Source organism: Bombina bombina, chromosome 4 (assembly GCF_027579735.1).
Source record: "Bombina bombina isolate aBomBom1 chromosome 4, aBomBom1.pri, whole genome shotgun sequence".
NCBI lineage: Eukaryota > Metazoa > Chordata > Amphibia > Anura > Bombinatoridae > Bombina > Bombina bombina.
The window spans coordinates 964869136-964941224 of record NC_069502.1 but is presented as its reverse complement, the minus strand read 5'-3'; the positions used below and the strand labels follow the sequence as shown (position 1 = coordinate 964941224).

Sequence of the window (72089 nt, the reverse complement as noted above, 5' to 3'; positions counted from 1 at the left end):
AGCAAGATATATGTATGCTCCATATTCTGTATTTGTATTAATATGGGATAATGATCGAGTGTAGCTTTGAAGGCATCTTCTAAAATATTGTGGGAAGTAATATACTTATGTTTAGTCTCTATAAATACATGCTAAATTGTATTAGATGGGACAGCAGATAAGTTTATTAATACAAGAAATTATAGTATATTAAATATACAATTAAAATATATATAAGAACAGTATTAAGCTGTAGCAGCATTGATAGTGAGACTGCATTTCTGGTTATCTGCTGCCCCCTCGTGGATTAAAACTGGTATGACAGCCAAACGAGTTGACTGTTTAAAACAGATGCAAATCCAAATAAGCCAATTAGGGGGGCGTCTCCCAAATAACCAATCAGGGACAAGCATCCGAGGGCCTATCAAAATCTTGTGTTAATGATTAGAAAAAAAAGAAGGAGGGGCTATATCTTTGATAAGCACTCTGACACACAGACTCAAAGAAGCATAAGTTTTGGAGAGGAAAATACACAGGCTTTGTGCCAAGTATATTCTCTGCCATTTGGGGACACTTTCTTGAACAAAGGAAGATAACAGTTTTGAAGCCTTTGCGATATAATGTATAAATCCTTCTTAGATGACCCACAAGAAATTCTGGAAACTGAATAATCATTTGGTTATGTGGTAACTAGTGATGTCGCGAACATAAAAATTTGGGTTCGTGAACGGCGAACGCGAACTTCCGCAAAAGTTCGTGAACCGACGAACCGGGCGAACCCCCATAGACTTCAATGGGCAGGCAAATTTTAAAACCCACAGGGACTCTTTCTGGCCACAATAGTGATGGAAAAGTTGTTTCAAGGGGACTAACACCTGGACTGTGGCGTGCCGGAGGGGGATCCATGGCAAAACTCCCATGGAAAATTACATAGTTGATGCAGAGTCTGGTTTTAATCCATAAAGGGCATAAATCACCTAACATTCCTAAATTGTTTGGAATAACGTGCTTTAAAACATCAGGTATGATGTTGTATCGATCAGGTAGTGTAAGGGTTACGCCCGCTTCACAGTGACAGACCAAACTCCCGCAGCGGGTACAACATCATCATCATCACACCGTATGTCCATGTGTGTAATGCTGCCTGACTGAGACATATCCCTGTTACATCCTCTGGCAATAATGGTTGCGCATCACTCATTTCTTCCAACTGATGTGTAAATAACTCCTCTGACAGATCAAGTGAAGCGGCTGTGGTGCTAGTGTTGGTGGTGGCGGCAGGCGGGCGAGTGGTAACTTGAGAGGTGCCCGAAGCTAAGCTGGAGGAGGATGGTGCATCAGGTTGCGAGCAAAAGCTGTAGAAGATTGGGTGTCCTGTGTTAGCCAGTCAACTATGACCTCAGAACTTTTTGAGTTCAGGGTACATGGCCTCTGAACACTGGGCATTATTCTAGGGCCAAAGGGAATCACAGCACCACGACCACAACGGCCCCTGCAGGGTGGCCTGCCTCTGCCTGTCATTTTTTTTTCAATTAGTGGTACTATGCATGCAAGCTACTGTGAAAACAGATATGAGTGGCACTGTGCACTGGCAGAAGTTGGCAGAGTAGACGCTGTAGGCCTGACACACACGCTTGCACAACTAACTGCTATTCAATCTATTACAGTCAAAATTGTATTTATTTTTTAATGTACACTACTGTTACACCAGATATGAGTTGCACTGGTGTGACACTGTGCCCTGGCAGGCCCTGAAAAATCTGTTACACATCTACAACCACCAAAAAACAACCATGCTAAATAGTTTCTAAATTTTGTCCTGAGTTTAGAAATACCCAATGTTAACATGTTCTTTGCTTTTTTTTTGCAAGTTATAGGGAAATAAATACAAGAAGCACTTTGCTATTTCAAAACCACTTTTTTTTTCAAAATGAGCGCTAGTTACATTGGAACCCTGATATCTGTCAGGAATACCTGAATATCCCTTGACATGTATATATTTTTTTAGAAGACATCCCCAAGTATTGATCTAGGCCCATTTTGGTATATTTCATGCCACCATTTCACCGCCAAATGCGATCAAATAAAAAAAAATTGTTCACTTTTTCACAAACTTTAGGTTTCTCACAGAAATTATTTACAGACAACTTATGCAATTATGACATAAATGGTTGTAAATGCTTCTTTGGGATCCCCTTTGTTCAGAAATAGCAGACATATACGACTTTGGCGTTGCTTTCTGGTAATTAAAAGGCCGCTAAATGCTGCTGTGCATCACACGTGTATTATGGCTAGCAGTGAAGGGGTTAATTAGGTAGTTTGTAGGGAGCTTGCAGGGTTAATTTTAGCTTTAGTGTAGAGATCAGCCACCCACCTGACACATCAGACCCCCTGATCCCTCCAAAACAGCACCCCACCGCACAATTGTCCCTGCCATCTTAAGTACTGGCAAAAAGTCTGCCAGTACTAAAATAAAAGGTTTTTAAATGTTTTTAAATTTTTGTTAGCATATTTACATATGCTGTAGTGTAGCATCCCCCCTTAGCCCCCAACCTCCCTGATCCCCCCCAAAACAGCTCTCTAACCCTCCCCATCTGCCTTATTGGCAGCCATCTTGGGTACTGGCAGCTTTCTGCCAGTACCCAGTTTGCAAAAAAAAGTAGTTTTTTCTGTTTTTTTTTCTTTTTCTGTAGTGTAGCTTCCCCCCCCACAGACCAACACCCACCACCTGCCTGATCTTTTTTTTTTTAATTTTTATTCCTTTTTTTTAAAATTTTACACCAACTTTTTCTGTAGTTTAGCGGTTCCCACCCGCTCCCTCTCCGTGCACGCGCCCGCCCCCGCCCTCCCGTGCACGCATGCGCGTCCGTGTGCGCCCCCGGACATCCCCACCCACGATCCCGCCCCCCTCCACTGACTGCTATTATTTCACAGTCAAATTTCTAGTTTTTTTTTAACCCCTTAAGGACCAAGGCCATTTTTCAATTTCTTTCCCTTAAAGGGACAGTAAACCTTAAAAATAATGTTATATAATTCTGCACATAGTGCAGAATTATATAACATTATATTAGCCAAACTTTGTAAATCATAATATTTCCTGTTGTTTTTACTGAGTGCATCGGGCCAGCTGTATAGTCACAGCCCGGCCCGACCGCGCCATTAGACACAGTGCAGCTCGCTCCCGCTCTGTCTGACAGCAGGAGCGAGCTGCACTGTGTCTAATGGCGCGGTCGGGCCGGGCTGTGACTATACAGCTGGCCCGATGCGCTCAGTAAAAACAACAGACCCGCTCAGCAGAGTACAGAGAGCGGGTCTGTAAAACAGCGGTATTTTTACAAAATAAAAAGGAAATATTATGATTTACAAAGTTTGGCTAATATAATGTTATATAATTCTGCACTATGTGCAAAATTATATAACATTATTTTTAAGGTTTACTGACCCTTTAAGGACCAGGGCTATTTTTACATTTCTGCGGTGTTTGTGTTTAGCTGTAATTTTCCTCTTACTCATTTATTGTACCCACACATATTATATAGCGTTTTTCTCGCCACTAAATGGACTTTCTAAAGATACCATTATTTTCATCATATCTTATAATTTATTATTAAAAATATTATAAAATATGAGGAAAAAATGGAAAAAAACACACTTTTTCTAACTTTGACCCCCAAAATCTGTTACACATCTACAACCACCAAAAAACAACCATGCTAAATAGTTTCTAAATTTTGTCCTGAGTTTAGAAATACCCAATGTTAACATGTTCTTTGCTTTTTTTTGCAAGTTATAGGGAAATAAATACAAGAAGCACTTTGCTATTTCAAAACCACTTTTTTTCAAAATGAGCGCTAGTTACATTGGAACCCTGATATCTGTCAGGAATACCTGAATATCCCTTGATATGTATATATATTTTTTTAGAAGACAACCCAAAGTATTGATCTAGGCCCATTTTGGTATATTTCATGCCACCATTTCACCGCCAAATGCGATCAAATTAAAAAAAAAAACGTTAAATTTTTCACAATTTTAGGTATCTCACTGAAATCATTTACAACCAGCTTGTGCAATTATGGCACAAATGGTTGTAAATGCTTCTCTGGGATCCCCTTTGTTCAGAAATAGCAGACATATATGACTTTGGCGTTGCTTTCTGGTAATTAGAAGGCCGCTAAATGCTGCTGCGCATCACAAGTGTATTATGGTTAGCAGTGAAGGGGTTAATTAGGTAGTTTGTAGGGAGCTTGCAGGGTTAATTTTAGCTTTAGTGTAGAGATCAGCCTCCCACCTGACACATCAGACCCCCTGATCCCTCCCAAACAGCTCCCTTCCCTCCCCCACCCCACAATTGTCCCCGCCATCTTAAGTACTGGCAGAAAGTCTGCCAGTACTAAAATAAAAGGTTTTTAAATTTTTTATTTTTTTTTAGCATATTTACATATGCTGTGGTGTAGTATCCCCCCCTTAGCCCCCAACCTCCCTGATCCCCCCAAAACAGCTCTCTAACCCTCCCCATCTGCCTTATTGGTGGCCATCTTGGGTACTGGCAGCTGTCTGCTATTATTTCACAGTCAAAAAAGTGTTGTTTTTTTTAAATGTACACTACTGTTACACCAGATATGAGTGGTGGCACTGGGCAAGTGGGCACAGTATACGCTGTGAGCCTGATACACACACTGGCAGGCAGGCAACTGCAATTAGATTAAACAGGGAAAAAAAAGCAGACTGATGTTCTATCCCTAAAAAGGGCTTTTTGGGGTGCTGTCCTTACAGCAGAGATCAGATGAGTCCTTCAGGACTGTAGTGGACACTGAATACACTAGCCTAGCTATCAATTTCCCTATTAAATCAGCAGTAGCTACACTGTCCCTCCTCTCACTAAGAATGCAGCTTCCAAATGAATCTAAAATGGATGCTGTCCAGGAGGTGGGAGGGTCTGGGAGGGAGTGTCTGCCGCTGATTGGCTGTAATGTGTCTGCTGACTGGGAGGTAAAGGGTCAAAGTTTACTCAATGATGATGAATAGGGGGCGGATCGAACATCGCATATGTGATTCATTGTGAGTAAGGTTAATTTTAAAGGTATACTTTTTCATGATCTTTGTAAGAATATTATAACAGCATACGTGTATAGTCGATTCATAATCTAGTCTCTTTTCTATATAAATATATTTCAATGTGTTTAAAAATTTAATTAATCTCAAGAATTTAGGAATTTACTATATACATTTTAATTGTTTCATATATACATTTTAATTGGAGGTTGTTTTAAAAAATAATATAAATAAATTGTATTATAACCCTGGTATATACTGACTGGCTACAGCACTCCCGACCACGAGGTACATACTGCTCATGGCCCTAATAGCCTAAAACAAAGATAAATAAACACCCCAGACCTATAACAAGGGACTTAGGTGCCACCCGGTCACCCATTCACAAATCAATCCGTAATAAAAGATACAGCACCTCCAGGTTTAGCCAGCTCCATCACACATCTGACATGGTCCTGGGCAGAAAAGAAAAACAGAGTAACCAAACATGGTTTTCTATATAGGGGTAGCATAAATGTTGGAAGGTAAGCAAGGACTACCTCGCCGTCTTCCAACTGCTAAAAGCCACCATTACTCTTACTAAAGAGGATTACATGGACACAGCATAGCCCCAATCCTTGCTTGCAGGGAAAAGTACCCCTAAAATTATTAATATCTTCAGACAACATCTTCGCACATCCTCCCGATGATAAAGGCAAAGAATGACTGGGGATTATGGGTAATGGAAGTGACACTTAACAGCTCTGCTGTGGTGTTTTTTACCTCCTTCCCATAAATAAATAGAATGTTTTTTCTCATCATATTGCATGCCCAGTATTTTTGGTCTGGCTTCTAGTTTTCAAATCACCTTTCTGAAACCCTGCCTTTTATTTAAGTATAAGCACTCACTTGAGTCACTCTTTTGACACCAATAAGCTACCATATTTGAAATTATGTGCAGCTCATGAGTTCAACAAGCAACTCTGTCTGCTTCACATGTTGCCACTAATATTATTATGCTTAGGGCAATTATTATTTTTGCCCCCCCCCTGGAAAATTTTCTGCAGTTGCCCATGATGGTACACTTTTGTATTTTTGTATGTTACTTGTGCCTATCACTGGTATATTTGCACCAGAGTATCATTTGAGTCTAATATTAGTTTCTTGTTTTACTGGTCTTGATCTCAACAAAGCAAAATCAGTCTCTGATATTACATTAACTTGAACTCCAGTATCCAATTTAAATGATATCTTGGTGCTCTACACTTACAGTGTAAGGAACCATTCCTTTTGTTCTTGTTTATTCTGTAGAAGTGTATCTATATGAAATTCCTCTATTGTGTCATTCAGAATGTGAACTTGCTTATTTGTACTATTGGAACAGTGTGCATAATGATTTGCTTTACCACATTTTTTACAGCTCTGTCCATATACAGGGCATTTATTGGGCTAATGATTAGTACCACCTATTACACAGTTTCTGCTTTATTCCTATATTCAATCGGTTTTCATTGCTAGACATCTGTTTATCACCATTTTATTTTTTGCTTACACTTTCTTAGTTATCTACAACACGTTTAATAATTAGCTCTTTGGCCTGTGATTTAACCGTTTCTGCTGCTCTACACATTGTTAGTGCCTTTTCTAGATTTAGTTCTTGCTCTGTAAGTAGCCTTTCCCTCAGTATACCACATATTATTATTTCTTTTATTAAAGAATCTGGGGACGATTTATCAAGTGTCTGGTGGACATGATCCGCTGTAGCGATCATGCCCGCCAGACATCAATAAATGCCGACCACATACGCAGTCCGCATTTATCATTGCACCAGCAGTTCTGGTGCCCCCTACAGATTCGCGGCCAATCGGCCACTAGCAGGGGGTGTCAATCAACCTGATTGTATGAGATCTGGTGGATTGATGTCCACAGCCTGTTTCTGGCAAGCCTGAAGGCTCGCACAGAAACAGGTGCATTAGGCACAATACGGGCCATGATAAATTGGCCCCTCTGTGTCTTTGATTTGTGACATTCCTTTTAGGTATGCAGTATTCTTCAAACGTAGTCATTATTGGATTTAACTAATTCTGGAAAAACTAAATTATTAAATATCTCTAGTGCTTCTTCACCCACTACATGCAGAAATAACGAGGCTTTCATTTCCCCCCACTTTTTCTATCAGCATCAATTGCAGAGCGAGAACATTCAAATCTTTGTTTAAATATCCACCAATTTCAGCGACATTCCCAGTTAACTGAAGTTTTGGTGATGGCTTAGACCCTCTTTTTTGACTCCTATCTTAATTTTGCAGACATTTTTTTCAGTTAGCCTCAGCATTTCTCAGCACACCAGGAGTATTCTCTCTCTCTTCAGTGCAGCACTTACATCTTGAGGCCTATTTATCAAGCCGTCAACTGCAAATACGCTGGAATTCCTCATTTATCAAAGCCTACAGACCGACAAAAGTTTAAATTTGTGACGTAACATATGATCCGCCAGTCTCAATCCAACACAGATCGATGCTTACGTCATTACATATGTTCCGAATGCAAATTCGGCACTATCTGACTACTTTTGCTAGTTAACAAATATCTACCAGGTACGCTCGCCACTATTCCGGCCCAGCATACCTGGCTTTCAATTCGCCGCCCTGGAGGCCGCGGATGCCATAGTAATCAATGGAAGTCTGAAAGCAGCGAAAGCTTATGTTCGCTGATGCCCGATATCCCATTGATTCCTATGGGAGATTAAAAGTTATGTTTACACCTACCTCCCTAACATAACCCCCGAGTCTAAACACCCCTAATCTGCCACCCCCGACACCGCCGCCACCTACATTATACTTATTAACCCCTAATCTGCAGCCCCTACACCGCGCCACCTACATTATACTTATTAACCCCTAATCTGCCACCAACTACACCGCTGCCACCTACAATATACTTATTAACCCCTAATCTGCTGTCCGCCACCGCCGCCACCTACATTATACTTATTAACCCCTAATCTGCCGCCCACCACCGCCACCACCTACATAAAAGTATTAACCTCTATCCCGCCGCTCCCGGAGCCCACCGCAACTAGATAAAGTTTTTAACCCCTAAATCACTGGGCTCCCACATCAGTACCACTTACTAAACCTATTAACCCCAAAACTGCCAGCCCCCTACATCGCCATAAACTAAATTAACCTATTAACCCCTAAACCTAACAACCCGCTAACTTTATATTAAATATTAACTCATCCCTATCTTATAATAAATTTAAACTTACCTTTAGATTTAAATTAAACTATATTAAACTAATAATTAACCTACCCTAACTGTTATACTAAAATGACATTAAACTATATTAAACTATTAATTAATCTACCCTAACTATTAGACCAAAATTACATTAAACTATATTAAACTAATAATTAATCTACCCTAAATATTATACTAAAATAACATTAAACTACAAATTAAATTAACTATATTACATATTTAAACACCTAACCCTACTCAAATAATTTAAATCTACTATTAAAAATTACAAAGTTACAAAAAACTAACAACTAAGTTACACAAAATAACAAACACTAAGTTACACAAAATAACAAACACTAAGTTCCAAAAACAAAATAAACACTAAGTTACACAAAATAAAATATAAATGATCAAATATTTAAACGAATTACACCTAATCTAATAGCCCTATCAAAATAAAAAGCCCCCCCCCAAAATAAAAAGCCCCCTAGCCTACAATAAACTACCAATGGCCCTTAAAAGGGCATTTTGCAGGGCATTGCCCCAAAGAAATCAGCTCTTTTACCTGTAAAAAAAATAATACAAACAACTCCTCAACAGTAAAACCCACCACCCACACAACCAAACCCCCCAAATAAAAACCTAATATAAAAAACCTAAGCTCCCCATTGCTCTGAAAAGGGCATTTGTATGGGCATTGCTCTTAAAAGGGCATTTAGCACTTTTTCCTTGCCCAAACCCTAATCTAAAATTAAAACCCACCCAATAAACCCTTAAAAAAAACTAACACTAACCCCCGAAGATCCACTTACAGTTTCTGAAGACCGGACATCCATCCTCAACAAAGCGGCAGAAGTCCTCATCAAAGCCGGAAGAAGTCTTCATCCAAGCGGGCTGCAGTCTTCATCCAAGCCGACAGACGGCATCTTCTATCTTCATCCATCCAGTGCGGAGCGGCTCCATCTTCAAGACATCCCGCGGAGCATCCTCTTCTTTCGACATCTTCTTCCGAATGAAGGTTCCTTTAAATGACGTCATCCAAGATGGCATCCCTTAGATTCCGATTGGCTGATAGATTTCTATCAGCCAATTGGAATTAAGGTTGAAAAAATCCTATTGGCTGTTGCAATCAGCCAATAGGATTGAGCTTTCATCCTATTGGCTGATCCAATCAGCCAATAGGATTGAGCTCACATTCTATTGGCTATTCCAATCAGCCAATAGAATGCAAGCTCAATCCTATTGGCTGATTGGATCAGCCAATAGGATGAAAGTTCAATCCTATTGGCTGATTGCAACAGTCAATAGGATTTTTTCAACCTTAATTCCGATTGGCTGATAGAAATCTATCAGCCAATCGGAATCTATGGAATGCCATCTTGGATGACGTAATTTAAAGGAACCTTCATTCGGAAGAAGACGTCGAAGAAGAGGATGATCTGTGCCGGATGTCTTGAAGATGGAGCCACTCCGCGCCAGATGGATGAAGATAGAAGATGCCGTCTGGATGAAGACTTCTGCCGGCTTGGATGAAGACTTCTGCCCTCTTAGATGAAGACTTCTGCCGGCTTCAATGAGAACTTCTGCAGCCTGGATGAGGATGGATGTCCGGTCTTCAGAAACTGTAAGTGGAACTTCGGGGGTTAGTGTTAGGTTTTTTAAAGGGTTTATTGGGTGGGTTTTAATTTTAGATTAGGGTTTGGGCAAGGAAAAAGAGCTAAATGCCCTTTTAAGGGCAATGCCCATGCAAATGCCCTTTTCAGGGCAATGGGAAGCTTAGGTTTTTTAGATTAGGTTTTTATTTGGGGGGTTGGTTGTGTGGGTGGTGGGTTTTACTGTTGGGGGGGTATTTGTATTTTTTTTTACAGGTAAAAGAGCGGGGGCGCGATCCAATATACGGCGCAGGTTTCGGCGCAAGCGTGGAAACCTGCGCCGCCCGTAGTTTCAGCTCGCAACTCGAGCTATCCCATATACGGCGCCGGCATTTGCTAAAGTGCCTTAAGTCTGACAAACCAGCGATGTCCAGAAATCTGCGTAAGTACAAATTTCTGGAGTCGCCAGTGACTTACGGCACTTTAGAAACTGCCGCCGCATAAAAAACCTGACTAAGTTATAAAATCTCCCGTACTGTCTAACACGCCTCCCAAACATAGCCCGACACGTATACCCCTCTATTCACAACCCCCCCACTCACTCCTAATAATAAAATATATTAACCCCTAAACCGCCACTCCCGGACGCCGCCGCCAGCTACATTATCTATATTACCCCATAATCTGACCCCCCTACACCGCCGCTAGCTACATTAAATGTTTTACCCCCTAATGTGAGCCCCCTACCCCGCCGCCACCTACATTAACTATGTTACCCCCTAATATGATCCCCCTACACCGCTGCCACCTACATTAACTATGTTACCCCTAATATGATCCCCCTACACCACCGCCACCTACATTAACTATGTTACCCCCTAATATGATCCCCCTACACCGCCGCCGCCTATATTATATGTACTACCCCCTAATCTGACCCCCTTACACCGCCACCACCTATATTAAATATATTAACCCCTAATCTGACCCCCCTACACCGCCGCCACCTATATTAAATATATTAACCCCTAATCTAATCCCCCTACACCGCCGCCACCTATATCAACTATATTAACCCTAATTATATTAGGGTTAATATAGTTAATATAGTTATTATATTATATATATTAACTATATTAACCCTATCTAACTCTAACACCCCTAACTTAATTATTATTAAAATAAATCTAAATAATATTAATAATATTAACTAAATTATTCCTATTTAAAACTAAATACTTACCTATAAAATAAACCTTAAGATAGCTACAATATATTATATAATATAATATTTATTTTAACTTTAGTTAATAACTATTTAATAGCTACCTAGTTAAAATAATTACAAATTTACCTGTAAAATAAATCCTAACCTAAGTTACAAATACACCTACACTATCAATAAATTAATTAAATAAACTACAAATATCTAAACTAAAATACAATTAAATACACTAAACTAAATTACAAAAAAAACAAACACTAAATTACAAAAAATAAAAAAGATTACAAGATTTTTAAGCTAATTACACCTATTCTAATCCCCCTAATAAAATAACAAAGCCCCCCAAAATAAAAAAAATTCCCTACCCTAATCTAAATTACAAAATTAATCAGCTCTATTACCAGCCCTTAAAAGGGCCTTTTGTGGGGCATTGCCCCAAAGTAATCAGCTACAGGTAAATTGGTAATTATTTTAACTAGGTAGCTATTAAATAGTTATTAACTATTTAATAGCTATTGTACCTAGTTAAAATATATACCAAGTTACCTGTAAAATAAATATAAACCCTAAAATAGCTACAATGTAATTATTAATTATATTTTAGCTATCTTAGGGTTATTTTATAGGTAAGTATTTAGTTTTAAATAGGAATAATTTAGTTAATATTATTAATATTATTTAGAATTATTTTAATAATAATTAAGTTAGGGGTGTTAGAGTTAGATAGGGTTAATATAGTTAATATATATAATATAATAACTATATTAACCCTAATATAATTAGGGTTAATAATTTTAATATAGGTGGCAGCGGTGTAGGGGGATTAGATTAGGGGTTAATATATTTAATTTAGGTGGCGGCGGTGTGGTGGGATTAGATTAGGGGTTAATATTTTTAATATAGGTGGCGGCAGTGTAGGGGGATTAGATTAGGGGGTAATACATTTATTATAGGTGGCGGAGGTGTAGGGGGATTTAGATTACAGGCAAAAGAGCTGATTACTTTGTGACAATGCCCCGCAAAAAGCCATTTTAAGGGCTGGTAAAAGAGCTGGTTACTTTGGGGCAATGCCCCGCAAAAGGCCCTTTTAAGGGCTGGTAATAGAGCTGGTTACTTTGGGGCAATGCCACGCAAAAGGCCCTTTTCAGGGCTATTTGTAGGGTTAGACTTAGGTTTAGTGGTAGGGAAATGTTAGTATTTTAGGGGTTAATAAATTTAATATATGTGGCGGCGGTATAGGGGGATTAGATTAGGGGTTAATAATTTTAATATAGGTGGCAGCGGTGTAGGGGGATTAGATTAGGGGTTAATATATTTAATTTAGGTGGCAGCGGTGTGGTGGGATTAGATTAGGGGTTAATATATTTAATATAGGTGGCGGCAGTGTAGGGGGATTAGATTAGAGGGTAATACATTTATTATAGGTGGCGGAGGTGTAGGGGGATTTAGATTACAGGCAAAAGAGCTGATTACTTTGTGACAATGCCCAGCAAAAAGCCATTTTAAGGGCTGGTAAAAGAGCTGTTTACTTTGGGGCAATGCCCCGCAAAAGGCCCTTTTAAGGGCTGGTAATAGAGCTGGTTACTTTGGGGCAATGCCACGCAAAAAGCCCTTTTCAGGCCTATTTTTAATTTAGTTTAGGGTAGGGACATTTTAGGGGGTAATACATTTATTATAGGTGGCGGCGGTGTAGGGGGATTAGATTAGGAGTTAATATATTTAATTTAGGTGGCGGCGGTGTAGGGGGATTAGATTAGGGGTTAATATATTTAATATAGGTGGCAGCGGGTTAGGGGGATTAGATTAGGGGTTAATATATTTAATATAGGTGGCGGCGGAGTAGGGGGAATAGATTAGGGGTTAATATATTTAATATAGGTGGCGGCGGGGTAGGGGGATTAGATTAGGGGGTAATATAGTTAAAATAGGTGGTGGTGGGGCTCACATTAGGGGGTTAGACATTTAATGTAGGTGGTGGCGGGGTCCGGGAGCGGCGGTTTAGGGGTTAAACACTTTATTAGGGATTGCGACGGGGGATCGCGGTTGACAGGTAGATAGACATTGCGCATGCGTTAGGTGTTAGGTTTTATTTTGAAGCTAGTTTAGGGAGTTACGGGGCTCCAATACACAGCGTAAGGCTTACTACGCCTGCAATTTGTGGCGAGGTGAAAATGGAGTAAGATTTCTCCATTTTCGCAACGTAAGTCCTTACGCTGCATTTTGGATACCAAACTGCGCTGGTTTGGTATACCTGTCTATGGGCCAAAAACTGCGGCCGAAGGCAGAAATATACGAGAGTAACCTCTATGTTACGCCGTATATGTGATACCAAACCAGCGCAAATTTTGGCGTTGCCAGCTTTTGTTGCGACGATTTATATCGGATCGGGCCCCTGATTTCTTTGGGGCATTGCCCTGCAAAGGCCCTTTTAAGGGCCATTGGTAGTTTATTGTAGGCTAGGGTTTTTTTTATTTTGGGGGGCTTTTTTATTTTGATAGGGCTCTTAGATTAGGTGTAATTAGTTTAAATATTTGATCATTTATTTTTTATTTTGTGTAACTTAGTGTTTATTTTTTTTGTAACTTAGTGTTTGTTATTTTGTGTAACTTAGTTGTTAGTTTTTTGTAACTTTGTAATTTTTAATAGTAGATTTAAATTATTTGAGTAGGGTTAGGTTTTTAACTATATAATATATTTAATTTAATTTGTAGTTTAATGTAATTTTAGTATAATAGTTAGGGTAGGTTAATTATTAGTTTAATATAGTTTAATGTAATTTTAGTCCAATAGTTAGGGTAGGTTAATTAATAGTTTAATATAGTTTTTTTTAATTTTATTTCCTTTATTGTGTGAAGTTGAAATGTACATTACACAGTAGCAATACAATTTGATCATGGTACATAAAAACAAACAGTAGCGCCACTATGGAACAGGATATAACCAGAAGTAATGACTCTTTTTATGGTGTTAAAAAGGTGAAGAGCTTTCCTTGATAAGCATGTCATAACTCTTCCAGCTAGAATTGAACAAACAACTTGACCTCTCTTAATATAAGTTATAACAATTCAAACAACAAAAACTTGAAGAAAAAAAAAAAAAAGGAAGAAAAAGAAAAGAACACAAGTCCAGAATATGTCTATCTTGTAGTGACTATGAATGTCAATAAAAAGGTTTAGTATGTTATGTGTGTGTACATGCATTAGGTCTTAGCTACATGTATTTGATGCTGCAATGGGTTTCAGAGAATAAAGGTATTCCTCCCACAGTAAACGAATGGATAAAAATTCTTCCATTTTATGTTGTTTTGTGTAATGGTATTGTTCCATGTCTATGGCAGTGGAAACTCTATCGCGCCAGAATTGTATAGATGGTAAATTAGATTGTTTCCAATAGTATGGGATGTATTTTTTAGCCGTATTAATCATTACGGTAAGGAGTTTAAGTCGCAATGAGCATGATATCTGTGGAAGGTAGTTAAAAATAAAGGTCCATGGAGTGAATGGAAGAGGCGTTCCTATCACTAATTTTATTTCCTCTATAATGTCTGACCAGTATGATTGTGCGATCGGGCATGACCACCAAATATGGAGGAAGGTGCCTCTTTCTGTACATCCTCTCCAACAGCTGGTGTTGGAGCCTGGGAACAATCTTCCCAGTTTGTCTGGGGTGTAGTGCCATCTACAGAGAAGTTTCATATTAATTTCTGTTATATTCATAGAGGAAACGGATGAACTCATATGTTTATAAATTGTTTTCCATGTCTTGGGTGATTGTTGTTCGCTTAACTCCCTCTCCCAGCTCACAGTATAAGATGGGGGAAGAAGTGAGCGGTGTGTGATTAGTAGTTTATATGATGTGGATAAAATGCCCGTTGTCGGAAAAGGTAGATAGCATAAGGATTCAAATGGAGTTAGGGGTCGGGTTAGATTGTGTCTCTCTGTGTGTGTTGCGAAGTAATGTGCTAATTGGTGGTATATGAGCCAGTTATTTATCGCAGGACCCATTAAGTTGATCATTTCTTCCTTGGGCTTTAATTTAACGTTTTGTATAAGTGAGTAATGAGGTAATACCTGAGTAAGGGTTGGATTGTTACTGTGGCGGGGTGAGGGTTGGTATGGAGTTTCGGGATTGCCTATAAAAGGTGTTAAGGGTGAGTGGGGTGTAGAGATAGATTTGTATCCTCTTAAGATTTTTCCCCATACATTAAGCGTTTCTCTAACTAGGGACGGGAGTTCCGTATTATTCTTTTCGCGTTTTGTTATTGAGAGCCAACATCTCCCTCCTAATTGGCCCTCCTTTGCGAGTTCATGCTCTAAGCCCACCCACTCTTTGTGTTGTGCATGTCTACACCAGTCCACTATCCTGGTAAGAAAGGTAGCGTAGCGATATAGTAGTACGTTAGGTACTCCAATCCCTCCTTCTAGCTTGGGGCGATATAAAGTTTGTGTAGCAATCCAGGGACGCTTATGGCTCCAGATATATGCATTGATAAGTTTCTGTAAGGAATATATAGTGGAGTCAGGGACAGGGATGGATAATGCCTGTAGAACATACAAAATTTTAGGGAGTATCACCATTTTAATGGCGTTTATCCTTCCCAGCCAAGAGATTGGTTTGTTGGCCCAGGAGTGTAATGTGGCGCTGACGTGGGATTTCAGGGAGTTGAAATTTAGAGGGACTAACTCTTGTAAGCGGGGGGAGATCAGGATCCCTAGATATTTGATTGCTGTTGGTTGATGCTTGAATTTGTGTAAGTGTAATATGCGTAGGTCATCTTGGGGTGTCCCTAAGTTAACGAATTCTGATTTTGTATGGTTAATACGAAAGTTGGACAGCATCCCATACTCTCGAAATAGAAGTATCAATGGAGGGATAGAAGTGGGAATGTTCGTGAGTGTAAAGATAATGTCATCCGCGTATAAGGATGCCTTATATTCCTGCTGTCCTATGGAGATGCCAGTGATTGAGGGTGTGGTTCTAATATATACTGCAAGGATTTCCATTGCTAGGATAAACAGTGTTGGGGAAAGCGGGCATCCTTGTCTAGTACCGTTATTTATATGAAAAGGGAGGGATAGGGAGTCGTTTAATTTTATTTTGGCCGTGGGATTATTGTATAGTGCAAAGATCATATGGGTAAAATGGTCATCAAAGCCAAATTTTTTCAGGGTCTGTATTAGAAAAGGCCAGCTGAGACGATCAAACGCCTTTTCAGCGTCCAGTGACAAAATTATAGAGGGGATATGTTTAGTTTGTAGCTTATTCTATAATATTTAGTATTTTAATGGTGTTGTCTCGGGCTTCTCTGCGAGGGGTAAAGCCTGCTTGGTTCGTATGTATAATGTCAGGGATAATTTTGTTCAAGCGAGTGGCCAGGATTTTCGCGTAAAGTTTAATATCCAAATTCAACAATGAGATGGGCCGGGTCTACCCGGTTTTGGCAGTACAACCATATGTGCCTCTAGCATCGAAGGGGGAAATTGCTCTCCATCTATGATAGAATTAAATATCTTTGTTAAGTGTGGTATTATATTGTTTTGGAACGTCTGATAGTACCTCGCAGAGAATCCGTCGGGGCCTGGACTTTTCCCCAATTTTAACTCCTGTATGGCAAATGTGACTTCTTGTGGGGTGATAGGTGAGTTAAGATCCTGCAATTGTGTTTTATCAATGGACGGAAGTTGGCATCCTTGGAGAAATTTTGAAATATCTTGTGAGAGTTGGTCTAAGGGAGTCTCAGAGTGTATGTTATATAAATTTGAATAATAGGTATGGAATTCTTTGAGAATATTTGGGGTGGTTTTTTGAGGAGGTTTACCTGGAGTTCGAATTTCATATATTTATGACTTAAGTTTCTTTTTTCTAAGGGTTCTGGCCAGATATTTGCCTGCTCTGTTTCCTTCAAAATGGAACAAGCTGTTTGTTTTCCTTTTTAGTGTGAGGTACTCTATCTGTAAGAAGTCATCTAGGGCTTTTCGTACCACCTCTATCTCTTCTAGAATAGAGGAATTTGTTGGGGATAGTTTATGTTGAAGGGACAAATGGGAAAGTTTAGAGGTAAGGTCTAAATATTTTTGCCTTTGTATCTTGTTGATCTGGGATTTTAATTTGATGAGTTCGCCTCTGAGGAAACACTTATGTGCCTCCCAGACCGCAAACTGATTAGGTGTAGAAGGGGAGTTGATGAGAAAATATTCCTCTTTGATTTTATCTATCTTCGTAATATTGTCTATATTACTTAGAAGAGTGTCATCCAGCATCCAGTGACCATTGTTTGTGGTGCGTTCTGGCCAATTAATGTGTAATTGAACTGCAGAGTGGTCGGACCATGGGGTAGGTGTGATCTCACATTTAGCGATATGGAACAGACCTAGTTGATTAGTAAAAATATAGTCAATTCGACTGTATGACTTATTGGGATAGGAATAAAACGTATAGTCTCTGACTTCCGAGTGTAAGTATCGCCATGTATCATATAAATTGTGTAGTTTGAGATATTTCCAAAAGTATGTAAGGAATTTCATATTGGGTTTTGTGAAGGGATTAGTGCTGTCCAACTGTGGTTGGATTGAAAAATTAAAATCTCCTCCCAAATAATAGTTTAATATAGTTTAATGTAATTTTAGTATAACAGTTAGGGTAGGTTAATTATTAGTTTAATATAGTTTAATTTAAATCTAAAGGTAAGTTTTAATTTATTATAAGATATGGATGAGTTAATATTTAATATAAAGTTAGTGGGTTGTTAGGTTTAGGGGTTAATAGGTTAATTTAGTTTATGGCGATGTGGGGGGCTGGTGGTTTAGGGTTAATAGGTTTAGTAAGTGGTAGTGATGTGGGAGGCCAGGGTTTTAGGGGTTAATACATTTAGTTAGTTGCCACAGTGAATAGGGGTTAATAAGTTTATTAGAGTTGCGGTGGGCTCCGGGAGCGGCGGAATAGGGTTTAATAGCTTTATTTAGTTGCGGCGGGGTCGTGGAGTGGCGGGATAGGGGTTAAACATTTTAGTATAGTGGCGGTGTTTAGTGACACTATATAAATAAATCTGGAAAAAAGCCGAATAGATCGATGACTGTTAGTTAACAACAGTCCGCTGCTCATCGCCCCGTACTTGGTGCGCAGCTTTTTGAAAGCTTTTTATATAAATATGGAGAGCGTATTCAGGTCCGCGGGCTGCGATGTTAGGCGATGTCAGGTGAGCGTATTGGTGCAGTCGAATGCAGCACAGTTGACGGCTTGTATAATAAATAATGATAACACAAATCTATAAATGAATAACTGTTTTACTTATGTAATTATAACTCCAGCATTACAAGAACATCCATTTCCTAGTCACATGACACTATTTGAGTCTGCAACCTGTTGCTGATGTCATCTGAGCTCTTAAAGCAACATAATAACTTTACATATTACCGGCTTATTCTCATATCATTAAACCAAATCAGCATCATTACTGATGAGTTTACACTTTGCTTTACTGTAATCTTGTGGAAATTCACCACAATCTTGCAAGATTGTATAGTAAACTGCTTTAAAATGAGGAGACAAATAAAGTGACTGTGCCTGCACATGTTGAATGCATGTTCTCAGGACAAGCATCCTGATTGGATGCTTTAAAATCCCTTACAAAGGGTTGTGGCTGCTGAGGTAATTCTGAAGTACATGAAATTTGCCTGCTATAGTGTACACAAAGCTTGCAGATATTATTAACAACAACAAAAAAAAAATAATGAAATCATAGTTTTGTTTCCAAAATGTAGTTAGAATACAAGATTTCAGGAGATAATAAACACAGTATTCAATTTTGCTGAACATTATAACTTTATTGCTTTTTGACAATTTGACATGTTCCAAAATTAGATTTAATGAATCATATATATTTGATTTGTTCTTATTTAAAGGTAGGGGCACAATACATTGCATCCGTAGTATCTCTGTGGTTTCTGACAATTACTGCCAGCACTCACAGAATGCATACATTGCAACAGCAACATATAAAAACATTTTGGGCTGTGCCTTACATATACATACCGCATGGCTGAAGGGATGTGCTTTATGTGTACATAGCACCTAACATTTATGGCTAGGAATTAGGGACTCTCCCTGGCATGTATGGCCGGATGGTGGGTGTGTTTGGTTAGTTTGTGTGCTGTCTGTATGATAGTATGGGCAAGGCTAAGGGAAACTCTGCAAATCCAGACATATGGCTGTCTAAGAAGGACAGTGGGACAGACCTCAGAATTAGCCACCGTCCCTCTTAAATAGGGACACTTGGGAGGTACAAAATGACAAGATAATATTATTTTAAAATGTACTTAGTTACCTAGATGTATTTGGTCTATAAAATATATGTAAGCTGTATAAATCAATTAAATTTTTGTGTAATATTTTAAAGTTCAATTCCTCATAATACTAATTCTCACATAACAATACAATACATATGTGATTGATCACCATGTCATGCCAGTCTAATCCATTCGGTGTCATGATATATGATTCTTATTCTGAAAGGTTTCATTGTGACAGTACTACTATTTGTTAAACATATTGCTAAATTTTGTAAAATATAAAAATCTGTAAAAGAAACAGTTTTGATAATCTCTCAGCAGTGTTACATAAAATGCAGGCTCTGTTTATTGGTGGCACTGTGGATCTATAAAGCCTTTCCTTCCAGACTTTTAACTTTGTTGGTTGAGAGTTTCTGTGCCAGTTGTTCTATAGTAAGGTCATCCTGACTGTGAACTTCCCACTGCTTATGGACTCCTGCACAAATAAAGAAAAACATTACAATTTTTTAAAGTATAAATTTAAAGGGACATAAAAGTGTAACAAGAAAAAGGTCTGTGTTCAAGGGATAGGAAAGTCAAAATTAAACTTGCATGATTCAGATAGAGCATGTTATTATGACACATTTAAATTCTTTTCTATTTTCAAATTTACTTTGTTCTTTTGGTATCCTTTGCTGAAACAAAAAATTGTATATATCCTTCACTGCTGGGAGCTACCTGGTGATTGGTGGGTAACAGGGATGGACTGAGATCCACCAGCGCCCCTCCTTCTACCTACCGCCTTCCTGCCTTGCCCCTACCAGGGCCCCCAACTTCCAAGGACAGGGCACCTGAGGTCCAGGGCCTGCTTGAGGAAGCAATAGCGGCAATATTGCGAAACGCAATCCGTGTCACGTGTTTTTAAACTTTTATATTTATTTTTTAAATATATTTTTTAAAATATATATTTAAATAACCCCTAAGTGCTTTGGGTGGGTCTTTTATTGTGAATGTGAGTCTATGGTGTTTTGTTACACTTATATATCTTTGGGAATATTACCTGGGAGGGGAGATTCGCTGCTTTATCAGGGATATTGTGCCATTGGAGCACCTTCTTTCTTTTTGTTGTTTCAGTGGATGAAGTGTTTTACTTTAAGAAGAGTCGATCATGGCATAAGAAAAGTATTACCAAGAACTATCTACTATTGCCTTTAAGTGGCGCCTCTGTTGTATTTTGGGACTAACTTGATAAGTGGGACTGAGATATCTGTAAGGGTTAGAATAGGTGAGGTTTGAATTCTAATTATTTCATATATTTACAGGTGAAGGGAGACATGATGTCAGTCTATGATTACGGCAGGTAGCTGAAACGCGTAAGACTGCTTGTACATGGATCTCCTGTATTGATTGACCATATGTTGTTTTTAACTAAGTGGATTTGACAATAAAAGCACCGGTTTGTAAGCTTTTATTAAGATTTTTGTTACTTAGGGGCCGATTTATCATGTGTCTGGCGAAAATGATCCGCTGTAGCGATCATGTCCACCAGGTATCGATAAATGCCGACAGCATATGCTGTGGGCATTTATCATTGCACAAGCAGTTCTGGTGAACTGCTTGTGCAATGCCAACCCCTGCACATTCGCGGCCGCTAGCAGTGGGTGTCAATCATCCCGATCATATGAGATCGGGCGGATTGATGTCCGCCGCCTCAGATGAAGCGTACGAGTTAGCCTCACGTTAGATTGCAATAGTGCATTGCTGTACCTGAGCCTTTCTAGGTATGCTTTTCAACAGAGCATAATAAAGGAACAAAGTAAATTTGATAGCAGAATTAAATGGAAAAGTCTCTATAAATTGTTCTGTCTGATTCGAGACTGTTTAATTTTTCATGCTGCTTTGAGTAATAGAATACTTTCAAAGGAAAACACGCACGTGGTTTATGCTTAAAACGATGTGCCTGTATTTGGTATAAAATTATGTATTTAAAGAGGGCCAAAGAGAATATATTTCTACCTTGTTTATGATTTAAAGAGACATCAAATAGATCTGAAACCCAAATAAAAATAAATTATGTTTTAAGAAATAATTTTTTATTCAATTATTTATTTAGTGTTATGCTAACTGAGTTGATAGTGAACAGGGATAGTGGCATGCATACATTATAAAATAGGTCAATCTACTTTTGCATGGAAATCAGCATTTTATGTACATTTTAAATCTATCTAATATTTTTATAGTAAGGATACAAATCTTTGAAGAAGGTTATAGAGCACTTTACTTATTAAAGATTTTTGGAGACTTTTTTTTTAGGAAGAGAAATATGGGGGGGGGGAGATGGGAGAAAATAATTTATATAGGAAATTAGGCGAAATAAAAATAAGAAAAAAAGGGAGGTAAATAAGGACAATAAAGAGAGAAAAAAAATGAGGCTTGAAGTTATACATATGATATATAATTATATATATAGCGTTGTGTCATCTTTTTTCTAATTTGTGGTTTAATTAAAAAATATACTGTATGTAATTTAATGTCAGGACATGTACTGAAATGTTTATATTACATTATTTATCAATGTATTTTCTGCATTATTATTTCTTTGTTCTTTTCATTCATTGCCTCAATAATATATATATATAGATACATAATATCTTAATAGTGAGATATTTTAGACCTATAATTATCTACATTTAGGGCTAGCTTACAAGTGGAGCAGTATTTTAATGTGCGCCTGTAAAGGGTCAGACCTTTGGTTAATTAAAAAAATGTTCCCCAATTGCCCTCCAAATAAAGTGGACAGTAGTTAATTTTAAAAAATGGCACTGAAAGTGCCTTTACATTACAGTCTATGGGGACTGTGTTTAACTTTAAATATATATGTATATGCTTATATACATATATATTTATGTGTTAATATGTATTTATACACATATAAACACATATATATCTATATAAATATATATTTTTAATTTGCTGCCCAACACTGTGCAAATTAAACTCTGCACTGCATTAGGTGCTTTGCCGTGTCTCACGGCATGAGAATGAGGCACCCATTGGAGCCTATGGAAAAGTGCTCTCGTAAGCGCACGCAAGGCTTCCAGGCAATGCAAATGCGACATCGCCTAACTTGTAATACCAGCGCACATTTGAGTGTACTGGAATTACTGAGTGGAGCACAAATATTGCGCTTGCGAAAACTCACAGGGGCCTATTTATCAAATGTCTATCCAACATGATCCGATCAGTGGATCATGTCCGACAGACATCGCTGAATGCGGACAGCATACGCTCTCCGCATTCAGCATTGCACCAGCAGTTCTGGTGAACTGCTGGTGCAATGTTGCCCCCTGCAGATTCGCTGCCAATCGACCGCTAGCAGGTGGTGTCAATCAACCCGATCATATCTGATCGGGTTGATTGCTGTCCGCAGCCTCAGAGCAGGCGGACAGGTTATGGAGCAGCGGTCTTTAGACCGCTGCTTCATAACTTCGTGTTTCTGGCGAGCTTGATAAATAGGCCCCATAATTTAGGCCCTAATATGGTGGTTTTTCGCTATGTTAGAGTATGTCTACAAACTAAAGTTATTTTTGAAAAAACAAGGTATGATTTGTGCACCTCACAGAGATAAAAAGTTGCAATAAGTGTTAAACAGATAAAAAAAAAAGCTCCAGTAGGAGGGCGTGAAAAGGCTCAAATGGACATTTTGGAGTATATCCAAAGAATTTTAAGATTTAGTTTTCCATAGAAAATTTCTAAGAATCTGAGCAACATGAAAAAACTGCATAAATCCTAAATTATTTCATAGGAGTTTCATTAAATCAACTTGATATTGCTGTAAAAGACAATAGGAATATTTTTTTCTATTTGAAATTGTAAAAACATTAAACAAAATGTAAAAGTTTTCATCCGTATTGTTTTTCTTTCTAGATAAATTGTTTTATAGTTTTTTCAACTGGAATATATTCTACCCTTTTGTGTTTAACACCAGTGTTACCTGTCAATACGTGTTTTACAGATTGCTTTGAGCTAGCATAAAGCAACCTTTGTTTGATAGATGCATCTTCAGGAGCCCTAGAACAGAAAAGGAGACGGAAATAACAAATAACCATACAAATAATTTTTGATATTTGAACAAATGTTTTATTTATAAAAATAATAGCATGTAGCAATCACACTGCTTTTTGACTGTATGTCTTTCATGCACATATGTTACCAGCATATATTGTTTATAAAACCGTTAAAGATATTTATAAATGTGAGGGGAAAACATACCTGATAATTCCATATTGATGATGACTGCCTACATTAGTTTATCTCAGAAATTTATTAAATTATTCATTTCATTCATGTGTAATTTTATAATTATTGTTTTGAAGTTATGGTATTGTTTCACTAAAAATAAATAGGACTTTCAGTTATCACTCAACGACTCTGGCCGCCCACGGCACAAAACTCTTTTTCAATGAGCTGACATTTCCACCTCTAAATTAATAAAAGTGCAAGTCATATGGCTAGCAAGTCTATTGGTTTAGAGGTGGAAACGTCACCTAAGAGCGCTATGCCATGGGTAGCCAGAGCCGCTGAGTTTAGTGAGGAGGCCGCGGCACAGAAAGGGTAAGATTAGCACATTTTTTAATATAGTGATAACTGAAAATCCTATTTATTTTTAGTGATAGTAAATTCTAGCAGTCTGAAATGCTAGGATTTACGATCACTTTAACACTTACAAACAAACATAAATGATCATTATGTAGAAATGACAATGGTTAATCATGTGATCATATGATTTAAGAGATATTTTAAACATGTTATTAAACTAGAACACAATTAATTAATTTTTTGAAATGTTAACTGAGCATAAAAATGTAAACTGTTTAGAAAAAAGAAAAAAAAAAAAGCTGTGCAGGATATATGCGAAACGGCAAAAATAATTAGTTTTCCAGATAAAATAGATTTCTGATTGTTTGGAACACTCAAGGGCAGTACTAGAAGTTTTATAATGATACAGGGAAGTCTATTGGCAGAGTTATGTGGATATTCTGGGGGAAGAGTTGGGCAGTTCATAGACTCAAGAGATTCAAGGGTGTGGCTATGCATCCAGGACAGTGGCTACATTGTCCCTAATTTGAAGAGACAGCAGGGGAAGTGGCTATTTTTACTCTTTCCCTGAGCTCAGCAATCACCTAATGGGGCTCCTTAGCTTTTGCTGCTTGAGGAGTAGATAGAGGCCCTGTATGGCATTCCATTTACACAATAAAGGCGCAACCTAATATATTAGAGCTGTATGACACCCCTTTGCAACTCCCTAATACTGAACCTGGGAATGTCGCTGGTGAGGTGTCTTAATATAAAGTCATAACAAACCATTAGAAAATCATTACAAACCAATTATTCTTATGGTTTAGAATGTCTCAAAAACCCATCAACCAGTTCACACTGCTCTTCTAGTAGATTCTAATAGACCCCACTGTCGTATTATTATGGCCATTCTTAAAATGGCAAGTCTGTTTGTCTAGAAGAGCATTTTATTTTTATGCAAATTCCCTTATTTTACAATTTGTTTAATATCTTTAAGAGAGTTTACACTCAAAGTTGTACTCCTGGAACGAAAATATTCTCCAGATAAGGATACTGTCAGTCATTGGAGCAAACACATGTATCCTTGCTCTTGATTGGCTTGCCATCTAAATTATAGTTTATTTGTTTATACACTTAAAACAACAAATGGTAATCATGTACTTACCACATCACAAAAATGAGATCTTCTTTTGTAGATTCTCCAGTAACATAGTGAATATCCAGCAAGGCATAGGAGCACTGCTTTGGGAGGAACAATGCCTTTAAACGTTGGAAAAAGTCATCCTTACAATCTGATGAAAGAATTTCTTTTTCTTCATCGACAATTATGTTTTTCTCATCTTTACTGAAGCAAAAGAATATGGCTTTCTTTGCAGACTTCTTGAGCTTCATACTATGGAACGCTTGTGAAACAGAATCATGGACTTTGACACCTGATGCCTGTGTAAGAAACAATATATGAGACTGTTAAAGATGGTGCTTATGCATAACAAATATTTGTTATTTTGTACAGTACCACATATATTGTCATTTGTGTATTGAAAATATTATAACAATTAATAGTTGCTTTTTAAAATCATACTTCTTTTTTGTCTGCTCGAGTGATTATTAAAGACAAAATTAAACTTTCATATTTTAGATAGAGCATGCAACAACTTTCCAATAAAAATTTTCATCAAATTTGCTTTGTTCTCTTGGTATTCTTAGTTGAAAGCTAAACCTAGGTAGGCTCATATGCTAATTTCTAAGCCCCTGAAGGCCGCCTCTTATCTTTATACATTTGACAGTTTTTCACAGCTAGAGGGCATTAGTTCATGTGTGCCATGTAGATAACATTGTGCTCATGCACGTGGAGTTACTTATGAGATAGCACTGATTGGCTAAAATGCAGGTCTGTCAAAAGAACTGAAATAAGAGGCAGTCTGCAGAGGCTTAGATACAAGGTAATCACAGAGGTAAAACGTATATATTAATATAACAGTGTTGGTTGTGCAAAACGGGGGAATGGATAATAAAACAAAATGTATGCTTACCTCATAAATGTATTTCTTTGACACGGTGAGTCCACGGGTCATCATTAATTACTGTTGGGAATATAACTCCTGGCCAGCAGGAGGAGGCAAATAGCACCACAGCAAAGCTGTTAAGTATCCCTTCCCTTCCCACAAACCCCAGTCATTCGACCAAAGGAAAGGGGAGAAAGGAAACAACACAAGGTGCAGAGGTGCCTGAGGTTTATATAACAAAAAAAAACAGTTTGAAAAAACAGGGCGGGTCGTGGACTCACCATGTCAAGAAATAAATAAATTTATCAGGTAAGCATACATTTTGTTTTCTTTCTAATGACACAGTGAGTCCACGGATCATCAGTAATTACTGTTGGGAATCAATACCCAAGCTAGAGGACACAGATGATAAGGGAGGGACAAGACAGGTAACCTAAACAGAAGGCACCACTGCTTGAAGACCCTTCTCCCAAAAGAGGCCGCAGCCGAGGGCAAAAGTATGTAGAGAGGACCAAGTTGCAGCCTTGCAAATCTGTTCCACAGAAACTTCATTTTTGAAGGCCCAATAAAAATGAAGCAGTCCTCGTAGAGTGAACCGTGATTCTCTCAGAAGGCTGCCGTCCAGCAGTTTCATAGGCCAAACAAATTATCCTCTTCAGCCAGAGCGAAAGAGGAGTAGCCGTAGCTTTCTGGTGCATTTCTCAGAGAAACAGACAAACAAAACGGGAGACTGGCAAAAGTCCTTAGTCGCCTGCAATTAGAATTACAGTGCACGTACCACATCTAGGTTGTGCAACAAACCCTCCTTATGAGAAGAAGGGTTAGGTCACAAAGAAGGAACAACGATTCCCTAATTAATATTCCTATCCAAAACAACCTTAGGAAGGAAACCTAACTTAGTACGCAGAACCACCTTATCAGAATGAAAGATAAGGTAAGGGGAATCATACTGTAATGCCGAGAGTTCAGAAAGTCTCCGAGCAGAAGAAATGGCAACAAAAAAATGAAACCTTCCAAGATAACATCTTAATACTTAAGGAATGCATAGGCTCAAACGGAGACTGCTGTAAAACTCTAAAAACAAGGTTAAGACTCCAGGAGGAGTAACAGATTTAAACACAGGCCCGATTCTGACGAAGGCTTGACAAAAGGATTGCACATCTGGCACATCCGCCAGACGCTTATGCAACAAAATAGACAAGGCAGAAATCTGACCCTTCAGAGTACTTGCTGACAAACTATTCTCCAGACCCTCCTGGAGAAAAAACTAAATTCTAGGAATCCTAACTCTACTCCAAGAGTAGCCCTTGGATTCACACCAATACAGATATTTACGCCATACTATATGGTAAATCTCTCTAATCACAGGCTTACCAGCCTGTATCAAAGTCTCAACGACCGTATCTGAAAACCCATGCTTAGAGGGAAATAAGCATTCAATCTGCAAGCAGACAACTTCAGAGAAACAAAACTTGGATGAGAGAAGGGACACTGATTAAAAGGTCCTTACTCAGAGGCAGTCTCCAAGGTGAAAATGATAACATCTCCTCTAGGTCTGCATACCAGGTCCTGTGAAGCATGCAGGGATAATTTAAATTGCCTATGCCTCTCCTGTTTGATATGAACAATGATTTGTGGAAGAGGAGCAAACCGAGAAACTGTGATGTCAGACTGAAATCCCAAGGAAACGCCAGGGAATTTAACAGAACAGTCTGCTGATCTCTAGACCTTTAACATAACTTGGAAGCTTGGCACACTGCCATCTCCAACTCCAGCACCCCCCATTGAGGGTTAACCTAGAGAACACTTCCGGGAGAAGCACCCACTCCCTGGGATGAAAAATCTGACTGCTCAAGAAGACTGCTCCTGGTATTCAATCCTGAAATGTGAATAGTGGATAAACAACGAATGTGACCGTCCGCCCACCGAACAATCCACGCCAATCATGGCAAAAGAACTCCAGGCTCCTCCCAGGTGGTTAGCGTAACCGCTGAGATTAAATTGTACAACCAAAACCAGGAAAAACGAATAGGACAACTGAGGCACAACCATCAGAGCAATGTAGATCGCTTTCAACTCCAAAATGGTTATAGGAAGAGCAGACTCCTTCCAAGTTCATAATCACCATCCAACAGGCTAGCGACCGTGGTCACTATTACTCAGGAAAGTCTCAGGAAGCATGTGCCCAAGACAAAAGCCCCTGAGAACTGGAGATTGCGGGTAACAATCCCGCTACCTCTACCAAGCTAATCAAGAGCTCTACCACTAATTTTAGATCTATCCTGCAAGACAGAGCCACAGAATACCCTGGTCCACTATCTGAACATGCATAACAGCAGACACTCAGATGAAATCAAGCCAAGGAATGATGTCCAATGAAGCAACCACCAGACCAATTATCTCCATACAATGAGCCCCAGAATGGCCAAACAGTAGAATGCCCAAAAAAAAGGCAAGAGGAAAAAATACTCTATTTTCTGACCTCTGTCAAAAAAATATTTTCAGAGATAGGGAAACTAATATGGTTCCTAAGAAACTACCCCTGTAGCTGGAACAAGGGAACTCTTCTTCAGATTCACTTCCATCTGTTGAATGAAGAAAAACAACAAAATCTCTGAATGAGAGTTTGCTTGTTGAAAAGATGGCGCCTGAACCTTATGATGTCCAGGAAAGTCATAACAGCAATTCACTGAAACCTGATCACTGGCAATATAGCCCCCTCTGAGAGCTATGGCAAGGCCAGAGGAAAGAGCCACAAACTGAAAGTGTTTGACAGAAGGCAAAACTCAGGAACTTGAACATACACGTCCTCCAGATCTATGATCACCATGAACTGACCCTCTTGGACCAACTGGAACTATCCCAGGGAAAGGAGATTCTAAATGCACTTCAAAAAATGCCTCCCTGTTATCTGGCCTGCAGATAAATTTGAGAGGAGGTTTTCTAGGTTCTTAGGGTTGACAATGACAGGGGTATCAGAGTTGCTCCAAGGTAGCCAAAACCTCGATCAACAATACACAGAGGTTGTTCAAGCTTAAATCTGAAGGATACTACTTAAGAATCAGATTTAGGAATTATACTGGCCGAATCTGAGATTTCCCCCTCAGAGGCTACCGGCGTATCCTCCACATCAGACCTATGAGGAAGGTCAGCCAGAGTAGCAGGAAATGGAACAGAAGCCTTACTAGCTGCATTTCTAATTTTCCTCTTGCGTATTCCTTTTAACATAGGAAAAGCAGATAATGCCGCAGATATTTTTTTTTGTATTTATTACCAAAGATACCTGTGCAACAACTTTTGCAGCCAAATAAGCTCCTCCAGGAGACTGAGAGGAATTGCAGGACACTATATGTATAGCCATTAAGGCTTGGGACATTTGAGGAGAAAGCTGTGGCAATACCTAAACAGCATCATCCTAAGAGACATGAGGCTCAGAAAATAAAAGAAAATTACATAGGACACTGGTATCTGGCCTATACAATTTAAAGGGCAAAACAAAATCAAATTTGTCCATAGGAGCAGAACTCAAGCTCCAAAATCAAACTGATAGCACACAAATAACATACTTTAAATAATTGTACTGTCACTTTAAAAATAACTACAAATGCCTTAGGAAATGAGGTAAGAAACCATAGAGCAGCCCCCTGATCCAAGAATAATACCCAAATTACTTAATATTAAGATATTAAAGACTTTGGGAATGTTTTAAAAATGTGCCTGTCACTTTAAAATATTTCAATAATATTAAGCAACCTGCGATATAGAAATAAAAATAACAGTTTAGTTCTGTATTTAATCCAACCTTAATTGTGCAGGTGCATGGGGCTAATGCATAGCAGCACACACCATGTCTTGTCAGTGTTAGAGTGCAGGGAGAACTGTATCATGCAGTGCTAGTGTTTCTCAGCTCCAAAGAAGAGAGCAGCTCCCACCATGAAAAGGAGCATTAAGTGCACCGGGAACAATTAAAACACAGGAAGACTGAATCAGCCCTACTAAACAAAGTCTCTCACAGAGACTGTAGGTCTAAGTACTGCGCCATTCACTTTTTTTACTTTGCTGACTTTCCAAGGCTCTGACTGGTCAGCAGCTTACACACCTCCTTGGGCTGTAGCGACGTCACCACCTCCTCCACAACTGCGCCATTCTCAGTTAGAAGGAGAAGGCGGGCACTTAAGATCCGGAACAGAAAGCCGAAAATGGCCGCTCTTTAGGAGGCAGAGCCAGCAGAACAAGAAAAATGAAGTGCACTGTTAAAATCAACTGGGCACTTCATAGACACAAAACCGCCATTAAAAATTAAAGCAGCTGAACAACTAGTCCTCCGGTACACCCAAACCCTTAAATCACCACTGAACTACAGTGGGTACATCCGGATGACACTGTCTACAGCAGTAACAGTTAAAAACAGGCAGAGATAATGCAGTGCGAAGTAACAGAAACAAACTGTAAAGGACACCATTTAAAATAAAGCCTCAGGGGAGAATTCCCTGCATGTCTCACACATATAAGAGGTCCTGCCACTGCCTAAATAATCCTTTCCCAAAGGAATAATCAGTCCCTATAAAGATGCAGTTTATTTTATTTCTTAAGTGCCCATCTCCTAACCTAGAAGACCTAAAATGCACTTACCTGCATCTAGCCGTCTGGCAGGAGGACAGCTCACCCGACTTGAGAGGATGCCACTCCTCACAGAGATCTGTGAAACAAGGAAAGACAGAGTAAACTTACTCAGGCTTTCTATACCAGGGCAGCAACATGTTAGGAATACACAGCAAGGTCCACCTCACAAGTTCCTGACTGCTTTAAAGCCACCACTGCCCTACTATAGAGACTAACATGGAGTACGGCTAGACCCAATCCTGAGTGGAAAGATCAGAGCAAACCTACTCTGGTCTTCAAAATAATAAACTCTTGATTGAAGTAAAAGAATTACACTCTTCTTCAGACACCGAAACTTCACCACCTCCTTGCAACGCAGGCAAAGAGAATGACTTGGGTTTGTGGGATGGGAAGTGATACTTAACAGCTTTGCTATGGTGCTCTTTGCCTCCTCCTGCTGGCCAGGAGTGATATTCCCAACAGTAATTAATGATGATCCGTGAATTTACAGTGTTATTAGAAAGAAAAGGATTATTAGGGATAGATAATCCAGGATTATCTATCCCTAATAATCTTTTTCTTTCTAATAACACTGTAAGTTCACGGATCATCTTTTTAAATAATAACAATTCTGGGGACATGTTAACATAAATTATCATTTATTTTTGATGCAACTGTGGCAAAGAATGTTTTTATGATGTATTCTTGTTTTTTCTTAATTTAAGCTATGATCAGCTCATTAGACCGCTGCTCCATAACTTGTCCACTGCCTCTGAGGCTGCGGTCTTCAATCCGCCCTATCCTATATGATCGGGCTGATAGACACCCCCTGCTAGTGGCCATGAATCTGCAAGGGGCGGCATTGCACAAGCAGTTCTGGCGAACTGCTTGTGTAATGATAAATGCAGACAGCGTATGCTGTTGGCATTCAGTGATGACTGTTGGACATGATACGCTACAGCGTATCATGTCGGACAGACATTGGTAAATCTACCCCAAAGTGTCTTCCCATACCTAAGCAGGGGAGCAAATGAGAAACAGGCATTTAAGTGTATGCTACAAAATTTTATCAGAATTTTAATTGGAGCAGAATAGAGTTGTTCCATCAGTACAACGTTGACTACATGTTTAACCCTTTGAAGAAATTTAAAACAAAAGGGAATTTGCTTAAAAAATAAGGTGCTCTTGTGAAACAGCATTTTATTTTCCTACTAGAATTTTATTTTGACCAAAATATTTTGTATGCTGCTTACATTTCAGTATGCTGTATATTCAGTATATTTTAACATGCAATCTAGCTATTATATTATATATGTATGTATATATATATATATACACACATACACAGTATCTCACAAAAGTGAGTACACCCCTCACATTTTTGTAACCTTTTTATGTGACAACACTGAAGAAATGAAACTTTGCTACAAAGTAGTGAATGTACAGCCTGTATAACAGTGTAAATCTGCTGTCCCCTCAAAATAACTCAACACACAGACAAAAGTGTGTACACCCCTAAGTGGAAATGTACAAAATGGGCCCAAAGTGTCAATATTTTGTGTGGCCACCATTATTTTCCAGCACTGCCTTAACCCTCTTGGGCATGGAGTTCACCAGAGCTTCACAGGTTGCCACTGGAGTCCTCCTACACTCCTCCATGACGACATCACCGACCTGGTGGATGTTAGAGACCTTGCGCTCCCCCACCTTCCATTTGAGGATGCTCCACAGATGCTCAATAGGGTTAGGTCTGGAGACATGCTTGGCGAGTCCATCACCATTACCCTTAGCTTCTTTTGCAAGGCAGTGGTTGTCTTGGTGGTTTGTTTGGGGTCGTTATGTTGGAATACTGCCCTGCGGCCCAGTCTCCGAAGGGAGGGGATCATGCTCTGCTTCAGTATGTCACAGTACATGTTGGCATTCATGGTTCCCTCAATGAACTGTAGCTCCCCAGTGCCGGCAGCACTTATGCAGGACCAGACCATGACACTCCCACCACAATGCTTGACTTAAGGCAAGACACACTTGTCTTTGTACTCCTCATCTGGTTGCCGCCCCACATGCTTGACACCATCTGAACCAAATAAGTTTATCTTGGTCTCATTGGACCACAGGACATGGTTCTAGTAATCCATGTCCTTAGTCTGCTTGTCTTCAGCAAACTGTTTGTGGGCTTTCTTGTGCATCATCTTTAGAAGAGACTTCCTTCTGGGACGACAGCCATGCAGACCAATTTGATGCTTTCTGCGGAGTATGGTCTGAGCACTGACAGATTAACCCACACCACTTCCACCTCTGCAGCAATGCTGGCAGCACTCATACATCTATTTCCCAAAGACAACCTCTGGATATGACGCTGAGCAGGAGCACTCAACTTCTTTGGTCGACCATGGCGAGGCCTGTTCTGGGTGGAACCTCCCTGTGAAACCACTGTATGGTCTTGCCCACCGTGCTTCAGCTCAGTTTCAGGGTCTTGGCAATCTTCTTATAGCGTAGGCCATCTTTATGTAGAGCAACAATTCTTTTTTTCAGATCCTCAGAGAGTTCTTTGCCATGAGGTGCCATGTTGAACTTCCAGTGAACGGTATGAGAGTGTGAGAGCGATAACACCAAATTTAACACACCTGCTCCACATTCACACCTAGGACCTTGTAACACTAACGAGTCACATGACACTGGGGAGAATGGCTAATTGGGCCCAATTTGGACATTTCCATTTAGGGGTGTACTCACTTTTGTTGCCAACGGTTTAGACATTAATGACTGTGTGTTGAGTTATTACACTGTACACTCACTACTTTACATTGTGGCAAAGTGTTATTTCTTCAGTGTTGTCACATGAAAAGATATAATAAAATATTTACAAAAATGTGAAGGGTGTACACACTTTTGTGAGATTCTGTATATATATATCTGTATATATATATATATATATATATATATATATATATATATATATATATATATATATATATATATATATATATATATATATATATATATATATATATTAGTTTAATGTCCATGTAACTTGATTCCATTTGCATGTAAAGCAAAGTTTACTGTATTTTTTCCTTTTTAAATCACATTTTTTTAATGATTGAAAGGAATATAAACATTTACACTTATTTTCCTTTTGAAAATAATAAACAATAATTTAAAAAAGAGAAATAAAAAAAAAAATCAAGGAAAAGGCAAAAATAAAAATATCTTTGCAGATACAGCACTTCTTCAATTGCATGTGCACTGCATGTGCATGTGCACCTGTTTTGCCCATGTTTGTTGTTGTGAGGGATTCTATTCAGAGGTTGAATAATTTGGAGACTGCAGAATTCTTTAAAAGTTGAAGTTGAAGAGTAATTTGTCCTTTTATATTAGATTTACTGATCTTAAGAGTAAATATTTTTGCAGTATCATTGCTAAAGCATTGTCCTGTCCATTACAGGTATATAGTTTGTTAACCAGTCTGTCCAGCAGATGGCAGCAAAGATAAACAGCTTTCTGTCACACATAAAAACAACAAGAAAAAAATACCCTGACTTTATGCTACAAATGATTAGCAGAATTTAAAATGATGGTATCTTAAATAAATTAGTTTGCAGAATTAAATCTGAAAGATCTCACAGATTTTTAGAACTTTTAGGAACAGAGAGGAATCAACTCTTCTCTCTTTGACAAGTAAATGTTTCTTTAAAGTGAATGTCAATTTTCAGCAATGAGTGCCCGGATTTGTAGAAATACTTACCTTTTACTTCTGCAAAGCCGGGTCGATGATCCCCCGCGTTCTTCTTCCTGCTGTACAAACACAGCAATGACAAAACCGGCTTCCTCCAATCACAGCCGGGCATCATGAGATGGACACTCTGGGGGGAAGCCATGATTGGAGGAAGCCGGTTTTGTAATTTCTGACATCAGTACAGAGGAACTGAGGCTGGGATCGGCGATACAGCTTAGGAGAAGAAAAATATAAGTATTTCTACAAATCCGGGGCAATGTAAACTTTCATCAATGAAAGTGCCCCTGTTTTTAAAAGTATTTTTAAAAACCGGGCACTCGTTGCTGAAAATTGACCTTCACTTTAAAAAAGCCCTGAGCTGCAACTCCATAGTAAAATTAAACTACTTGGCTCTCATTCCTTGCAGATCTTCTCCGGTACAGTGGTTTGCATGAACATCCAGCTATATAGATGACAGGGCGGATTGGAAGAAGCAGCATTGCCGGTGTGATTGTCTCCTCTGCTACCCTGCAGAAATGAAGTGAAGGCTGCTCTGCCCTGCGCAGTACATTGAGAAGTACAGTCTGCGTGCAGTATTGGCCAGCTTTGAACTTCACAAAAAAATACAAATTTTAAAAATTGTACTGCCTGTGTTAAAGGGGCAGTCTTCACCAGAATTGTTATTGTTTAAAACGATAGCTAATCCCTTAATTACCCATTCCCCAGTTTTGCATAACCAACACAGTTATATTAATATACTTTTTACCTCTGTGATTACATTGTATCTAAGCCTCTGCAGACTGCCCCCTTATTTAAGTTCTTTTGACAGGCAGGATCAGACTGATATACTACAGGAAAGTTCTACTCTGTGAAAAGCATTACTGGGCTAAAATGAAGTTGCACCCAGGTGGTAAATCCCCATAGAACAGGCTAACAATGGTATTGAGCTGGTTGTTCATTCCTGTGACTCTCTCTGTGACTCTCTCTGTGACTCTCTCTGTGACTCTCTCTGTGACTCTCTCTGTGACTCTCTCTGTGACTCTCTCTGTGACTCTCTCTCTCTCTCTCTCTCTCTCTCTCTCTCTCTCTCTCTCTCTCTCTCTCTCTCTCTCTCTCTCTCTCTCTCTCTCTCTCTATATATATATATATATATATATATATATTGTATTGTTCCGCATATAGGCCGCACCTGAATATAGGCCGCACCCTTAAAGTTTGGTGCCATTTTAAAGAAAATAAATTTTAAAGACAATACACACATTCCACTTCCCCAAGAGTATATAATAAAACAAAGGAAAGATGCTGCACTCCTCAGGCATTAAAGCTATAATGGCTAAATAAAGGCTTTTTCACATTTGAAATTACCATGCTAAGGAGTTCAGCATCTTTCCTTTGTTTTATTTTAACAGACCAGTATTAAAGCTGCATTTTTTTAGTTACCCTAATAGTACAGTATTTTTATCAGGTATGATGTGAGGGGGGAAAAAACTATTTCTTACCAATATCAGAGGCAAAACTGACTAACATGGGACATCCTGTGCTCCGTCCACTTCCTCCCTACCCAGACTACAATACCCATAAGGCCGGTAGCTGTATCAACTATTCCAGATAAGCTACGATAATAACGGACTCTGCATAATGCAGACAGCTCCTACTGTGATGACATCATCATCTACAGCGACATCTGCCGCTCCGTCCCTGCAGACTGCAACGCCTGTGAAGAAGCATTTAGCAATGTCTTCGGTTCCCTCCTAGAAGACTGCTAATGCTTAGTCACAGGTATTGGTTACATTCCAATAGGAGCAAGTTCGGTCCAAGGAGCGTTTGTTTAGATACTCGCTCAGGGATCAGTGTACACACATAGGGCTACTGGTGCACAATTCTCTACCCATATTACTATATACCATAAGTTACCGGTACATTCCTTACCCGGTATTTACTATACTAGGCAATATCAAGCAAATAAAAATTAAAAAAAAGCCAAAAAAATACCGATTATAGGCCGCACCCCGCATATAGGCCGCACTGCAACTTTAAAGGTAGAAATCAAGGGAAAAAAGTGCGGCCTATATGCGGAACAATACGGTATATATATATATATATATATATATATATATATATATATATGTGTGTGTGGGTGTGTGTGTGTGTGTGTGGGAATATCTATTTAAAAATACTTAGAATATATTCTCCTATGTAAAGAACATTAGAATGTGAAATATTTACAGTAAATACACAGTTAAAACCATTATTGTATGCATGAGAAACGCATTTACTTTCAACTTGTAATATGTGTGCTAATTCCATCACGTGCAAAAAGCCAAATAAACAACATATCGCTCGCGTGCTACAGTGAACGCACCACTTATAAGCTAGCCCATATTGATTTGGCAAACGTTGCCAATATTCCCATCATGCCTAGATACAAATGGAATTCATATTGTTAGTGATGAGGATGGATTTTGATTGTAATAACTTCCTTTTAAACTCAGTATTGTATGATCCAGTTTGAGAGGTCACCTATGAAGATGTGTGTACTGATAGTGACAATGACAACAGTGTGAGAGTTGCTTAACAACAAACATTTACAGTGACTGCTACACACCATTTCTAGCTGTTGGTCCCTGATCTTACTTTTACTGTATATCCCCTTAGCTGTACCTCGTATGTTAGAATGAGTAGATTAATAGCTCTATAACTTTTTTTTTTTTACTTTTCTGTCTATTCCCCTTTATATTTGTTTTACAAAAAAAAGTTTTAACACTTGAAAAGGAGAAAACAATTAACAAAGATCTGTAACTTAAACCTAAGTGCCTGGATAGAATTTTCTGAAAAGGACAAATGATTCTCTTGGCTTCAGGCCAATCTGTTCTTTTCATTTAAGCAATGTAACAATGCACACTTTAAAGGTTATATTCCACTCAATGTGCTGTAGAATTTCAATGACATTGTAAGTATCTAGCATAGACTTTAATTTTAGATCTCATTTGCAGTTTATATGTGTGTGATAATAAGTGATACATTTAGGGACGTTAAAGGAATAGTCTAGTCAAAATTAAACTTTCATGATTTAGATTTAAGCAACTTTTTCATTTACTCCTATAATTAATTTTTCTTCGTTCTCTTATTTTAATGTAAACTTAGGAGCCTGCCCATTTTTGGTTCAGCACTTGAGTAGCGCTTGCTGATTGGTGGCTAACTTTAGATTCAGAAAGTTCTACCTAGGTGCTGCACCAAATATGGACTGGCTCCTATGCTTACATAATTGCTTTTTCAAATAAAGATACAAAGAGAACAAAGAAAAATTGATAATAGGAGTAAATTAGAAAGTTGCTTATAATTGCCTGCTTTCGCTGAATCATGAAAGTTTACTTTTGACTAGATTATTCCTTTAAAGTCAAAATGTAATTCCCCATAAAATTATTAATTATGCACAAGATTATTTTTTGCCTTATTTTCTCGTAATTTAAATCTGAAAATCCTATTTTTTCACTTCCACCAGATAGGCTGGAGAACATCCTGTGGTATTAAGAACCCTGGCGCTTCTACATGCTGTACACTAATTGCTTGATTTGTGCAAAAGCTCATTTATACCTGTCCCTAGTTGTTTACGTAACAAAAAAATATAACGTTCAAAAGAGGCTTTTCAATGAGTGTGTCCCACTAGTGCAAAACAATGTAGATATATTGCAATGCAGTGATTAATTTCTGATGCGCAAGTAAAAACGTGACGTCAATGCCCCTTTAAGTTCATATGAGGTTTAAACACTGATTTTCAGGAGCTTATAACTTTTTTAATGAATTAAAACCTGTGGCTAAAATGTGTCTAGTTTAGTTGTCATGTTCAAATTTGAAGTAACGTCTACAGTTAATTAGAACTCAGTAGTACAATATTTATAAAGTCAATAATGTTTGAATTTTTTTTCTTTTTAATGGAGAGTGTTGGGAAAATGTTTAAACAAAGCTACAAATAGAAACAAAAAAAAGCTGTTATGATATTTGGCATATCATAACAACTTTATAGAATATTAATTTTCTGGTATAGTAAATATTTATTAGGTCTTTAATAAAACTTAAACATTGAGTTATAATGATTTTTTTATGCTAATATAAAAAAATGAAACTAAATGCCATACTGTGGGACCGATCTAAATCTCGCAATGTCAGACGTGGTTTTCCTTAACGACCCTCACAGGTGCTGCCCTGGTGGAATTATCGTTAAAAAGGGGAAGTCCCTGCGAGTGGCGCAATGTCCCCTATTGAAAGAAATGGAGCTTTGCTGGAAAGAAAAACTTTGCACCGTGGAGCGAAGTTAGCAGTGAGCAGGGGGCACAATTTAAAAATTAAATCCTGCAGCCAATAAATATCACATTATGCTGCTTTCTGCGTATAGCATTTTACAGTCGGTTCTATTTTCGTATGCATGTGTTTTTCTATTAGGGTTATAAGCATTTTGAGTGTTTAGAGATAAGCTCGCCACATTTGTGTTGGAGAGAAAAAACGGTGAAATCTGCAGTGCGAAAATCTTTACAGAATTAGGCTGGGATTAGAGAAACAATTTCATATTACACTTTGCATTCTGTATAAATATATATGTAAGATTTTAATATATATATATATATATATATATACAATCTTATATATATATAAAAATTGTGTCATTATTAAAGAGAGGTTAGTGTGTCTTTCGGACTATTTTAACATCAGGCATGATGTAATGCTGAGGTAGTCAGTTATGCATACTAAGGGCTGAGATCATATATGGGTAGAAAGGATTGCTGTGAGTTGCAAAAGCTTACTATAGTTTAGATCACCTTATTTGGAACATGGCCAAAAGTATATTGTCAGCGATCTTAAAGGGTATTTAAGAGGCATGAGAGATAACAGTATTTAGAGTGCCTCTCTGGAAGGGAAAACATCAAGGTACACTCCATGACCTTAAAGGCCTCCCACAGAAGCAAACGGGTAATATAATTTTATTTACTATTTCTTTGTTAACCCCTTAATGACCACAATGTACCCTGTATGTCACTGGTCATTAAGGGTTTTTTCAGGACATAATAACATTAGTCTAGCAAGAACACACTATTAATGCCCTCCCTCCAGCAGGCTTTGCGGAATAGAGCAGTCTCAACACTGGTGGCAAGACTGCGCTATAAAACAACCAAGTCCCAAACAACGACCAGTGACATACAGGGTACGTCGCTGGTCCTTAAGGGGTTAAATTGTTTTCTGTGTTTTAATCTTATAAACAATAACAAGTGATCTTGTTATTTATCTTTCTTTAATAAATGTGTGATTGTTTATGTTGAAGGGAGTATTGTTATCTGTTCTTGGAGAGTTATATAGATATACAGAAGATTGTATATGGACTGCGTTTGCACAAGGCTGATTATTGAGATATATATATATATATATATATATATATATATATATATAAAAAAAAATTCACTGTGAACAGCTTTAAACATAAGATCCTTTTTGATTAAGTGTAATTTCTTACATATTTGGCGAGCCAGGTAGGAGAGATGTTAGAATTCGTGTTCACAACAGATAGCTTTATTCATAGATTTTGTTAAAGAGAGATAGATTACTTATGCTTAAGAATTAGCTAGCATCGTTAGATGAGTAGTTGTTTATAACATTCACAAGGTTAAAAGGTTATGGAGCTGTTTTTAGGAAAGATTGCTTCAGTAAAAAATAATCTGAAATTTTAAATTTCCATACTTTAGTGTACAAGATTATGTTAATATATAAAAAAGTATTAATATTTAGTGTATATACCATAGAAATATATTAATAAGGTAATTGGAGAATAACAGAATATAGGCAATTAGCTGTTGAATTTCTTTTGAGTCTAACAAGTGTAACAGATGCTTCTGTGCTTCTGTCAAGTCAATGAAACGAGAGATGTTTTGTTGAAAAAATGTGGTGAATGTGTCTTTACAAATAGTAACTGACTGCTGGTCGTGCAATCAGAGTTTTAAAGTTAGGACAAATGTGTGTCTCTGAGTATAATTTTGTGTCAAAATATTAATGAATTGCAAATAACACTGGGAGAGGTTAATGCATGAATCACCACATGTAAAATACCAGTGTGTTGAAAATATATTTGACATGAATGTGCAAATTGTAAAGATTGTATTTTGGTTTTAGAAGAAGCATTTGATAAAGAAGGAGTGTTGATTTCATACTAAATTTAACAAACTTTTGTCTAGCATGGAAATTGCTATGTTAAGTAAATTATTTGAAATAATTGAAGTACACATGGATGATAGTTTAAAAACAAGCATGCCTTCAGATGTAATTCTTAGCCCAGGAATTAAACAATTAGTACATGAGTTACTAAAAACATTGGGTATTGATGAAATGGATGTTCATTTATCATATGGGACATGCATGCAGGAAAATAATAAATCAATGCAAGGTTTTGCTGATAGACTATTTGAAATGTATAAACTAATTTTGCCTGAAAATACTCAAGTAGATCATAAGAATAAAATATATAAGCATGATATAATAAACTGCATTAATACAGAAATTAGGAAATTGATTGGTTTGGCTGTATCTTCAAGTAACACTTAACAAAATAATTGAATATCTAAAAAGTGCAGAGTTGTTGTGTAATGAAACTAAGAAGGGAATAAAACAGAGAATGTCTGCAGTTGGAAAGCCATTCCCAGATGACAGAGAATGTACTAATATCACATCTAACAAGGAAAAAATAGTAACAATGATTAAGTATTATCTTTGTAAAAAATGGAGACATATTAATGCCCAATTTGTACAAAGACACAATACTGTTGTAGCAACATCTGCTGAAAAATTTGAAACTAGATACAAATTGGAAAATCTAAAAAAGGAACTGGAAAGAGTTAAATTGATTCAAATTACAAATAAAATTACCAGTTATGAAAATGGGTAAAAAGGGATAATTGTCTCCAATTTTGTCTGAAGGTTCTGAGGTTCAGACATAATGTATATAGTTGCCCAGTTTTTAAAGGTGTCGTGAATGGGGGCTCACAATAGAATGGATTTTTAATAAATACTGGTGTGCCTGTTTTCATTATTTATACCTCACAAAACCTCAATCTAATCCATTGTCCATAATGGGAAAACAAATAGTTTTATAGGTTTTTCAAGGTTCATATACTGATGTTATAAAGCTAAAAATAGTATGATTTTAATTGATAATGGTATTATCAATATTTAGTGAATTTGTCTATTGAAATATCAAAATTTGGGTTCTAAATTTCTCACAAAATATAATGTTTTACTTTATTATGCTAATGGTAAAATATAGTTTAATACAGATGAAAAACATTGTGTTATTTCTGTTTCACATTATGATTATAGTCTAAAGAAATCTGACAAGTTAAGTTTACTTGTACATAAAAATGCTAAGGTTACAAATATTTTGCAGCAGTTTGCACATGCATTTGCTAAACATAAATATGATTGGGGAAATAGCAAGGGGAAGAGTTTATCACAGGAAATGTACATCTAGCTAAAAAAAAGCAATATCCATATTATTATTATTATTATTATTATTATTATATTACTAAGGAAAGTGAGCCATATGTACAGCAAACAATATATTATTTATGTGAGCAAGGTGTATTGAGAAAATGTAAATCTGTTATTAATTTTACTATTTAGTTTGTACAGAAACCTGATGGAAATTGGCGTTTAACAATTGATTAAGGTAAATTACATCCAGTGATACCTGCCTATGCACCAAATGTCAGAGAGGTTACTATAGTTTTTTCCTTTATCCCTCCAAATGCAAAGTTTTATTTAAGCCTTGATATAGCAAACAGTTATTGGTTTGTACCTCTGCACCCAAAGTCACAGTACAAATTTGTTTTCAAGTGGAAAGAAGATCAAGTTATGTTTATCTGTCTTCCTATGGTCCTGAACAATTCAGCAACAACTTTCCATGAAAGGATGGCTGCTATTCTATCAAGATTGTCAAGACTATCAGCACTTTTGCAATATGTTGTTGATTTGTTATTTATTACAGAAACAGAAGAAGAACATGTTCAATTGTTTACAGAATTGTTAAAATTATTGGCAAATGCTGGAATAAAAGTGAATCCAAAGAAGTGCCAGTTTTGACAGACAACAGTGAACATTCTTGGAGTGACAATTTCATCTGAAAGAAAGACTCCAGATCAACAAAAGTTGATATCATAACATACCTGTGTCAAAGACTGTTTTAAGATAATTTTGGGATTGCTCCAATACCAAAGAGACTTTATTCCACAGTTTACAGATTTGGCTGGACCCTTGTATGACTTGCTAAAGAAATAAAACTTTTGAGAACTTAAAAAAGGCTGTAATCAATACTACAGTGTTGCTTCCACAGACCCAGGAAAAATGTTTCACTTGAAAGTTGCTGCTATAGAAAATACTTTATCTGCAGTGCTATGTCAAGAGAAGTTTGGAAAGCTGAGACCAGTGACCTATGCATCACAACCTTTGGAAATATCTGAAGAAAAGTATTCCATGTGTGAGGAGCATTTGTTGTCAGTATTCTGGACATAAGAACATTTTACATAACACGATTTCAAAAAGTGTTATTGCAAAGTTCACATTCTCCTTTGAACTTACTTGTGAAACTAGGAAACAGTATAATTTCATCTGCAAAATTATCAAAATGGGTTCTGATGCTAATGAAAAGAAATATAGACATTATATTAAAGGCAGCATGTTTGCTATATGAAGGTGAACCACATAAATATTCACTTTCTTTTGTTCTCCTTTTCCTCTCAATCCAAGTTTAAATGTTTTGGTGCAAAGTGCAGATGTTTACTGTGATCGATCTGCTTATTCTGAGAATGGTAAAGTGTATATAGGTTTTTCAATAATTTACCTGATAAAGTAGATATGCATTACTGTGAGATACATTCTTCACAATATGCTAAATTGGCAGCTGTTTGTAGTACATTGGAACACTGTGCAGATATGGCTATCGACATTTATAATAAAAGTGCATGTGTGGTTAACACACTGACAATGCTTTCTTTGTATGTGTATAATGGTTTTAAGTCATGTGATGGAAAACCATTGGTACATACAAATCTGTTGAAGTATATTTGATATTTGCTAAATAAATGTAAATTGCCATGTGCAATAATTAAAGTAAAAGCTCACACTAAAAGTGATGAACATAATGAACAAAATAGCTTATTAGCTGATGCTTGTGCTAAAAAGGCTGCAAAATAAATAAAATTATGAAAGTTCAATGAGGTACCTGAGATTTCTGCAATTACATTAAAATATAAATAAATAAATAAATAAATAAAAGTAGATTTGGTGTCATTGCAAAATTATTATATCCCTTATGTTATGTTAAAATAATGGTATTTAGCAGGGAAACCTTTATCAATACCAGTATCATGGGCAAATGACATATTTATAAAATCTGAAGTAAATGGAACTTTAAGGTGTTTTAAATAAGTAAGATATGTTGTTCGTATTTCTAGTTGTTTGTATTTTTCAAGAATGTTTAGATTAATTTTTTTTCAAAAATTTAATTTGCTTCCTATAGGCTGACATTATTCTGCAGATAAACATTTGACAAAATACAGAAAATTTGTAATGATGGCCATCAATGAAAGAGAATGTTTTTTGTATTTTTTGTTTTTGTTTTCTATATATTCTAGATATTTGCCTTATCTGCAGGTTAATCCTCCAGCCAATACGAATCGATAATTGTTAAGATTTTTACTTTTCTCCCTGACAAACCTTGGTTACAAATATAAATAGATTTTATTATTTTGTTTTGTTTGTTTTACCTAGAATACAAGAAGGATACATATATTGTTTAGTGGTAATAGATATATTCACAAAATGGATTGAGTTTTTTTTCCCAAAAACAAATCAAATAGTTTTATTTGAGCTTTTCTGTAGATGGGAATGCCATTTGTAGTACAAAGTAATAATAAACCTGCATTTAGTGGGAAAATGTTTCTAGAAAATTAATTAGTCATTGGGAATTAACCATAAATTACATATTGATTATAGACCGCAATCATCAGGAGCGGTAGAAAGGGGTAATAAATAATATAAACAATTATAAACTAAAATTTGTAGTATTAAACTTTCAACATCGGCAAAACGTTACCTTTATGTTCATGGACCATAAGATATATCCTACATTGTACTACAGGTGTCACGCCATATCAAGTAATAACTTGTAGACTAAATAATACACCTGGAAGGACTTTACTTCCAACTGATATTGCCAATTATATGAAAGAAAATAGAAATTTGGATAAAAACATAAATTATGCTTACCTGATAATTTTCTTTCCATTTATGAAGAAAACGAGTATCACAGCATATTGACAATGTAAATATGTTGGTAGCTCAAAATATTGTAAGGAGTAAAGCTCAAATAAAAACACATTTTGACAAAATATTAGACCTTTTGAATATAATGTATTAGTTTAGTAATGATAATGAGATTTTATGTCTAAAAAAGTTGCTCATTTGTTCCTAAAATGGCTTGTTCTTTTTGTATTATGGATAAAGATAATCTTATTGTTTTATTTCTTTGAAATAACAAATAAGAAAACAAAAAACTATTTTAAATGGTATTATATTAAACAATTTTAAAAATATATGAATTAACAGATACTGCATTTGATTTTTCTTAGAAAGAATCTGAAGAAATACCAGAAAGATGATAACTTATCTTCAAGTTGGGAAAATCTGTGTCCTATTGTTGTTAAGACTGATAATGGAGGGTTTTGCTAGATGAAATTATTTTGCATTTTCAGAGGACTGCATGGGTACTTTGGGATGACTAAGACAATTTCAAGATGGAAATTGTGATTGTGGTATCAAAGTCAATGTATGTAAATGAACTATTTTTTGGAAGATGATCAACAACAGCAAAATAAACATTATGATCCTGCACATATTAACATGGCATTGGACAGAGTATCCAGTCTAATGTTACAAAGTTATACAGAATGGGCAAAGAAATATCTATTTTTAAGTTGGTTTTCTTTTGCGAAATATGACAGTAAAGGACAATGCCATGATTTTGGGAACAAAAGAACGTTACAACATCCGATTGTACGATTTTACTTTTAAAATGTTAATTGTTATTAAATGTATAATTATTTTGTTTATGTTAATGTTTGTATAAAGAAAATAGATTATAAAGTAATGTGCTAAACCTTGCCGTTACACTATAAGGTCTAGAAAAGGGGTGGACTGTAAGATTTTAATGAGTAGAAAAATTGTGTCTTTATTATTAAAGAGAGGTTGTCCTTCTGACTATTTTAACATCAGGCATGATGTAATGCTGAGGTAGTCAGTTACGTATACTAAAGGCTGAGATCGTATATGGGTAGAAAGGATTGCTGTGATTTGCAAAAGCTTACTATAGTTTGGATCACCTTATTTGGAACATGGCCAAAAGTATATTGTCAGCGATCTTAAAGGGTATTTAAGAGGCATGAGAGATAACAGTATTTAGAGTGCCTCTCTGGAAGGGAAAACATCAAGGTACACTCCATGACCTTAAAGGCCTCCCACAGAAGCAAACGGGGAAATATAATTTTATTTACTATTTCTCTGTTAAATAGTTTTCTGTGTTTTAACCTTGTAAACAATAACAAGTGATCTTGTTATTTATCTTTCTTTAATAAATGTGTGATTGTTTATGTTGAAGGGAGTATTGTTATCTGTTCTTGGAGAGTTATATAGATATACAGAAGATTGTATATGGACTGCGTTATTTGTCGTGAATAAGATCCTTTTTGATTAAGTGTAATTTCTTACATATATACAGTATATATATATATATATATATATAAAAGTAAGTAGATAAAAAACATATTTCTGCAATTTTAATTTTTAATAAAGTGTTATAGTGTGTATTTCTGTAAATATTTCATATTCCAATGTTCTGCACATAGCAGAATATGTTCTATGTATTTTTAAAGAGATATTCCTGTATATATCTGTTAATATCTATACCTATATATTAGTAGCCATTCACCCCTCCTGAATGCCCTGAAACATCACAGAATAAAGCTTGCTGTGCTGTAAATCCAGAGAGTGCGAGAGTGGATTTGTTTTGTATGACAGTTTCCGCACCCCAGTAATTGACTGTTTGGCGAGTGGGAGTGCGCTTTTATATATATATATATATATATATATATATATATATATATATATATATATATATGTGTGTGTGTTACGGGTGAAGTAAGAAATCCTGGTAATCCTAGTATTATCTGGGTAAAACGGACTCTACCCAAGTGGCTATGGGTAAAGCCCAATGTACTATAATTCCCCCATCTAAACTATTTTTCTTGCCTCCACCTGGGGGGTTCAAGGAAGGTGCCCAGCCGATCCTCTGACATCCATCCCAAATAAACCTTAGGCTTTGCCCCCCTTGAATCCCCTGGCAGAGGCAAAAAAGATAGTTAAGATGGGGGAATTACAGCACATGCTATATATGTTTAACGCATTGAATCCACACTCTGAGGGGATTTACAATCATACATCAGGCTTTACCCACAGCCGCTCGGGTAATGTCCAATTTATCCGGGTAATCCTAGGATTACCCAATATCTAACTTTACCAATAACATATATATATATATATATATATATATATATATATATATATATATATATATATACATACAGTATATATCCCCACTATACACAGGCCTACAATCAAATTTCTTTGTGAGTTGTTAAATTTGACACAATGAATAGGGAAGACCTAATATACACAAATAAGAAACAGTCAGTGACAAGAACTAATAATAAACCAAGTTATGTTACCAGTTATAGCAAAGATTAAAAGAAAATATGTGGCATTGTATAAAATTGCCTACCTATTCTTAAGAGTGATGCCAAACTGAATAAAATTGTTGCTGAAGGTTGTCATTTATCTGCACGTAAAGCCAAGACTCTGAGGAGTATACTAGCACCTTCAATGTTGCCTCAAAATAAAAATCAGACTTGGCTTCTAGAAGAATAGGATGCATGAAATGTAATGGGACAATTTTTAAAACCTGTACACATACTGAACAAGGGACAACATTTGTATCAAGCACTACAAGCCAGGAATATGACATACGCTTTAGTATGACATGGAACACCACAACGTCATTTATCTTTTGACATGCCAAGGATGTAGGAAACAATTAATGAGGTGCACCAAATGTGCACTGCGGGATAGAGTGTTACAACACCTAAGAGATATAGGGAACCCCAAAAGTACTACACCTATAGTAAAACATTTCAGGCAGGAACATAACTCAAACGTTTCCCTTTTAACAGTTCAGGATATCGATCATGTCCCTAGACATAGGAGGATGTGGGGATAGAGAAATACTTCTAGACCAAAGGGAGGTGTTTTGGATTTTTTTCTCTCCAAACCAAGCACCCCTTTGGTCTGAACTCTATTATGGATGTCGATATGTTTTATTAAAAATGCTGGGTAATTATTTTTGACTTATAATAGGATATATATTTTATTATGAGACTATAAGCCTCAATAACAGCCTATTTTTGTATACAGATAGTAACATTAATAACTTTTGGATTAAAATAAGGATACACTTAATCTGTTATAAGATGACCTGTTATTTATAGAATTTAATGTTTATGGTTCTACCCTTGAAAAAGAAACTTCATGAGTTCCCAATGGTGAAGAGTTAATAATGCAACAGGTGCCTGTAATTGTCAGATGATTACGTCTTTAAACAAAGCAATCAGGTTGAAACACAGGTTATGCCAGTGAACAAGGGCTTGGCCTGAAACATGTTTGGCTGTTTGTTCTAACCTAGTTACAGTCCTGTAACTTTGATTTTCTTGTTTTTACATGTTACCTTATGGATTTTAATCAGTTTTCCAAAAAATGTTTTTTAAATTTTTAAAAAAACATTTCTACTTTTTGTGGTCTGGAGATGCGGGATTGCAGAGTGTGTCTACTACTGTAAATTTGAGGTTGATTATTATTTACAGATATCTGGGACAGCTATTGTTTCAAACATGGCACCCACATACGCTACATACCTCTACATGGCTTGGTACGAGCGTGAGGTTATGCAGCCATTCCCACAACCTAGCATTAAATATTACACATGATACATCGATACATCAATGATGTGTTTTTGGTGTGGAGGAGCAGTACAGACAAGTTGCTGATGTGGGTGTCGAGTTTGAACTCCATGGACTGTCCCATAAGGTTTAAGTTGGAACACAGTAAATCTATGATACACTTTCTAGACCTCAATACAGATATAAAGTTGATGCCTGTGATGTAACTCCTTATTGGAGACCATGACCTTCCATCCCAGGCATTAAAAAATGGGTATCATCACCTAACAACTTACAAGGGTCATCCGCAACAATAGTGAGGTACCCACTATGATGGTTCAACTTTCAGAAATGGAAGGAAAATTGGTATCCAGCGGTTATGAAAGGGAAATTGTTAATAACATCCAAGAAAGGTTATTGAGCACCTTGGGAAACAAACAGGCTGAGAAAACCATCAGTTGGATTTCATCACCACCTACGCCCCATGTATAAGACTCTGACAAAATCAGTACGGCATAACGGCAACACTGGTCGATATTGGAATCTGATCCAACCCTACTCAATACCTTTTTAGACTTTGGACCTTTCTATTGAAACTGTGACAGTGTGTGGATGTGGCTAACATATGACTTGAGAGAAACCCCTATTAAAGTTCCACATGAATGTTCATTCTAGTGGGTACCCATGGGTTTCTACCAATACTCCATGAGACAATGAAGGCTAATGTTTTTCTGTTACTTACATTTGAACCGAATAGTGTGATACAATTTAGGTTGATTGTTTTCTAATTTACTTTGATCTATTTTTTTGTACATAATTTGTAGATATGTTTATTTGTTTATTTTATGTGGTCGTGCAAGTTCACAGCTACAATAAGCATCTGGTTTGGAACTAGGTATTTATTATTTCATCTACAATGGTGTTTAAAAGTATTTTGAGGCTCCTAGTGTATTACAACTTATTTAACTATTTGGTACGTTTCATGCCTTTTATATTGGGGGACCTTAAGGTTTAAATCATCCCACAAGATTATTATTATGTTGAGTATACATGTTTGGGTATTCTTTAACACTTTGTATGTATGCTTGATATTAGGCCATGATGCCCCTCATTGTCTCTGCTGTGTTCTTGCCTTACCGTTTTTTTTAATATCAGTTTGCTAGTTTAGTTGTCACATTGTTTTGTTTATAGGTTGCCATGACAACTCAGCACACGCCCACTGCTAGTGATGCATCGCGTTGGAAGGTATTTAAGGCAGTTATTGATGTATGGGGAGTATTGCTTTTAGGTTCACTCTGGTGAACTATTACCTGACATCAGACAAAGGTGCAAGGAGCGCACCGAAACGTTATGTCTGTTTAATACTAATGTAATAAACGCTATGTTTTATCAACAAGCCCAGTGAGTGCTTTTTACTTGGAATTGGATACTTTTACTATTATGGAAGTGCACCATGGCTGCTGAAACTGTTGTAAGGCTGTGCTTATCCTCTTTTATAAGTTTACTTTTATATATATATATATATATATATATATATATAGATATATGTGTATAAATATAGTGTACCAAAATACCATCATATATATATATATATATATACACACAACTTTGTATTGTTGAATAAATAGAACATTCTGTGCAGAACATTGGAATGTGAAATATCCATAATTTTATGTTGGGTTAGCACATATGAGAATATGAGTTCAGGTTAGCGTGCGCATCGGGTGTTATTTCCCCCCCCCCACTTTTTTTCTTCATTGACTTCTATGGGGAAATAGGTTATCAGTCTAATTGCGCTAGAAGTAAGCTGTGTGTGTGTGTCGGGTTAGCATGGGCGCAATGACTTTTTACTTTAAACTCCTAATACCAGTGTAGTCTAACGGGAAAAAAGTTTACTTCTAGCGCAATTAGTGTTCTAACCGAAGAGCTAAATAGCGCTCCACTTGTAATCTGGCCCTAAATAAATACTCGATAGAATGATGCATTCAAAGGAAAGATTAGTCTGAGAATAACATGTAGATGTTTGTTTTAAAGTTTCAGAGCTGTTTAAATATTGACAAAATAAGTGGTCAATAAGGGACAGTTATAAATAGGTCACTAGAGTTTGCAGCCAATGGCTGTGTGGAATATAACCGTGTTCTGCACTTCCATTTCTAAAAGGAACTAAAAAGCTTAAAATTTCAGAATGGAATTACAGAAGGCGACAAAATAAATAATAAAAGTATATTGCAGAACTATATACGTATATACAGTATATACACACGCTAAATCAATCATCACAATAGATAGATCGGAGAGCCCTTAAGCAACTTGGCGTTTGGGACCGTTCTCCATTATAACGGCCAAACAGAATGAACAGGACATTGCCCAGGATCCCCTGTCATTAAAGGGACATTAAACTGCAGAACAAAACTTGAACAGGATGTGACCATTAACCACGCTAATATTTTTCCTACTGTGCATGAAGCTCTCTTAAAGCACCCTGGCAGCCGTTTTATATATGGAATTGGAAGTTACCACTCACTAAAGAGAGCACGAGGATTTTTTTGAAGGTTCTACTATCAGTATTCCAAGACACAAAAGGCTGTATACTGGGAGACCCAGGTTATGGTTTTACATCTATTCTACAGGAGGTGCCTTGCCCATCTATGAAAGTGCTACATTCTTACCTCATTTGATTGAGGTTCTTTGAAGTAAGTGTACATCTAATAGGGGATTATCGTTTGAAGACTGTGTTCTCTACATTTGATGTGCTCTGCATCATTTTATTTTCATTTGATTTTTATTTTTACTACATTTTGTATTGTTTTATCTTTATATTGTTACAATATTACTGTGTATTATATTTGCTGTGTTCTCTAGCTTGGGTTCTCTGCGCCACCCTGCTTCTTCCTACTTTCATATATATATATATATATATATGTATATGATTTAATAATTCTATATTAGCATCTCAAAGTGTTTAATGTCCCATTAAGCTATTTTCTAAAAATGGTTGTTCAGCTGGAAAAGACAAAGCATGATTTCTGTGGGTACAGTACAAAAAAAGTTGAAATGTCAGTATAAATGCAATAAGGGCCAAATAACTAAACAAAAGGTGTAGCACAAGGGTGTAAAATGGCTCAGCACTGAAAGAGTTAAGACTCATTTACTACTGTTACATAATGGAGATCATACAGAAACATTTTCTATATGCCTAAATAGGGCAGGGGATAGGGGTCATTGCAGTTTTGCCCTTTTTTTGTGTTAAGTTATTATGAAATCACCTGCTAATGGCAAGGTCTTAAAAGCACAGTCTAGTCAAAATTAAAGTTTCATGATTCAGATAGAGCATGCAAATTTAAACAACTTTCCAGTTCACTTTTATCATCAAATTTGCTTTGTTCTCTTTGTATTCTAAGTTGAAAGCTAAACCTAGGTAGGCTCATATGCTAATTTCTAAGCCCTTGAAGGCTGCCTCTTATCTCAATGCATTTGACAGTTTTTCACAGCTAGAGGGTGTTAGTTCATGTATGACATATAGATAATATTGGGATCATGCCTGTGGAGTTAATTATGAGAGGGCACTGATTGGCTAAAATGCAAGTCTGTCAAAAGGTCTGAAATAAGGGGGCAGTCTGCAAAGGCTTAGATAAAAGGTAATAACAGAGGTAAAAAGTATATTAACATAACCATGATGGTTATGCAAAATTGTAGAATGGGTAATAAAGGGATTATCTATCTTTTTAAACAATAACAATTCTGAAGTAGATTGTCCCTTTTAGTCCTAATAATGGAAAAAAGCATGCCTTCTAAAATGGGGTCTTATGCCCTTCTTTGTATTTTTATAAGAGGAGATGAAGGTTCTGAAAGATCCAGTTACACCCATACTATGAATCACTTGATATTAAGCTCCTTAGGGAGTTGGCTCCATTCTGCTTCCCTGTTTTGTCTTGTATTGTACCTCCCTTGTATAGCGCTAGAGAGAAGCTGAAGAGATATTAACCCCTACACTACTGGGAATTTTTAGAAAAGAACTTTCCCAAAATACCAGAGAATTGTTAGCATTTTTGCTATCACTCTATTTAAACAGAAATAGAGCCTTCTTTTTTTAAAGTAGACAACCCAAGGTATTGATTTAGGCACATTTTGGTATATTTCATGCCACCATTTTACTATCAAATGCGATCATATTAAAAAATTGTTAACTTTTTCACAAACTGGGTTTCTCACTACAATTATTTACATACTGCTTGTGCAATCATTAGGGCTGCCAGGTGTCAGTTTTTTTCAACCAGCTGCCTGGTAAAAAATGTATTGAAAAAACAGACATTTTGAATAGCCCCATACAGTAGCATCCACTTATCCTTTTGTCCAGGGCAAGTGAAAAACTGCATGCTTTCAATCAGTCCTATGCATGGGGTTGACAAGCGGGAGCTACGATCTGCACCACCCTCCCCCTTTCAGAAACCTGTCACAATGCACAGGTCTCCGTTGCAGCGGGGGAGGGGCATCACACAGTCTGAAGTCTGTGCAGTGTGCAGTGTCCTTCTCCCTACACACAGGCAGAAGAGAAGTGAGGATTATCTAAACCTCCATGCCCTGTGATTTGTAACTTGTAAGCCATGAATTGTTTTTTTTTACTTTCATTTAGCTTTAGTCTAATTAAACACACTGTTTAACCCATTAAGTGCTTGAGAGGGCTGTAGCAGATGCGCAACGCTCTCTGGCACTTAAGGGGCCTAAATAGTGTGTTTATAAGTTTTACTTTATTCTTTTGTGCTGCTCTAAGTTTATTTTTACTTTTTTTTTAACAGTTTACTCGGCAGTAAATATGTAAATGCACTATTCAATGTCCCAGTTTTCTTTATGTGTGTGTGTACATATATATATATATATATATATACTGTATGTGTGTGTATATATATATATATATATATATATATATATATACAGTATATATACACACACACTGTGTATATACAATATGTAAATATATATATGTATATATACTGTGTGTATGTGTATATATATATATATATATATACACACACATATATTATATATATATATATATATATATATATATATATATATATATATATATATATATATATATATATATATATATATATATATATATATACATTGAGAAAGGCCCAGGTGTGGGCTGAAACATCGGATGTAACTCACTACAATCAAAATTGTGTTGGATTATGATAAAGCTGAGTCTTCATGATTGGAATATTTGAATACAATAGGATTTAGCAAATATAACTTTTTGGAGTGCCTAATCCATTTGGGATATTTATAACCTTTTTTTCAAAAATTTCACCTCAAACTTCCCCCACCCACAATTTTTTCTTGGGTGTTGGGTATTTTTGTGGTGGACACCTGGCAACCCTAGCAACCATGGTATAAATAATTTTGAAAGCTTCTCTAGGTCCTCTTTGTTTAGAAATAGCAGACATACATGGCTTTGCCATTGATTGGTGGTAATTAATACTGCTAATTTCAGCTGTGCACCACACTTCCATTATTCCTGGCAGTGAAGTGGTTAATCAGAAAACTTGTAAGGTTTATTTTAGCTGTTCTGTAGAGATTACACTCCCACCTGACACCTCCCACCCCCTGATCCCTCCCAAACAGCTCTCTTCCCTCCCTCACCGCCCCCCCATAGTCATCACCATCTTAGGTACTGGCAGGCAGTCTAACAGTTTGGAGTTTAGTATATATATATATATATATATATATATATATATATATATATATATATATATCTATATATACACAGTAATGGCCAAAAATATTGGCACACCTGCATTTCTGGAAAGCAACATTTTCTTTAAAGAGGACACTTTAAGGGACATGAAAGACAAAATTAAACTTTCATGGTTCAGAGGGGCCGATTTATCATAGCCTGAATGGGGCCAAATACTCCTGTTTCAGGAGTTAAGAAGCAGCGGTCTTAAGACCACTGCTCCTTAACTCGTACGCCGCCTCTGAGGAGGCATACAGCAATCAGCGAAATAGCATACGATCAGGTTGATTGACACCCCCTGCTAGTGGCCAATTGGCCGCAAATCTGCAGGGGGCGGCATTGCAGAAACAGTTCACCAGAACTGCTTGTGCAATGATAAATGCCGACAGTGTATGCTGTCGTTATTTATCGATGTCTGGCGGATCATGTTCGCCAGATAAATTAAAAATCGGCCCCAGAGCATTAACTTCTTTTATTAAATTCACTTTGTTCTCTCTGTATCCATTGTTGAAATACCTAGTTAGGCTCAAGAGCTGCAATGCACTACTAGGAGCTAGATGGTGTTTGGTAGCTACATGCATATGCCTCTCGTCATTGGCTTACAGATATAAGTTAGCTCCTTGTAGTCTATTGTAGCTGACTTTGACTATGAGTTTAAGCCCTCTGCATTTTGTCTTTCATGATTCACGATACAACTTAAAATTTTAAGCATCCAATGTACTTCTATTATCAAATTTTCTTCATTTTTTGTTATCCTTTTTTAAAAAGCCGGAAGGTACGTTCCTATCTGGTCCCCCTCCAGAGATAATCAACCGGAAAGTGGGGGCAATTGTGTAAAAATTGCACTCTCTCGCCCCCATAAAAAAGAAAAATTAGAGAAGTCTCAAACCTGAAACATTCTGCATGCACACTATACTTATCTAGGTACCCCCTAATAAAAATATAGGACTCAGACTCAAACCCTTCTCATTATAAATTAACCCTAAAAGTGGAACTTTCAGCGATTTTGATCATTACATTTGGACTTAAGTTCTAAGTCTAAGGAACAAGAATCTGCAAAATGTTTATATATGTACCTGTACCTTATAAAGTGCTCTAGACAAAAAAAAAATTAAGGAGCTTGGACCATCCTGAACTGAAATATTGAGGTTTCTGCAAACATCTGTATAACCAAAATGAGTCATGCACCACGACACAAAGATGGCCTCCATGGTTAAACCAAGTAAAATACAATTTAAAAATATGGTGGTTTTGCAATACCAATACATAGTGGTAATCCCTCAAAAAAATTAGGAAAAATATTTATTGGACCAAATTGAGCATGTGCATGTGTCTAATATTTTTACATTTTTACTCTATAACATTTGGGGAAAATTTGATATAAGCTAAAATAAGTTGTATAGTCTACTTCTAAATGAACTAGATTATTCCAGTTTTGTTGTGTCAAGTAGGATAGCAGCCTGTTCTGCAAACATTGGGTGTTGTTTGAACATGTTTGTTGGCAGTAACCTATTGATGAATAATAATAAAATATCATGAAAAAAGTTTTGCAATAAAGTACAACTGGCAGAACAAACTTTAAAGTTATATGCTCAAGAAGCAGTCCTTTGTTTAAGGCTACAGTGGGTCAAAATGCATGTATGTATGTATATATATATATATATATATATATATATATATATATATATATATATATATATATATAGATAGATACTTACACACACATATACACAGTATATATATATACATATACAGGTAGCCCTCAGTTTACGCCGGGGTTAGGTTCCAGAGGGAATGGTTGTAAATCGAAACTGTTGTAAATTGAAACCCAGTTTATAATGTAAGTCAATGGGAAGTGTGGGAGATAGGTTCCAGGCCCCTCTCAAAATTGTCATAAGTAACACCCAATACATTATTTTTAAAGCTTTGAAATGAAGACTTTAAATGCTAAACATCATTATAAACCTAATTAAATAATCACACAACACAGAATATATAATTAAACTTAGTGAAATGAACAAAAACATTTGCTGAACAGCATTATAAACCTAATAAAATAATCACACAACACAGATTTCACTTGCATTATTCTGCAAACAGTTCTTTCTATGCATTCCAATCTGGACTGATTTATAGACAGGAAGATCTTGTTCCTTTGAAATCTGCTCGATAGCTCAGATCTAGTTAAACTGATTAATTTTAGCATGCTTGGATTTGCTTTAACACCAGCGGACAGCTCCACCTACTGGCTATTTTAATCAATGCACTGCTTCTCAATGCTTTTAAATAGCAGTCACATGACTGGAAAAAAAGGTTGTTATTCTGAAACGGTGTAAATTGAACCGTTGTAAAACGAGGGCCACCTGTACTGTATATATATATATATATATATTTACAGTACATACATATACACAGTGTATGTATATATATATATATATATATATATATATATATATATATATATATATATATATACCTCATTTTTAACAACAAGTTATTTTGCTGTACGGATTAATATGCAAGTCTATTTTTTGCTGAATATGTTAAAGGGATATAATTGTGTAAAAAGAAAAGGCTTGAAGATTTTGCATTAAACTGTGCGTTTAACCCCTGCAAAGGTATTAAACACATACTTACGGGGAGATTTAATAAGCGGATGCTGCTTTCTCTGCCTGATGTTTCTGGTTCACCGGAAACATAAGTTAAAGGGACACTGAAACCAAATTTTTTTCTTTCGTGATTCAGATAGAGCATGCAATTTTAAACAACTTTTTAATTTACTCCTATTATCAATTTTTCTTTGTTCTCTTGCTTTCTTTATTTGAAAAAGAAGGCATCTAAGCAATTTTTTTGGTTCAGAACCATGGAAAGCACTTGTTTATTGGTAGGTGAATTTACCCACCAATCAGCAAGAACAACACAGTGTGTTCACTAAAAATGGGCCGGCATCTAAACTTACATTCTTGCATTTCAAATAAAGATACCAAGAGAATGAAAAGAATTTGATAATAGGAGTAAATTAGAAAGTTGCTTAAAATTGCATGCTCTATCTGAATCATGATAGACAAAAATTGGGTTCAGTGTCCCTTTAAGAAGCATCGGTCATAAGACCGCTGCTACTTAACTCGTCCACCACCTTTAAGGTGGCAGATTGCAATTATCCCGATCCGAATGATTGACACCCCTGCTAGCGGCAAATGTGCAGGGGGCAGCAATGCACAAGCATTTCACCATGATATTTTGTTTTCATGCTATGGAATAACATATTAGCCAAGCCTAAACATTTTTTTTGCTTTTCAATATTTATACTCCATCCGCCCCTTGCAGGGGCATATTACTGCATAGACCAACAAGGTAAATGGTGGGGGGCGGTTTTAAAAACATTTTTTTTGACCATGCAGCAGTCACGTGACCGGCTTTTCACAGCGGTCATGTGACGTTTTCGACCTGCCGACCGCCTTCCTGTCTGACACATCGCACATGGAAGGAGGGAGTCACACACGTGATCTCCCAGGACAGGCGGTGAAAACTCTCAAAAGAAGAAGTGCCAGTGGTGTACGAGTGGGATCGGTGGAGCGGCGGAGTGAAGCCTGAGAGGACTGGAGAGGAGGGGGCTGACGTGGCTGACTTAGCTCAGGTAGGGCAGGGCACTAGGCACGCCACAGACAGATCCAAACTAAGTTTAACAATGGGATTGGGTAGACCATAGCGGTAGTGTTAATTTCAAGACAGGAAGATATTACTTCCATGCCCACGGTCCACCTCTTGATGGAGATCAGTGTTCTGTTAGCTCAGCTTGCTGCCAAATAAAAATACTGATATGCACACAGGACAGGTACTTTCAAAATCAAATGCCAGCCTGGGCCAACACATTAACACTCTGAATCTGTTCAGATGGATCATGGGAGAGAAACTTACTAAACTGGCACTGTGACATGAGACACTGTGTACAATATCCAGTTTGCTCTCACTCCCTAGCGGTTCTTTCCATTTTATGTTCACGGTTCACATCCCACCCCTCAAGGTATCTTATTATCTACCATATCTTCCAGGATCCAAATAATATACTATATATCCATATGCATTTAATTTGTAATTGAACATCACATATGTAATATACCAGCAAAGTTTTAGAAAAAAAGGTGAACATCTAACAAATATTAAAGGGACATTAAAAACTACATGCACCTCTCTAATTATGGCTGCTGCCATTTTAGAACCTCAACCTAGGTTTCAGTCTAGATATCTTAAGGAGAGTTGCTGCACACATATGTTAGACCATTAATTATATATATATATATATATATATATATATATATATATATATATATATATATACAGTATATATATAGATATCAAAATAACAAGAGTATTGCATTGAGCAATGATACTTTTTTATTGGACTAACTATACATTTATAAGATGACAAGCTTTCGAAAGAATGTCTTTCTTTTTCAAGTCTGAAGCAATACTGACCAATTTGATGGAATTTACAGATTATATCTTAAAACAAAGGCTAAAAAGACGAAGTGTTACAGAGGTCTAAATGCAGGGGGAGGATGAGGTGTCATAAAAATTATGATGGGGGTTTAGGAGACAGGCAGATATTGTCAGTAAAAGATAACAGGCAGGGGAAATATATGGTTATACACAAAGCATATACTGACATAAAGTGATATATCAACATAGAATCAATATGCCTGTATTCTAAGATATAATCTGTAAATTCCATCAAATTGGTCAGTATTGCTTCAGACTTGAAAAAGGAAGACACTCTTCCGAAAGCTTGGCATCTTATAAATGTATAGTTAGTCCAATACAAAAGTATCATTGCTCAATGCAATACTCTTGTTATATATATATATATATATATATATATATATATATATATATATATATATATATATATGAAAATGTTATTCCATTTTAAGTGCAAAAAGTGCACTTGATGTCCCAGTGAACAAGGTGCCAGCAGGTACCGAAACGTTTGGGAATACGTGGTTTTAACTTTGTACTTGAATAAAAGTGATGTTTTAACTTTACAAAATCCGGTGAGTTCAGTGGTCTGTTCTGGAGGAATGGAATAACATTTGCTAAGTAATTTCTACACAGCACCCCGGTGTTTGATGCTGGATTGGTGAGTGCATCTGCTTAGACAGTGCTATATATATATATATATATATATATATATATATATATATACATACATACAGTATATATATATATATATATATATATATATATGTGTGTGAAACATGTGTGAAACATCAGCATGACACTATGAGGCCAATTTAACAAAGGTCTTGCGGACCTGATCCGACAGTGCGGATCAGGTTCGCAAGACCTCGCTGAATGCGGAGAGCAATACACTCTCCATATTCAGCATTGCACCAGCAGCTCACAAGAGCTGCTGGTGCAACGCCGCCCCCTGCAGACTCGCAGCCAATCGACTGCCAGCAGGGGGTGTCAATCAACCCGATCGTACTTGATCGGGTTGAATTACGGCGATTCCTGTCCGCCTCATCAGAGCAGGCGGACAGGGTTATGGAGCAGCGGTCTTTAGAAACACAGGGCGTCAAGCTCCATTCGGAGCTTGATAGATAGGCCCCTATACATAAGCCACAGCAGCACATGTCACTTCTTTGCTAGGAACAAGTTCCCTCTCACCCTGCACTAGACGATTCTTCCCACTGACACCTTTCTACAAAGCACTGATCCCCTAACAAACTTCAGTTAGTTGTTCTTAGGGCCACAGCAGAAAGAGCAGGGCTAAGGGGACCAGTAGACTGGATGCTGTCTGTCCAAGGCTGCATGGATACAGTGTGAGACGAGTCACACAGCCTTAAGACTGAAGAGAGCAGTGTGATCAGCTGCACAGATGCTCAAATCCTCACGTGCCTGCCGCTCCAGCTTTCTGCTGCATGCGCCTACAGTCAGCCCTACCCAGAAACAATACCCACCACCAGAGCAGTTACCTGGTAACAGTGGTAACCCCAGCAGGACCTTTTCTGATGCAGTGGGATTGTCTGGATGCCAAGTTAGGGCTTAGCATTCAGTGCTGCACAGTGCACATCTAAAACAGCACATGGCACTAGCTTGGCATGTCACATGACACCGGCACGGTCTGTTACAGTTTCTCACGCATAAATATAAGCAGAGAAGCTTTGACTGTGACAGTATTACGACTGACTGTGTGTGTCTCTCACGTCACATGACATCCGCAAACATTTTTTTTAGGAAACTTGGGCCCCTCAACAAAGACTGGGCCCTGAGCGGTTGCCCCTTTTGACCTGTGTTAAAAACGGCCCTGGATTCATGCACATTGAAATCCATCACTGAAATAGTGATAGTAAAAAATGTTTCCTGTAACAGTTAATTCAAGTGTATTGTAAAAAGTATTTTCAAAACTGAAATGCATTTATGTACATTTGAATTTTAGTTTTTAATGTTAATTCCCATCCATTAGTAAACATGGTTTCAGCAATTTTCCACATGAATTTTCTACTTTTTTCTACAATTTGATACCAAAAGTTATTTTATCAAAGGGAAATAAAAGTGAAAATGACTTTCAGTAAGAAACCAGTTGTTGAGATGGCAAAATAGGAAAAAGTATCTTGCATGAACCATGAAGCATTTCCAGCGGACTACAGAAGGCTAGAAAAGGTCTTATGGACACATGGATCCAAATTGCAAATGACTGGTTTATCATGCAGGGTATTTGTACACCATGAAATAGGCAAAGGACGGTTCCTCATTGTGACACCATCTGTCAAACATGGAGGTGGAAGCGGGATGGTCTGGTGCTCTTTAGCTGGATCCAGAGCCTGCGGCTTCCACAGAGTGAAACCAAAAAAGACTACCACAGTATTTTACAGTGCCATGCAATATACTCAGTTATACCCCTAGTTGGTTAGGTGTTCATCCTACAGCAAGATAATGACCAAAAACATACCTCTAGGCTATGTTAGAACTACCTTAGAAAGGAACAATGTGGTCAACTTCAGGGGTGTCAAACTCAATTGAGTCGCGGGACATTTTCCATACAACCGCAACGTGGGCCAAACTACCTACAATGCTAAACAAAGCAGTATTGTTTGCTATAACTGTATACATTTCAAAATATTGTGTTCTTTAACTCCTACTTAACTTACTCTGGCTCGCTTGATGAAACGCGCTTGAATGCTTTTAAGAAAGTGACACACGCTCCATCTGGTTGCTCTCCCACATGCTATTTTTCTCTCTAACAGTCCTGTTCTGATCACGCTCAGAGTTTAGGATACGCATGCGCATGCTATTACCTATACTATAACATTTCCTCTGCAGCATTATAAATAGTGTATCACAATGCTGTCGGCATAGTGACCCACTGTATATTTAGTGATAGACATATACCTGTGGTATATAATATAAAATAAATAGATATAAAATATATGTTTGTCAAATAATAAGTATGTGATTTTAGTTAAAGAGAAAATTATTGAAAGGAATGTGTAAAACTGATGTGTGAAATCAGTGCTGCCATAGTAATGAACACATATAAAGAAGTGCTACATGTGCCAAATAAATCATTATGCACTTATCTGTGCTTGCCTTTTTCTTTTTAATACCAATGTTACTCATTGAAGACTGAGGGGTATTAATGATCTCGCAACAAGTGAATCACAATGCCAGAACAAAGGGATACAGTCATTATAAGAGCTGATGGAGATTGCACGTATGCGCATCCCTCCCTAACAGTAAGCACACTCACTCTTTAAGTATTAAGCATATTATAATTATTATTTTTCATATTATTTTTCATGGAGGTGGCGTGGGCTGCACAAAATTAGGTCGTGGACTGTATGCGAACCGTAGGCCGCCAGTTTGACACCCCTAGTCTACTTCAAATCTGGGAAGAGTTTCCAGTAGGGACGTGCATTTGTTTGATTTGGCATAGAACAAATGCAGAATATGGCAACCGCTAGTGGCGTTCATCTTTTTTCGGTGCTGGATTTCTTAGTGTGAAAGTAGAGCAGCAATTTTAAACAACTTTCTAATTTACTCCTATTATCAATTGGTACATTTATTTGAAAAAGCTGGAATGTAGGCTTAGAAGCTGGCCAATTGGTTCAGCACACTGGGTAGTGCTTGCTGATTGGTGGCTACATTTAGACACCAATCAGCAAGCGCTACCCAGGTGCTGTCCAAAAATGGGCCAGCTCCTAAGCTTAGACTCTTGCTTTTTCAAATAAAGATACCAAGAGAACAAATAAAACTTGATAATGGGAGTACATTTAAAAGTTGCTTAAATTTACATGCACTATCTGAATCGTGAGAGTTTAATTTTGACTAGACTATATGGCTTTAAGCTGCTATTTCATTTTCTAAGGATGCTGCTAATGTATTATGTAGATCCTTTTTTGTTCTATGGTCTACCAGTCACATAATTGTACATAAATTATTTAACTTACTATATATTATAACCATAAATGTGTATATTTTCCCTTTCTGGTTTATCATTTGTTTTTGTTGTGAGCTGATATGTGTTTTGAGTTTTTTGTTGTTGCAACTTTAACCTTTCTTCTCTATTCATTATTTAATAAACCATTTTCTGGGTGACATCTCTACTAGACATATGAGAAATGTAAGCTCTGCAGTCTATAACCACAAGGATATAAACAATTGTCAACTCTCTGTAGGGAAACAATAAGTATAATAAAACACACATTAACCAATGTACATTTTAATATTTAGGGAAATGCTGCTGAGAAGATGTGGCTTAAAATACAGTTCATGTATCAGTTTAAACTTCCAAAAATTGGCAGCCAATTTGGCCTTGAACAAGGGTGAGTTTCATAACAGATTAAGTTTCAAGGTGTGTCAGGTATTAAAAGGCGTCTTGTTGATCTAAAGTAAAAATGCTTAATTAGCTTGCCTCAATGCTTTTTAACCCCTTTGTCTCAAAAATACCAGTTGAGATATAATATATATATATATATATATACATAAATTAATTTAAAATACTGTGAATCTGCCTCTATCTATCTATCTATCTATCTATCTATCTATCTATCTTACTGTAAATCTGCCTTCCTTTAGTCAAACACTGGGTTGCTATGTACATAAATAATCTATTAGATTGAAGCACACTCAGAATTTGCAGCAAATTAAATTTAATATTTGATGTTTCATGAAGGGAACAAAGTGATCCATATATTAATTTAGCTATTTGTTATTTTGCTGCAAATTCCTGATAATGCTTCATTCTATATATTTCCACCGGACCATATGTAAGGTTTTGCTATTTGAATTTTTTATGTTTTAATCACATCAGATATACCTTTAGGGATATGAGTCAGGACCAAAAGATAAATAAATAAATAATTAAATAAATAAATAAAAAGGCATATGACAATTTTGTAATGAAGCCAAGTTAATAATCACATTAATGATGAATTGCACATTTTTATTAAAGCCAAATGCAAAATAGCCCTTAGTGTTTAATACAATTTAAAAAAATAAAACTATATATATATATATATATATATATATATATATATATATATATATATATATATATATAAATATTCAATTTATTAAAAAATAAATGTTTCCTTCCAGCTTCTAAATTATTAAAATAAAATAAAATTAAAATATTTGTCTCATATACACTATATTGTGACTATGATATAAAATATTTAACTTTTTACTAGAAAAAATATAGCTTTACTTACCATATTTTTGGTGTGGCTAGACTTGGATTGATAAAAATTCAATGAAAGGCTAAAAATGAATCCTTAGTAACTGGAGATTAATGCTTGATCAATATGATGGTGCAACTGTGATGGAAAGAAGTCCTGGAGTTTTGGAAGATTCACCTGGCGTTGGTATTTTTCTGTACCTGATACTTCCCACGCTATATTGGCACTGACAGACTATACTGAGAACATGAAGGGAGGAGACACGCATATACAAACCTTGCTTTGTGCTACTTCCCCCAGTTTGCATGGAAATATATTTTGTTTCTCACACATGAGAATTACTTTAGGCTTCACAAACACCTGGCATGTTTGAATTGTCAGTGATAATTTGGATAAAGGAACAAATAGCTATAAGAAATTATTTAGAACAAAAACCTAGATCCTTTTTCTTAATTAATTAATTAATTTGTTAACCATTTTATTTATTTTAGCTTCAGATTTTTTTTTATCTGCTACAGGTTCATAGATGATTTTGGTGGCAACATTGTTTTTAAAGTGTTTGGAAACTCAAGTTTTATTTTTCAATCAAAATTAAAGGGACATTAAACATAATTATTAATAATTTACCTGTAAAAAAATTAAGAAAACAAAAGAATTAACCCTCCAAAAGTTTACTTACTTCCCTTTTATCACTGTAGTATTTCAAAAGTGCGTCACAGGCTCACTGTCTAATTACAGCATTCCCAATTGTGGGAAAGTTTACAAGTGACGTGCTATTTAGTGCTTCCGCTTGAGTGTAACTACGCTAAAAGTGATCTTTTTGTGCGCGCAAGTTAGCACGCGTATTACAAGTAAAAGTTTTGCATGCGAGCGAAATCTGACGAGCGCTCACTTCACAACGTTATATTAAATATAGATATTAAAAAATAAATAATAATTTTAGAAAATTATTAGAGATACTGTAAAAAAATAAATAAATATATATATATATTCTATGGATTATTTAGAATTTTTTCATTATCTATAATAATGTTAAATATTAATATTTTTTAATATTTAATATTTCAATATTGCACCTTATGGTAACTAAATTTTCATGAGCTCTAACCCAACACCGCGTGTGACCTAAATTGTGAAATCCAAAGAGTGTTACGCATATTTTACATTCCTATGCTCTTCACCTACAAAATAATATAATTTTTAGTATTAAATATATATTTCTATATATATGTGATAATGTTAATGTAATATATATACTGTATATATATATATATATATATATATATATATATATATATATATAACTATATATCTATAGGAATATATATATATATATATATATATATATACAGGTATGTTCATATATATATATATATTTATATCATAGATATAGATATATGTACAGTAAACTCTCAGTTAACTGGAACTCAAGCAACCGGGAAAAAAAAATATACTGTACATTAAAATTAACACTAACTTTGCTCCGCAGCTTCCTTTCTTTATAGTGGGCTCTCAAAGGTGAAAGCAAGCCCTTTTCGTACCACCAGACCCTACATACAGTAACTGCTCTTGAAAGTTGTGAGCACAAGGCAATCAGAGAATTTGATATCTATCTGCCATTGGGTGCCCGGGACTGAACGTAAGCGGCAGTGTGGCGTGGTGGAGGCTCAACTGATCTCTCTTCAGAACCAAGCCACTAGACAGCCCGTGGCTTTACAAAAAATATATAAAAGAGTGACCGCTCTTATACAGTGTAATCCTACTCTGCCTTCTTACGCGGTGAGCTACCCGGCCTGCTTAAGGGAGTCATAAAAGAGCAGTCCCCTACAATAGAGCATCACAGGCAACCAATTTGCTCATAACGACAACAGTCCACTAGAAAGCCCTGGTCATACTGCATATGTGCAGACCTGAACATTGTGACTTACGAGCAGGACAGGGGAAAAATAAGCTGGAGCTTTCATCTAGGCCAAGCAGGCCCCGGTAAGCTAAATACTGTACTGGGCCCACACAGGCCAGCTACAGGTACTGTATTAAGTTAGACAGAGATGATACATAATCAGCATCTACTGTATCTGATTCTATCCTCCTCTTGTAGACCATACAAATTACTGTACATTATTGGCTTAGACACCTGCACCCAAATTTCCACTACCCACCCTATAAACAGTGCATTACTACTGTATCTAGAAAAAAATAATCCAAGTATAAACATAGTGGTCAGTTCCGATCTACTGTATTGTGCTCTCATCCAACCCAAAGTACAGTATGCCGAAACAGGTCCCAAGTAAACCCAAATGCGTAGTGCTTACCCTCAAGCAGAAGATAGAAATATGCAAGAGGCTTGAGAAAGGTGAGAGTCGTGCCTCAAATATCTATGACATTAAGGCTCAGTCTCAGAAAATAAAGTAGTTTTATATTAAGTTAGAGAGAGACACGAGTGTAGAGAAGCATCATACTTTCTTCATACACCAAGAATGGAAGTGCTTAACCAGGCCCTGCATGAATGGTTTTCGCTGTAAAGGTCTGAAGGTGGTTGTATTTCTTGACCCATGTGGCAGGAAAAAGCGAGAGAATTTCATGAGAAATGAATATTGAAGGCAAGTGTTCATTTTAAAGTGGCTGGCTTACCCGATTCAAGGTCCGTCATGGCATCCGTAAGCTGGACTTGTCAGGTTAGCTGAAATCAGCTGATTTTTAAGCTGCAGCTTCATTGCCTGACATATTTAGCAAATTGGTTGCAGACAATGGTCTGACCCAAGAGCAGATTTATAATGCAAATGAGACTGGTTTAATGTGGAAGTGTCTGCCTAATTCTACTTTGGCTGGTGGTAATGAGAAGGTAGCTCACAGGTTCAAGCTAAATAAAGAGTGTATCACTGTGATCTTTTGTGCAAATGCATCAGGAAATTATAAAATAAAGTTTAACCCCTTAATGACAGGACCATTTTACAATTTTCTTACCCTTAAGGACAAGGGCTATTTTTACATTTCTGCAGTGTTCGTGTTTAGCTGTAATTTTCCTCTTACTCATTTACTGTACCCACATATATTATATACCGTTTTTCTTGCCATTAAATGGACTTTCTAAAGATACCATTATTTTCATCATATCTTATAATTTACTATAAAAAAAATTATAAAATATGAGGAAAAAATGGAAAAAAACACACTTTTTCTAACTTTGACCTCCAAAATCTGTTATACATCTACGACCACCAAAAAACAATCATGCTAAATAGTTTCTAAATTTTGTCCTGAGTTTAGAAATACCCAATGTTTACATGTTCTTTGCTTTTTTTGCAAGTTATAGGGCAATAAGTACAAATAGCACTTTGCTATTTCCAAACCACTTTTTTTCAAAATTAGCACCAGTTACATTGGAACACTGATATCTGTCCGGAATCTCTGAATATCCCTTGACATGTAGATATTTTTTAAGACAACCCAAAGTATTGATTTATGCCCATTTTGGTATATTTCATGCCACCATTTCACTGCCAAATGCGAGCAAATAAAAAAAATTGTTCACTTTTTCACAAATTTTGTCACATACTTTAGGTTTCTCACTGAAATTATTTACAAACAGTTTGTGCAATTATGGCACAAATGGTTGTAAATGCTTCTCTGGGATCGCCTTTGTTCATAAATAGCAGACATATATGGCTTTGGCATTGCTTTTTGGTAATTAGAAGGCCACTAAATGCCGCTATGCACCACACATGTATTATGCCCAGCAGTGAAGGGGTTAATTAGGGAGCTTGTAGGGACCTTGAAGGGTTAATTTTAGCTTTAGTGTAGTGTAGTAGACAACCCAAAGTATTGATCTAGGCCCATTTTGGTATATTTCATGCCACCATTTCACAGCCAAATGCGAGCAAATAAAAAAAAAAAGTTAAATTTTTCACAATTTTAAGTTTCTCACTGAAATTATTTACAAACAGCTTGTGCAATTATGGCACAAATGGTTGTAAATGCTTCTCTGGGATCTCCTTTGTTCAGAAATAGCAGACATATATGGCTTTGGCGTTGCTTTTTGGCAATTAGGAGGCCGCTAAATGCTGCTGCGCACCACACTTGTATTATGCCCAGCAGTGAAGGGGTTAATTAGGTAGCTTGTAGAGAGCTTGCAGGGTTCATTTTAGCTTTAGTGTAGACATTAGCCTCCCACCTGACACATCCCACCCCCTGATCCCTCCCAAACAGCTCTCTTCCCTCCCCCACCCCACAATTGTCCCCGCCATCTTAAGTACTGGAAGAAAGTCTGCCAGTACTAAAATAAAAGGAGGTTTTTTTTTTTTTTAAATTATTCAGCTGTGATGGACCCCTGCCTTAGCCCCCAACCTCCCTGATCCCCCCCCAAACAGCTCTCTAACCCTCCCCACCTACATATTTGCCACCATCTTGGGTACTGGCAGCTGTCTGCCAGTACCCAGGTTTCCCCAAAAAATAAAGTTGTTTTTGTGTTTTTTTTTTATTACAGTTTTTTCTGTATTGTAGTTGCCCCCCCCAATACCCCCACCCCCCTAACCCTACCAGATCCTATTATTTAAAAAAAAAAAGTTTTCTGCCCCCCCTCCCTCTTAACAGTAACCATTGGTGGCAGTGGTTGCTGCGCGCGTGCGCGCACACGCACGCGTGCCCCTGCAGGCCCCCCTCCGCACGATGGGCCGCCCACCCTCCTCCCTTGTAAGCTCCCACCCACCAACGAACGGCACCATCGCTACCGGTGCAGAGAGGGCCACAGAGTGGCTCTCTCTGCATCGGATGCTTTTTAAAGGGTATTGCAGGATGCCTCAATATCGAGGCATCACTGCAATACCCTGAGAGCTGCTGGAAGCAATTGCGATCGCTTCCAGCACTCTCTTAGACAACTGACGTACCAGGTACGTCCATTGTCACTAACTGACAGTTTTTGCAGGACGTACCTGGTACGTCAGTTGTCATTAAGGGGTTAAAGGCATAACTAACCTCCCTGTAGATTATCATGCACAAAGTAACAGTTGGATGAACACAGACATTTTTAAGAAGTGGTTAAATTCTTCGTTTGTTCCCAGTGTTAAAGAAAATGTACGAAAGAAAGGAATACCCGAGTATAGTAAAGTTCTGTTGCTCCGGGATAACTGTCATGCACATCCTCCTGCTGAAGAGCTTGTTAATGGCAACATTTTCGTATGTTATCTTCCAGCTAATGTTACAAGTCTGAACCAACCAATAGATCAAGGAGTGATTAAAATGTAAAAATGTTTTACAGGCGTGACTTCATGCGGAAAAAGACTAATTTTGACCGGACAACTCTGGACTTTCTCAAAGATGCTATCTACACTGTTACTTGTGCTTGGGATTCTGTGAGAAGTGAAACATTATGTAAATCTTAAAGAAAGTTGTGACCAGCTGTGATGTCTGTAGAATGCTCCTCTGTCGACTTTGTAGGGGTTCCAAACAACAGTGCATGCAAGTTTTCCAGTAAAGCATCATCTACTGATGTAGATACAAAACCATCTACATCCACATTTAGTTAAGTTTATCTTTATTTGTCTTAATTTGCTTTTATTTACTGTAACTAAAAATGCATAATACTGTAAAAATGTGTTACATTAAGTTAAGTTTATCTTTACAGTATTTGTCTTAATTTGCTTTTATTTACTGTAACAGCATCTTAACTAAAAAATGCATAATACTGAAAAACTGTGTTACATTAAGCTAAGTTTATCTTTATTTGTCTTAATTTGCTTTTAAGGCTGTGAAACACTGCAAGTTGAGTGGCGCACAGCATGTAGATGCGGCTGTGCGCGCTCAGTGTGTCCTGCTTTTTCATCTTTGAGCACTCTGCTGTGTCAGGTCGCGTATCTGAGCACTTAGAGATGAAATATTTGAACTTCAGAAGCGATGCAACACGGTACGAAGCAGCTGCTTCGCCTCGCACCGCATCGCTTGCAGTGTGTCACAGCCTTTATTTACTTTAACAGCATTTTAACTAAAACTGCATATTAAAACTGTGTTACATTAAGTTAAGTTTGTCTTTATTTGTATTATTTTGCTTTTATTTACTGTATTTAAATATTAATTAATATTAATATCTAGGAAATACAGCGTTTATAGTATAGTATGGGTTATAGAACTAGTTAGGCGTATTTTTAATAGTGACTCTCAAGCAACTTATATGGTATCTACCAATCCCCATGGGTGCCGGTTAACTGAGTTTACTGTATATATATATATATATTTATAAAAACAAAACATATTCCTGTGTATGTGAAGAACATTGCAATTTTAAGTATTTACAGTATATACACAGTAAAAGACATTAAATATTATTCTGATATATATATATATATATATATATATATATATAATAGCCCTTTGCAGTCAAATACATGGCGATATGCCAAGTACCTTTAAACCCTTATAAATATTTTTAATGAATATTATATTATATGAGTAATTTTTATTTATCAGATAGTGTTTATATGAGTGTAACAGTATATTTTCATGTATTTATGTTGTGTTTGGTGCAACTGTTATTTTATTCCTTACCCTTTAGGTGTTCATTCGCACAAACCCCGACGAGTTTTAGCACTCAAGCACACACATTTGATTTCAACTTGTAATACGTGCGCAAATTAACATGCTTGCAATATTCTTATATTGCATGCGCTAACATTAGCGCACCACTTCTAATCTAGCCCTTTGCCTTTTAATTAAATGTAGTTCACTCCAATGTTGAGTAATTCTGTAGGCTGCTTTACCCAGCATGGTAGGCCGCTACACGTAGTTCAACAGCATGATCAAGTATGTTGTATTTCGACAGCATGCCCCTGATGTGCTTTTGAAAAAAACAGAATGGAGCAGAAGAGGTTGGCGATGAAGTTGAGGAAAGTAAACTCTTAGGGTATTAAATCTTTAATTTTCTTTATTTTGTACAGGTAACTCTAGGTTAATGTTACATAATTCTGCACATAATTAAAGAGACATGAAGCCCCAATTTTTTTTTCATGATTTTGAGAGAGCATGCCATTTTAAACAACTTTCCAATCTACTTCTATGATCTAATTTGTTTCTTTCTCTTGGTATCCTTTGTTGAAAAGAATACCTAGGTAGGCTTATTGGTGGCTGCACATATATTCCTTGTGTTATTTGTTCACCCGTGTGCATGTTTGTTTCTTCAACAAAGGATACCGAAAGAATTAAGAAAATTAGATAATAGAAGTAAATTGAACAGATGTTTAAAATTTTATTTTCTATCTGAATCATGAAAGAAATAAATTGGGTTTCATGTCCCTTTAAGTTTACTGACCCTTTAATGTCAACATTCACACAACTGCCTATTGTTTAACAATATAAATAATGGTCTGCAATAAAAAAGGCTGTTTATATATACATTACAGAACAATACAAATATTACTGTAATGAAAGAATTATCCATTCTAGGAAAATGGTGGTCAACAAAAGATCAGCCTAACGTAATTTCAGAAGTCTCACTAAAATATTCAGGAGTCTTGATTAAACTACAGTTAAGATTACCAGATGACTCACACAAAGAACTGACTCATGTTAGGGTGTGAGCAGAGTTCTGTTATGTTGAAAAATCAAGATGGTACTTGTTGCATGGAGCAGATAATTGCTATACAAACAGAGGGTCATTTTTTATATGTGTTAAACAAAAACTATATTTTGTTTTTTACATTTGTTTTGCATGTTAAATAATGAAGTAACATAATTTTTTCTTTAATTAATGCAAATAAAAAAACTATAGTCTCTGGTCTAATATAAATTTTCTATAAGTTGTAAAATGTCAGTACGCACTTACTTTATGAAAAAGAACACAGGGAAATGGTGTAATAGGTACACTTTAGTATGGAATCTGCTTGTATAGAAGTGCATGTACAAGGAAGATTTGGTGCAACTAAATCTATTTACCCATCAAGCTTCTGCAGCTGGGTCTGTAAGTTGTTCTTTAAATTTAGCTAGTATCCTTTATGCACACAGAGGATAAAGTTAGCCATACTGGAACTTGCAGCAGTGGTGCTTGTTTTGTTCCACTTGGGCAAAAAGTACAGTATTTAATTAGATATTAGTAGGAGTTTTGCATCAGTGCTTGACCCCCATACTAGGCACTTACGTTCCGCTTAAATAAATGCATGACACAAGAAGGTGAGGTTATAAAGTCAGCAGCTTGTTTTATTGAACACCATAAATAATATAGCCATAACATTACCAAATAGTCAGTTAGTCATTTCCATAAAACCCAGGGGTGCTTGCCCATCCACAACACGTGCCGTTTCTACCACTAAGAAGGGCATGCCCCATTGTATAAAATCCTCCCCTGCCAATCAAACATGAGATAC

The 72089-nt window shown here is 36.8% G+C and overlaps 1 protein-coding gene across 1 annotated transcript; it reads right to left on the bottom strand.

The window, feature by feature from the left end:
• Positions 1-18877: 18877 nt before the first annotated feature.
• On the bottom strand, positions 18878-64017 carry DSTN (destrin, actin depolymerizing factor). The gene is made up of 4 exons (XM_053709300.1): positions 63775-64017; positions 25086-25360; positions 23337-23413; positions 18878-19838 (listed from the first exon to the last, which is right to left on the bottom strand). The coding sequence occupies exons 1-4, from the start codon at positions 63775-63777 to the stop codon at positions 19729-19731; spliced, it is 465 nt and encodes a 154-aa protein (XP_053565275.1). The 5' UTR covers positions 63778-64017; the 3' UTR covers positions 18878-19728.
• Between the last annotated feature and the right edge of the window lie 8072 nt (positions 64018-72089).

What these genes read in the sequence shown, in the direction of transcription:
- DSTN (XM_053709300.1), bottom strand. An exon ending in GATCTCATTTTTGTGATGTG is followed by an intron (nt 23,414 to 25,085) that starts GTAAGTACATGA and finishes TTTCTGTTCTAG; the next exon opens with GGCTCCTGAAGATGCATCTA. An exon ending in TGTAAAACACGTATTGACAG is followed by an intron (nt 19,839 to 23,336) that starts GTAACACTGGTG and finishes TTATTTGTGCAG; the next exon opens with GAGTCCATAAGCAGTGGGAA.